The sequence below is a fragment of the Coffea arabica genome, chromosome 9e, assembly GCF_036785885.1.
Source record: "Coffea arabica cultivar ET-39 chromosome 9e, Coffea Arabica ET-39 HiFi, whole genome shotgun sequence".
NCBI lineage: Eukaryota > Viridiplantae > Streptophyta > Magnoliopsida > Gentianales > Rubiaceae > Coffea > Coffea arabica.
In genome coordinates, this window is record NC_092327.1 from 27,934,234 (window position 1) to 27,997,962 (window position 63,729).

Genomic DNA, 63,729 nt, shown 5'->3' on the forward strand with positions numbered 1-63,729 from the left:
ACCAATTGAAAATGACAGAAATTAAATTACATTATTGAAGTTCACACAAAGTTTTTTAAAATTTAAAAACAAATTCTATTTATGCAATAGCCCCAGTCAAACACATATCCAAAAAAAATTGAATTTTTTGCACACAATTTATCAAAAAATTAAGCTATTATAGAATCCTTTATTACTCATTCGGATGACAAAAACAGGATGACATTTTCTCCTATCCTTTTCATCCCTACCATAGACAAATAACAATACTCCTAAACCCAATAATTGCTGTTCAAATACTTTAAATTGTTTCACTTTATACTTGTAGCTTTAAATATTACACATCTTCAAGATACATGTAAATTAAAATTAAGTGGGTTTTCTATTTCTTACCACATAGAAGGTACGGATCGACGACATCATCCCTGTTTTGCTTAATCCACTGCATTGCTATCAAATAATTGCTGATTTGCTTGCTTGCTCGCTCAACTTCGCCTTTGATCTTGCATTCTAAACCCAACAATTTGGTAGTTCGATAAAAGGGAGAAATTTTTTGCTACAGTTTGTGAACTTAAAAGTCAAAGACTCACCATTGTTTTGTCATCGAGGAGCTATGGACTTGTATAGACAACTTTGCCCTTAAGAACCTTATGCATGCACGTCGCATGTAGATTTTCTGTCTACCTTAACATCAAAATTAGATGGAATGATAAAAAAGAGTAGAATTTAAGAGATCAATGACACTTTTGACCAAAAACATTTAGTAACATAAACATATAAATAGTAATAGTTTGGTGACATTTATTCCCATTTACTCTTTAACTTTTTATGTACATATGGAGTCTAAGTTTTTAACTTTTTATGTATTAACAGTGTAGCGATTGTTTTTTATATTAATAATTATGGGTATATGGTACATGTGCATGATTTGAATTTTGAATTTAAATTCATATTGTGTGACATGATCTATACTTACTAGTTCAAAAACAATTGTGCACTGATATTGTATAAAAATTTTACTCATAAATTATACAATTTTGTTGTATGGATGTACAAAATTTCCAACTAGTTGCATAAATAATGCATGTTAGTGGGCGCAAATTGAGGTGGTGTTATCAAAAAATTTTAATGACTTCCAATTTTAAGATGGCACTATCCATTAAAAGTTTGGAATGTTCAGAAATCCAACTAGGTTTCTAAAATATATTTGCACCATTAGCGGTTGAACCGTTTTAACTAGGAAATCTGGACACGAGATTGAAATAGTAATTAAAATTTGTGATTGACGAATTTCTACAAGCACAATGGGTCGATCGTAGTATAAAATGTAAGGATCGAATACAACCTAAGAGGGAGTGAATTAGGTTGATTAAAACTAATCAAGTTATGGGCACTTTTTTGCTCAATATGAAATTTATCCTCTTTTTTAAGCGATCACACAATGAATCAATCAATCAATGAATAAAATCACTTTAAAGAAGTAGAAGATTTAAGCAATTTAAAGTTCACAAGATAATAATAAGTAAATAAGAAGGGAAGAATTGCAAACCAATTGACTACCAAACTCCTCTTGAGGTTATAGATCAATTTATAGAACAAGTTTCTTCAAATTGATTAAATACAACCAATTTTGTATACAAAGGAAGGCTCACTTCCTTCTTACCCCAAGCTCCACTCGGTCAAATTAGGAAGTTTTACTATCCCTCAGGACAACTCTCACAGAACTACACTATTGAAGTATTTACTCACAAATGAAAAACTTACAATGAATTTCACACCACCAAGGCTACAAATCTTCTTTGGAGAGTGTTTTCTCACTAAAACTACTCTATATTTTTTGTATCTTCAGTGTGCAAAAGTTGCTTGAAGTTTCTGATTATGCACTATTTATATAAGACCAAAAAAGTGCTTCATTAATGCTTCCAAGGGATAGAAAGTAGCTGAACAGTCAACTAGCCGTTGGAAGTATCGGACATCCGGTGCTACCGTTGTTTGATAGCAGATAGAGAGTTTGAAAGATCCTATCGAACGTCCGATGCTTGTATCCGATAGCAGACAGAGAGTTTAAAGAATTATCTCAATTTATATAATATCATCAAATGAACTCCCCCTTACTCATAGCAACCTAAACCAGCATTCATTTTGTAATTTCTCCCCCTTTTTGTCATCATAAAAGTAGAGAGTAATTACCATAAAAAAATAACAGTAGTGGCAACCATCATCAGCCAATAACAGAAGAATAACATCAAAAGATACCAAAAATAACAATGAACATTAATGAGACCAACATTCATATCAACCAACATTTATTAGTCATTCAAAAATCATCAAAGGAAACTTAGTTCAAAACATTAGAAATATCAAAAATTTTACAAAATATTTCTAACAATCATACCTCTATATTTCTTCTCATCAATTTTCGTACCTTCTTGGGTTTGAACCACTTGGAGCCTAAAGAAGAAATTTAACTCTCCCATCATACTCATCTCAAACTCATTTTGTAAAATAGTGAAAAAATCATTGCACAAACACTTATTAGAAGTACCAAAGATAATATCATCTACATATATTTGTACAAAAAGAAAATCATTTGAACTTTGTTTAGTGAAAAGAGTGGTATTCACAATGCCCCTTTTAAAAACATTTTCAACCAAAAAACTATCAATTTTTTAAAACCATTCTCAATCAAGAGATTTGGGTTTTTGAGAGTTAGCATCATTTCTAACTATCAACATGTATTTTATGCCTCTTCTCATGTTCTTTCTCATATAACAATCACTTTTCATATGATCTTTTTGACAACAAAAATTACACATAACCAAAGAGTTATTTGCATAAACATGTTTAATAAATTTTACTTGTCTTCTCTTATAGACAACAAAATCATTTGTACTAGAATTTAACTTCTTCTCATGAGTGCCAAGATTTGTCTTTGATTCATTCCCTTGAGAACAATCTTGTTTTTTATGTTGAAGCAATTCATTTAAATAATCCATTCTTCTTTTCAAATCACTTTATTCCTTTTTGAACATTTCACAAAGTCTTGTTTTTCTATCAAATTCATTTTGTAGATCAATCTCACTTTCTTTCAAGTAATCATTTTCAGTTTTCAATATTTTATTTTCTTGAAAAAGAAATGTATTGTTCTAAAGAAGAAAACTAATCTTGTGTTTTAATTTCTTGTTTTTAGCATAAAATTCTTTCAAACTATCATGCAATTTTTCAATGAAAGATTTAAAATCATCATCAATTTCATCATCACTATCAAGTTGAGAGTTACATGTTGTTACCTCATCATCTCCAATGGTCATAAAAGTCAATTGAACAAATTCTTCTTCCTCTTCAATTTCACCATCGGAGTTGCACTCATTCCATATGAATTGAAAGTTGTTGAATTTTGATTTTCTTTTGGCTCTCCCTATTTTTTTCTTCTTCATTGGACACTCACTAATGTAATGTCCAAGTTGCCCGCATTCATAGTATTTGTCACCTTATTTTTTGTTGGCCTCTTGTTTTCTTGTATTGTTAAATTGATTGGAATTCGAATTACTAAATCCTCCATTTTTGAATCTCCTTTTGTTGAAGATTCTCTTGAAATTTTTTGTGATAAGAGCTAGTTTATTGTCATCCACATCTTCATCATCCAGTGAAACAGAGTCATCATTATCTTGAGATGCTTTTAGAGTGATGCTCCTTTTTGCTTTTGCATCTTTTTCTTCTTGTGCCTTGGTTTTAGCTTCAACTCATAAGATGTTAGATAGTTTATAAGAGATTCAATAGGCATTGAATTTTAAATTTTTTGCCTCTTCAATAGCAGTCACTTTACTCTCCCAATCTTTAGACAAGGCATTCAAAATTTTTCTATTTTTCTCTCCTAAGGAGTATTTCCTTTCCAAAATCTCTAAATCCTTAATAAGATGATTGAATCTACAATACATTTTATCAATATCTTTATGACGTTTCATCTTAAATGACTCATATTTAGTAATCAAGATAGATTTTTTCTATTCTGTAACATTCTCACTGTGTTCATGAATTTCTCTCAATTTATCCCAAATTTCTTTAGTTGACTTATAACCCTTGACTCTAATAGATTCATTTGAGTCTAAAGCATTATATAATACATTCATAACTTTTGCATTTAATGTGAGATACTTTCTATTGTCTGTAGTCAATTCATTTCTTATTTTTGGTCTAAATTCATGAGTGTTTTCATCTACTATAGATGCAACATATGGACCTTCACTAACAATAAATCACAATTCAATATCAATCGATTGCAAGAAGATAATCGTTCTTTCTTTCCAACTCACATAATTTGATCCATTAAATATAGGAAGTCTAATCACAGATTGTCCTTAAAAAAAAGCATTGTTAGTTGTCATTTTTACTCCTAAACTGCTTGAGTTTAATCTCTAGGAGACCAAACTCTGATACCAATTATAAGGATCGAAAACAACCTGAGAGGGGGTAAATTAGATTGATTAAAATCTAATCAAGTTATGGGCACTCTTTTGCTCAATATGAAATTTACTCTTTTTTCTAAGTGATTACACAATGAATGAATGAATCAATGAATAAAATCACTTTAGAGAAGTAGAAGACATAAGCAATTTAAAGATCATAAGATAATAATAAGTAAATAAGAAGGGAAGAATTGCAAACCAATTGACTACCGAACTCCTCTTAAGCTTGTAGATCCATTTATAGAACAAGTTTTCTTCAAATTGATGAAATACAACCAATCTTGTGTATAAAGGAAGGCTCACTTCCTCCTTGCCCTAAGGTCCACTCGATCAAGTTAGGAAGTTTAACTATCCCTCAAGACAACCCTCACAGAGCTACACTATTGAAGTATTTACTCACAAATGAAAAGCTTCCAATGAACTTCACACCACCAAGACTATAAATCTTTCTTGGAGAGTGTTTTCTCACTAAAACTACTCTATATCTTTTGTATCTTCAATGTGCAACAGTTACTTAAAGTTTCTGACCATGCACTATTTATACAAGATCAAGAAAGTGCTTCATTAATGCTTCCAACGGATAGAAAATAGTTGAACAGTCAACCAGCCGTTGGGAGCATCGGATGTCCGGTGCTACTGTTGTTTGCATCCAATAGCAAATAGAGAGTTTGAAAAATCCTATTGAACGTCTGGTACTTTCATTCGATAGCAGACAAAGAGTTTGAAGTATTCTATCGGACGTCCGATGCTTGCGTCCGTTAGCAGACAGAGAGTTTGAAAGATTATTTCAATTCTATCGGACGTCTGGTATCGTCTTTGTGAGCGTCCGACAGTTTTCGTCGATTTTTAAGGATCCTATTAGACATCCAGTACTTCCGTTCGATAGCAGACAAAGATTTTGAAAGATTCTATAGGACGTCCGATACTTGCGTCCGACAGCTTTTATCTTCTTTTATCTTCTTTCAAATGCTCGTCTTTGAATCAAATTACTTCAAGGCTAAAAGGATTTCTTGAAAAGATATTAGTATCATCTATTGTTTTACAAACATCAAAAGTTAGGGATCAAGATCAACATAAAATTATCTGAAAAGTTTCAGGGGTCGTACTCACAGAAACGAGTTAAATCTGTACTTTAATTATTTTGATACAAAAGAATCAAACCACAAAAATTTTGAATTGTTGATGAAGATCTAGTAGTTAAATAAAATTTTCAATTATTTTCTTACCGAGTTATGAACATTTCATATAATTGTATTTTAGATTATCTCTTAATGCATTTAAAGTATGCCTTATTAAATCTTGTGTCTTTCTCAAGATCACAAAAGTTTAATAAAACCTATTAAGAACTTAGGTGATATAAGTCATCATACAAATTCTAATCTATTCTCGTGATTAGACTAAGTACATTTATCTATCTAGTGCATGGTTGTATCTTCTTTCTCAATTCAATACAAGCTCAAAAATCATACTCCTGGTGATCAAGCATAAACATGTAATAAAGAACAAAATAAATAAATCATAGTAACTGATAAGACCTTAATCGGAAGAAATAATCAATTCTCCTTCATAAAACCCTAACACTAGAAGTAATTTCGTTCAACATGATGAAAGATTTAAAAACACAATTCCGAGAAGTAATACAAGGGAAAATAGAGAAAAGGAAACTTCTCAGTATTTTGCTCCAACTTCTCCTTTGCACTTCGTGATTTCGCTCATGAACATTTGCTTTTGATTTTCCAAGAAAAGCTTTGAAAATGATTTGTTAAACTAAGCTAAATTAATGTTTTTCTCCCTCTAAAACGTCCTAAATATTTTCCATTTATAGTTGTCAAAGGTTATAATTGAATCCTTCTTGGAATAAATTTCGTGAAGCTCAAGAAAATTGCACGTAACACAAATACAACAATAACCGACGAGATGATTGGTCCAATGATTGGCATCGATCATTGGCCTGCAACCGCAATGTAAAAGATTTGACGATATTTGGCCTGATGACTAGCGTCAGTCATTATTGCAATTTTCTTAAATTTCTCCAATCAGCTCTCAAATTTTGAATTCTCTACACATTTTTTACCCAATTCCCTCAATTCCTCATTTTTACTCCTTGTAACACCAATATAATATCAAATGATTAGTTTTTCATCCAATTTAAATACATAGAGAATAAATAATTAATCACAATTACACATAAAAACTCTACAATCTACGCCCTATTAAACTTCCCTACACTTAATCAGTGCTTGTCTTCAAACATGAGAATAAAACCCCTTAAACACAAAATGGCTCAATTCAAAGCTTATTATTGCTCTAGTAACTATTCTAAATAAGTGTCAAGTGTTAATAGTAAAAATCGAAGAGATATTTTTCTGGTTAGCTTTCACTATTATCAACTTTTCAATTTTCGCTAACCAAACTAAATATATAAAATATTTAACAACTATTTGTACGCAAATAACCCAACCATTAAGCAAAATCTCAAACATATAACTACATGGATGACAGCCTATTATGATATTTTTCTTCTCTTTTTTCTTTTTTTTAATTCCCTCACAATTAATCTTTTTCATATCTCCTGCAGTGAAAGGAAGATATCGGATCATTGTTTTAGTTAAGTTTAGCTAGTCTAGGCATCTCAACAACCTTTTCAAACCCATCATGAATCCCAACCATCTCCAACCACCAAACCCCATACATACCAAAGTATCTAATTATAGATAAAAATATTGGAATGATAGTTGCATAAAAATATTCATAGCCAAGACTTCATTGCCGATCTAGAATGGCACCAATTCAGACAACCTACATGGTGAAATGGTGGACTTCCAACACTTTGCTATTTTCTACCTAGAACAAAACCAGCCAAATGCACTGTAACCATCATATCAGAAATTTGTCTTGTTATTTTAAGTGCTTGTTTGATCCGTAATGATTGTAGGCCAATCTTATACAGAAAAATGACATTAAACCCAATAGATACCTTGATTACTAGACAAATATTACTTGTGATTATGTCAAACCTAGTAAATGTCTCGGCTTATATAATTTGGAAATTTTCTCAATTTTTCCTAATATTAGCAATTGGATCGGAAATAAACTTGAATTCTTCTAAATTCAGATTTTTATTGGCTCATCATCTCAATGTCAATGCTTAGGATGCATAAGCAATTTAGTTGTTTTTGATGTATTGCTAAATGATTTTTTAAAGATCATTGAAAATTTGTTCAATGACTTTTTTTTAAATGACTCCAAATTGATTGCAATTTAAGGATCACGATCCAACTTGTGAAGATAAGAAATGATTTATCCAAAATTATGGGTACTTGATCTGGACTTTTATAAGTCCTAGCATAACTTCAAATGTTATGGAGTAGGTTTCTCTCTCATATACAGTTCAACATGTGTACAAAAAATTACACAATTCTAATAGTGTTGTTAACATTCTATGAAATCTAAGGTTATACTAAGATTGAGAATGAAATAATTTAAATAATTTGCTCGAAATAATTTAAACAATTTGCTATATCTCAAGTACTTCTAATATCTCAAATCTTTTTAAGTAACCTTTACACTTATTCTTTGTCGCCAAGTTATATTTTGGTGGACCGGGTAAGTTAGAGACAGAAATCACAAACAAACATACAATAATCAAATTTAACATCCATGTTTACAAGCCATCTGACATGAAGGAATACAGAGAATGACATAGACAGATTTGGCAAAAATATGATGGAAGCCAATAACAATAGAAATAAGAGAGACGCATGCATCAAAGAAGGGATGAATGGAAAACAGATAAGTGAAAATCTGGGGAAGAAGGACAAAGATATAGAAACTAAAGGAGAGAAAATTAGAAAAGAGAATCTAGATCAAGAAAAGCAAGAAAAAGAAGGAGTTAATGGGGAAGAGGGGAAGAAGAGGGATTCTAAAACAAAATAGAGTGAAAATGAGAAAGATTTATGGGATGGAATGAACCAGATGAGATAAATCTAATCAAGGTGGTGGAGTCCAACCTTAGTGGGCTCCCAATCACCAATGAAAGCTTTGGTGTGTAACTATTAAAGTAGTAGGAGCCCCTTGACAAGTCTTAAACTTGAGGAGGTTGACAAACTCCTCTCCAAACTTAGTCTTCCTTTTAGAGACACAAAAAAGTTCTATGAATAAAGTTAAGATGAAATTGAAGTATGATAATTTGTTTGTGATTGATCCTATTGGTACAAGTGAACGCAAATATTGAAGTCTTATCCCATTACCCTCCGTCCCTGTAAATGAAGTATGAAACTCTTACATTCTTCCATCCCTAAAAATTAATGAGCAATAAACACAATTTATTATATCATGAAACTCAATCAAGTAAAAGGATAAGACTCAAATGGATTTGTAGATTTCTGTATTCAATTTTTTCTAGAGACCAAACATTTTTTTGGGACAATTATTTAGATGAATTTGTTATCGCAAAAAATCTTTATCTTACAAGTCCTAAATCATGTAACTAAGTAAGAGAGGCATAGAAGTTTCATTGTTAAAACATGTCATTATCCGATGCCAAGATTGTTAAAGATGAAAAAAAATATACTATATGCTTTGAATAAAATTATTCCAAAAATTATGATCTATTATTTACTACTCTAGAATGTGTAATTTAGTCAGGATTCAATGGTCATATGGAATAAGTAGCCAATCAATATCAAAGAGAAATAAATTTTTTTGCCAAAACAATAACACTTGTGTGTATGTGTCTATATATATATGACACACACACGCACACACACATACATACATATATACATACGTACATACATACTTTTAAAAAGCTATTACAAATTTGGAGCAACTCTTACATCTTCTCTAGCTAATTTGGTTAACCAGAGAGGGAAGGAATTCTTCCACATAATTTCACTAGCCAAGCTTAAGGCATACTTAACCAACAAGTGACTGACATGGTTGCTTTTCCTTCTAATAAAGGAAAAATGACACTTACAAAGATCTCACCTTCCCCCTCTAGTTGTGTTTTTTGATGTTCTATCCATTCACATTTAGCTTTGTTGATTGTTAGTCCAGGACATTTCCTTTCACCACTGAATTGGATTTAGTTCTTGGACTTCCAAATTTGCCACATTATGTTTATTGTTACTATAATATGTTCCTTCCCTTCATGCCTTTCCTTAGTATCCAAGACACTGTTTCATCATAACCAAAAGCTATTTCTGAACTCATTATTTCCATCCTTTCTTATTGGAGTAGCTTTCCATATCTATTTCGCATATGTGCAGAAGACTAACATGTGTTCAATAGTCTCTACTCCTTCTCCACAACACAAGCACTTATCATTTCCTTTTCCTATTCTACTTCTAATTACCTCATTTACTGGAAGTATTCTATGGAGGCATTTTGTGAGAACCCATGGATTTTCTTATTTTCTAGACTCTATTTTATTTAATTGCATGCCTTTTCTATATTTTCTTTATTAGAAAAATTTTCTAGATAATTTTTATGAGTAAATATAGTTCTAAAATTAGTTTTCTAGTATTAATTAGTTTTGAGACATTAAGAGTGTATACCGATTGTGGGATCCGCTAGTGCGTTAAGTACGATAAATGCGACCAATTAGATTAAGTTATATATACAGAGATTATATTACATGGTATGATGAGCCAATTAGAGGATGCATAGAGGGATTAATCTTGGAAGACAAAAGGATAAGCTCAAACAAAAAGGGGTGAAAAGTGTCACCTTGTGACTTGAGGATGGTTTGACCAACTTTCTTACTTTTACCATTTAACCAAAAATTGACTAAAAACATCTTCATTTTCCCTTCCCCTTGGCCGAACTTCTTGAGCAAAGAAAGAGAAAAAAATCTTCAATTTCCTTCTTCTTAATCTTGCTCAATCTCACAACTTAACCGTTTATACTCCAAAACTCTCCATAAAATCCCTTTGCTAAGAGGTATTGAAGTAGTTGGTGGAGTGATTTGGCAAGAGGAAGTGCTAAGTTGCTATCTTTCTTAAGTGTAAGGTGAGTTGTGAAGAAATCCTCTCTTTGTTCTTACTAGTGGTAAATTAGTGGCATTGGTGGCTAAATAAGATGATTTATGGTGTGTTTATGGTTGGAAATGAAGCTTTGATGGATTTTGATTTTTGATTTTGATTTTTTCCTATTTTATATACTAATCATGGTTTAGTCATGGATTGAGGGTTTATTATAGTGTAAAATGAAGCTAGTATATGTTGGATACGATTGGTTGCAAAAAAATTCTGGTTTGGTGTGGAAATTTCGGTTTAGGGTTTCAAGTATTTCCATTCTGCCGGGTACTGTTTCTCCTAGTTAGAGGTCGAATTGGCCTTAGTATAAAACATGAAAGTTATAGAGAATGATGTTTTATAGTTGGCTGCAAAATTTCAGCTCAATCGGAGCAACATAGCCTATGAAAAGACCGAAATACCCCTACTGCCCTGTTTCTGTTCGAAATTGATAATCAGCTTCTGTAATTGGTTAGTTTGACCGGGAATACTACTGACTTGGCTGTTGAGGTTTACTTAAGAATTATAGCCTTGTATCTTAGCTTTCAGATGGCTTTGGAATCACTTGAATTGGAGTTGTATGTGCTGAGATATGATTGAATGAATCAAGACTCAAGACTGGTAGTTGAATTTCACAGTATACTTCGAACTGGAAAATCTGGGGTTATTTTGATAAATTTGACCTAGATACATTGTAAACTGGACTGAGTAACCATCATCAAAGTTGTAGCTCTCTATCTTAGCTTCGAAACGGTATAAATTGCACCCCAATCCGATAAGTGTAGCTCCAGTTGTGCCCGTTCCGCTAAATGACATCAAAACTATCTTTTGGTTTTAGGGCATAAACTTCATTTCCGGACTCTCCCTAGCTTGGTTATGCACTTATACATTCTATTGGGCCATATTTTTGGTAGTGTGTGGAATTGCTTTGACTCGTGTTCGAGTCTTAATTGTGATATTCTTGTTGTATAGTTCGTGCCGGTGATCCGACGCCTACGCCTAAAGCTAACTTGTGAATTTGCTTACTTACCTTGGTGAGTGTACCATTATATGATCTAATGCTTAAATGATTGTGTATATTTGTTATGTGAACTTGAATGGCTTGAATGAGACGAGAGTGTACTTTATCGCTCTCGATCTCTTATCTGTATTACTGTTATCGTCAAATGTGAAATTGTCTACATGTGTGATTTGACATGGCTGAGGGCTTTGCCCGACAACTTAACTGTGCTATTTGAGCTCATACCCCATTGATCATTAATCGAATCGAGCCGGCAAGGACTTGGGCGAATCGATAAGGGATCTTGGGTTCACTGCAGTCTAGTGGAGTGTTAACTTCTCGACCTTATGGTATACTCGAATATTACCTTCTCTGTTACTATGAGGTGTTCGGGTCCGGTAAGAGGTTGACCGGTGGAAGGGATATGGAGTAAAGTGGGGACCTACAGGATGTTCTTCTCTTTAAAGGTTGACGGAGTGTCAACGGGTTGGAGATCAAGTGCGGCAAGGGGAAAGTGGCTCTTAAGAGCCAATCATATCCTTTTATATTGACTTGTTGTGTTTTTGAGTTTTGGGGTCACTATGTGATAAAATGTGTTTACTGGTATATCTTGTTGGTACCTCACGAACGTAAGCTCACCCTCGTTACTTTGTTTTCCTTACAGGGAATAACCTTTTGGGAACTATGATGTTTTGAAGCCGAGTTGAGTGAGTTTTAATATTCTTTTGTATAGCTCCTCGATAGTTGGAAAATCCATACATGTACTTGGATCCAACATTTCTTTTGAAATATAAATTTGTAACTATGCGTATATAAAAGTGTTTTGTAATATTCATGTGTTATTTTGGTTTGGAAATGTCCCTTTCTTGGAGTATATAAAGTTATTGCACTTATATAGGTTTCGAACTGGTACGACACTATTCATGTACGGCTCCGTTTTTTCCATTTTCGTTTCGTGATTTTGATTCATTGAGCGCGCTAAAATATTCCGGAACGTTGTAGTTGTATACAACCGTTCTAGTAGTCCTAGCAAGAGTTGGGTAGACAGTCCGCGAACCCCTTTGGTACGCCTTAGGGGAAGGCGGTGCTGTCACAGGTGGTATCAGAGCCTAGGTTAGAAATGACCTATGCAAGTTTGAAATTTTGTTCCTCAGGACCTGTGAAGCAAGTGTTAAGGTACTGTTAGGTGCAATTATGCTTACGTTGTCGAAAATAAGAACCCTTTTGTTATCTTTATAGGTTATGGCCGGTACGAGCGGACAGGGTGGAGGTGAGCCACCTCAGAGGCGGTCACGAGTTATTGATTATTAGGAGAGGCTGGAAGGTCCGATCCAGTTTTGGTACACTGCCAGTCGGACCCGCCGCTGCAGGCGTTGCCAGTATTACTCTTATGTTGACCATGTAGTCTTGGCGGTGCTAGACGAGAGGAGGAGACTTAGGAGTGCCGTCGCGAGGGATCACACTGAGGCGCTTAGACTGAGGGGCGTCCTAAGGATGCAGGCTAACCGGATTGGAGAGCTCCAAGGAGACATAGCTATGGAGCAGGAGCGATCGAATGCTCTGAGGGAACAGTTGCAGGTGGTGAACACCCGCCCTACAAATGTCGTCTGGGAGGTTAGAGACCGTTCTGGAGGTATTATTAACGAGTGCGAGGCGCTAATTCAAGGTGTGATTGGCGCCAATGTGCAAGTAGTGGCTCCTAGTAGTGGTACACCTGGCGAAGGGAGTACCCCTAGTTCTAGCCAGGGGGGAGAGTCTGTGGCCTCTGTAGGAAACTAGGCTAGGCTCTTTTGAACCACTTTTGATCCCATGAGGGGAATAGTTAGGAAAAGCACTTAGTTAGTTGTTTTAGCCTAACTTTGTATATTGTTTTGGAGGACTCTTTTTGTTTCATGGGATTACTTTTGTATGTATGTACTTGACTGACTGCTTCTGTATGACTGTCTGAAACAGTTATGTGTTGTATGTGTAAATGTTCTATGTGTATATATATCTTGTGTATTATTTTGATTATTTGCCTATGTTTATAAGCTTATGTTTGTATGGTTCATTAATTGTTATTACGTGTCTCGACCTTAGATTGACTTGAACTATGGAGGGCACTCGTAGTGGACGAGGCCGTGGACGTGGAAGTAGGCAACCTTCTGATAGAGGCACTGCGGAAATCTCGACTGGACTAAACCCTGAACTTAGGATAGATCCAAATGTCCAGATAGCTGCCCCTATGCAGCAAATGACCGACTTGCTGGCCTATGTGGTGCAACAACAAGGCCACAACCCTAACCCACTTGTCGGGAATCCCGAAAACCCTGGGAATCACGTAGAAAGTGAGGATCGAGCTCTTGAAAGGTTTCAAAAGTTCTCCCCACCAAAGTTTCTTGGAGGGCCCGACTCCGATGTGGCTGAAAGATGGTTAGAGAAGATGGTGGACATCTTTGCAGCCTTACATTACTCCGAAGAGAGGCAGGTTACTTTTGCGATTTTTCAATTAGAAGGGACCGCTCGCTCTTGGTAGAATGTTATTTGAACCAAGTGGGAGAGGGAGCAGACACCCAAAACGTGGGTGAACTTTGTAAGAGAATTTAACACCAAGTACTTTCCGCCCTTGATCCAAGAAAAGAAAGAGGACGAGTTCATCCGACTTCGCCAAAGCACCCAATCCATGGCTAAATACGAAAGCCAATTTACCGGATTAGCCAAGTTTGTCCCTGAACTTATTATGACTGAACAAAGAAGGGTACGACGTTTTATTGAGAGGTTAAATGTGAAAATTCAAAACGACTTAGCCGTGACCCAAATTAACACTTTCAGTGATGTTGTGGATAAGATTTTGCGAGCCGAGAACGCAAGGCTTCAAGTTCGAAATTTTCAAGTGAGAAAACGAGAATTTTCTGGAGGTAATTCTACTCAGGGGAATAAGAGTACCCCTTCCAAATTTGGCCGGGAAGCTGGAGCAGGACGATTTCCGAGTACGGCAAGAGGGACTCCGCCAAGAGGTGGCCAGACGGGACGAGGCCAACAGAGGAGTGCCTCAAAAGGGAGCTCCGCCACTGTTTCTCGTGGCCCGTGTGGGTTCTGTGGGAAGCCGAACCACACGGAGGATAACTGCTGGAGAAAGGAGAAGAAGTGCTTACGCTGTGGGAGTGCGGAACACCGGATAGCCAACTGTCCAGTTCAACCCCGAGAGGCGAGAGGGACCACACAATCTTCTAAGGCGACTTCAGCGCAATCAAAGGTGGAAGTGACGAAATCGAAGGTGCCTGCCCGAGTGTACTCTATCGAGCAACGTCCTGTCCCTGATTCGGCGGAGGTGATGGAAGGTACGATTCCTGTCTTCCACCGTCTAGCTAGGATTTTAATAGACTCGGGTGCCACCCATTCCTTTGTTAACCCCGAATTCATGTGTGGTATTGATATAACCCCTGTAAACCTGCCCTATGAATTAGAAGTAAGTACGCCTACAGGAGACCAGTGTTTGGTTACTAACAAAATGTATGTAAACTGTGAAATCTGGGTAGGAGAGAGGAAGTTACTGGGGAATTTGATAAGTTTGGCTATTAAGGGGTACAATGTGATATTGGACATGGACTGGTTAGCTAGATATGATGCCCAACTTGACTGTAAAAGGAAAGTAGTGGAATTTCGTATACCGGGGGAGGCGACCTTAAGATTAGATGTGAGGGGCAGTTTAGCCTCGTCTGCGATGATTTCGAGTATTCGGGTTAGGAAACTATTTAGTAGAGGAGCTCAAGGGTTCTTAGCCTTTCTCATCAACACTCCCACTGATAAGTTAAACGTAGAAGATGTTCCCGTAGTGGACGAATATTCGGACGTGTTTTCCGATGAGCTAGTGAATCTACTACCGTAAAGACAGATAGAATTTGAGATTAACTTGTTACCAGGGACTTCACCTATCTCTAAGACCCCATACCGTATGGCACTTGCTGAACTTAAGGAGCTGAAGCTGCAGTTGCAAGACCTTTTGGAGCGGGGTTTTATTTGTGAGAGTGGATCCCCTTGGGGAGCACCGTTCTTTTTATTAAAAAGAAGGATGGGACCTTGAAATTGTGTATTGATTACCGAGAGTTGAACAACGTAACCGTTAAGAATAAGTACCCACTACCTGTGATACCCCAACTTTTAGGATCATCTTTGTTTAGTCTCAAAGAGGATATTACGGTTTCTTTAGTTTATTTTTATTTTAAAACATTATTTTGTTTTAAAGAAGATACTAAAGTTATTTCTTTGGATTGGATTTAAAACCTTATTTGTTTTAAAAAGACTAGAAACCCTAAAAGTTTAATTAAAACCCTAGTTTCACTTGTGACTAACCATTTTCTCAAAGTTCTCATATTTTAACCGAAACCCTAAATTCAATTTATGGAATTGGAAAATCCCTCATGTTATCTTAAAAATGCCTTTTTATTTGGAAATTATTATTTATTAAAGCTCTACTACCCAATTATTCCACAATAAGTGTAAATAAACCTAGAAAGTAGGGTTTCACTTTTGGTTTCAAGATTGGAGCAAAATTAGGGTTTTCGCGATTTTTCGCCGGATGAATTTTCGGTATGGAACAAGGATCAAATTTGGTGATTAAAAGTGACTTTTAAGTGAGAAATAATATGTGAGTAAGGGCAATGATAAAAAATTAGTGAATAGAAAGTAAAAACCCTAGTACGTGTGATTTTAAGAAAAACAGTGCGAACCGACGGGTACCGTACACTACCGATTGAACCCACCACTTGACCATCATTTTTTATATACTTCATCTCTTTAATATTAGAGCCAAACATCAGCTATAAATCTAAGCAAGCTGGCCGAAATTTTTGACCAAAAACAACAAGGAAAAGGAAAAAAATTAAGAACCAATCTTGAAGCAACAAGTGGTAGTCTTCCCTTGGTTGGTTGACTAATGAACTTACCTCATATTTATCCCTAAAACCAACTCCAAAACTCTTCATTTCTGCACCATCACAGCCGAGAGAGAGAGAGAAAAGGGAGAGCAAGAAAAACAAGAAAAACAACCATTTCATCTTGAGTTTGATCAACCAAGTGAGAAAGAAAGGAAACCAAACCGATCAAAGAGTGAGTTGTGAGTTGGGAAGCTAGTGGAACTAAAAATTTCCAAAGGAGGTGGAGTATCACTCTTTCAAGCTTTTTTTTGAGGTATAAAGTCTGATTTATGGCTTTGATTCTTTTATTTTGGTTTAAGATACTATCTAGTTCATGTTTTGGCTTGATTACAAGATATGCAAGTTGTTGTGATGAATTTTGGGATGATTTAAGCAAGTTAGGGTTTGATTAATTTCTGCCTAAACTTGTTGTATGGTTGATAGATGTTGAATATAAGATTATATAAGGGGATTTGGTAGTGATTGGAACAAGGAATTTAAGAAAGTTTCATTGAAGACCAAAAATTCCAGATTTCTGGAAATTTCCTAATTCAGTTCTGTTTGGTTTTAATACTCATAGTTAGAGGCTGAATTAGGCTTGACCTAAAACATGAAAGTTGTATAGAATGGTATTTTATAGGTACCTACAAAATTTCAGCTCAATCGGAGCAACGTATCTTGTAAAAAGACCAAAATACCCTCACTATTTTAAGGTTTTTCCCAGTAGTCCATTTGGTCAGTTTATCCAGTTTATCACGTTTATTCACTAGGATCCGTACTGATTTAGCCTTTTGCCAAAATATGAAAGTTTTAGTACTCTGCCTAAGCTTTTCAACGCCTACAAGAACACCCTAAATGGATCTTGGTAGCTTGAGATATGACCATTCTAGTATAGTGCGGTTAATTAGCCGTCAAGTTGGAAGTTGGTTCTGTAAATTGGGAATTTGACCAGGTTACCCTGGAAATTTGACTAAGTGACCTTCATGAAAGTTGTATCCCTGCGTCTTAGCTTCAAAACGGTATAAGTTACATACTAATCCGATAAACGTAGCTTCGGTTGTGCCGGTTACGCAAAATTCGGTCAAATCTGCCTTTTGTTACTTTCATTTCCGCACTTATTCCTAGCTTTATTGTTGTCCTTGTGTGATCTTGAGCCTATGGAACGGCTTTTGAACTTGAATTGATGTGTGTATACCTTTGGGTTGTTGAGAAAAAATAATGAAGCCAAAATGGCTGGAAAATTAGGTAAACACAAAGGGCATGCTGCCCAAATTTACGCTCGAGGACTAGAGAATTATACTTGCAACTTGAGTAAGGGTTAAGAGTGATTACTACTTGAACCATCTAGGGTACTTGAGTCTTCTTGTTCCGAGGTATATAAGTAAGGATTTGGCCGAACTTGTACCCTTGAGAAATGAAATAATGATTGCTCGAAGTATGTTTTTCTTGTACTTTCAACTCGCATGACAATTTCAAGTATAAATGTTACAAAGTTTTACTGTTTAAAAAGCGAGCAAGTGTTTCACGACTACTATCCGAGTGAATTTCAATTTCTTGATTTTTATTGAACAAAACGTCTAAGTTCCGAATCTTAGTCGATTTTCAAAGCTCTCAAGCCAAGTTTTATCCCAGATTTGGACTCCAAACCCGGAGTACCACCCAGACGTGATTACTAGAGGCACTATATCTTTTGGTGAGTGCTTTCAAATACCAAATTGAACTTGATACTTGAACTTGATACGTGACCAATATGATAACATGTTATCTACGTGAATTGTTAGGGCAAGAGTGTACTTTATCGCACTTGCCCTTATGTGATATATACTTGTTTATTGTTGCAATTGACTTGATATACTTGTTTATGATGCGCGCACTTCCTCGAATTCCAGAAACCCTGCGGCGAGTTACTTAAGTCGAGCCGGCAAGGGCTTGGTCGATTGGGTAACGAACCCTGGGTCTCTTGTTTTGTCGAGTGGAGTGATATCTCCTCGACTAATCGGTATACTCGAGTATTATCACCCGTGTTTCATGTGGCGTGCGGGCCCGGAGAAGGGGGTTGATTGGTGGACGGAGACTGGCGAGAAGTGGAGTTTTCTTTTGGACTAGTTATCACTTGAAAGTTGACGGAGTGTCAACTACTATTCGATTAAGCTTGGATGGAGCCGAGACATGAGCAACTGTATCCTTACTTGTGAACATGATCCACACATTTCTTGACTACTTGAAGTATTATCTCTTTACTTGAACTTGTTTGCTCGCTATTTCACTATTACATTGGTATTATCTTGTTTGCTGGACAATTTGATATTTGGAACCTCACTGAGTTTTGGCTCACCCCGTTAGTTTTGTTTTCCTTACAGGGATACGAGCGAGGCGTGAGACGTGTAAAGACTAGCGTAGTTTAGTTGTTTAGACTTTTGACTTGTACTCGCGCTATTACTCGAATAGAATGTTTTGTATTTAGATTGTATACGCTTTGAACTAACTTGAGTATATGGAGACTTTGTACCTTGATTTTGTTCATCAATGTAAATTATAAGCTATGAACTACGATGTTATTTATGGTTCATGGATGTATACGTGATTCGAGTGAGTGAGTTCTGGCGAGAGTTGGGCAGGCGGTCCGCCGAACCCTTTGGTACGCCCTAGGGGGAGGTGGGGCCGTCACACTACCTCACATTGATGAGCTGTTTGACCAGTTACAAGGTGCAGTGGTCTTTTCAAAACTGGACCTTCGACAGGGGTACTACCAATTATTGATCCGAAAAGAAGATGTGCCTAAAATTGCCTTCAATTCTCGGTATGGGCATTTCGAATTTGTCATTATGCCCTTTGGACTAACCAATACCCCTGCCGCTTTTATGGGCTTGATGCATCGAGTTTTCAAATTCTATCTGGACCAATTTGTCGTTGTGTTTATCGATGATATTTTGGTATATTCGAAAACCCGGGAAGAGCATGTGCAGCACCTGAAGTTAGTTTTACAAACCTTAAGGGATCACCAATTATACGCCAAATTTAGTAAGTGTGAGTTTTGGCTGGAGAGGGTTTCCTTCTTGGGACATGTAATTTTGAAGGAGGGGATTGCAGTAGATCCGGCGAAGATAAAAGCAGTGACCGAGTGGAAGAGACCTAAGAGTCCGACTGAGATTCGAAGTTTCTTAGGATTGGCAGGTTACTATCGGCGATTTATTAAGGATTTCTCAAAACTTGCCAGTCCTTTAACCAATTTGACAAAGAAAAGTAACCGGTTTCTGTGGGATGCCCAATGTGAGCAGAGCTTTCAGGAGTTAAAGAAAAGGTTAACTATGGCTCCTGTTTTGGCCTTGCCTAACGGTAAGGACAGTTTCATTGTGTACACTAATGCTTCGAAGGAAGGCTTAGGGTATGTATTGATGCAAAATAAGAACGTGATAGTCTTTGCCTCTAGGAAATTGAAGACCCACGAGCAAAACTATCCCACTCATGATTTGGAGTTAGCCGCGGTTGTCTTTGCTCTGAAAAAGTAGAGACACTACTTGTATGGGGTAACTTTTGAAGTTTATTCCGATCACAAGAGCCTTAAGTACCTCTTTTCCCAAAAGGAGTTGAATATGAGACAACGTCGTTGGATGGAATTCTTAGAATATTATGACTGCACGATCAACTACCATCCGGGTAAGGCTAACGTAGTAACTGATGCTTTAAGCAGGAAGGGTCGAATATCTGGGTTAAGAGTTAAGGAGTGGGAAATGTTAGAAGCTATTGGTGAATGGAACCCTAAAATGGAAGGTAAGAAGATCACTTTTGGAAATATCCGGGTGACATCCGCCCTATTGGATAGAATCAAGGAGACCCAAACTACAGATCCGATGGTTCAGAAGTGGGTGCAAAAAGTAAAGAAAGGAGAAATTTCTGATTTTAATCTAAGTCCTAAGGAAATTTTGAGGTTTAGAAACCGCATTGTAGTGCCTAAGGATGAGAATTTGAGGAGAGAGATTCTGGATGAAGCTCATCGGTCGAAATATACCATCTATCCGGGTAGTACTAAAATGTATCAGGACTTACGACGGTTATACTGGTGGGATAAAATGAAGAGGGGAATTGCTCAATATGTACAAACTTGTCTAGTCTGCCAGCAGGTTAAGACCGAACACCAAAAACCTTCTGGATTACTACAACCTCTTGAGGTACTTGAATGGAAATGGGAGAACATTACCATGGACTTCGTTTCTGGATTGCCTAGAACACAAAAGGGACATGATGTCGTTTGGGTGATCGTTGATCAGTTAATCAAATCTGCGCACTTCGTACCTGTGAATATGAAGTATTCCATGGATAAGTTGGCTCGGGTATATATGGAGGAGATTGTGAGATTACATGGGGTCTCTGTAAGTATAGTTTTCGACCGAGACCCTCGTTTTGTGTCAACGTTTTGGCAAAAGTTTCAGGAGATCTTGGGAACTAAACTGAACCTAAGTACCACTTATCACCCTCAAACAGATGGGCAGTCGAAGCGAACGATTCAGACACTTGAAGATATGTTAAGAACGTGTGTTTTGGACTTCGGGGGTAATTGGGATCAACATATGACATTAGTGGAATTCGCCTACAACAACAGCTACCATTTGTCGATTCAAATGGCACCGTATGAGGCTCTTTATGGACGAAATTGTCGATCTCCGCTACACTGGGATGAGGTAGGAGAAAAGAAGGTCTTGGACCCAACAGTTATTTCTTAGATAGAGGATGCCCAAGAAAAAGTCAAGTTGATCCGTCAGAGACTCCAAACTGCTCAAAGTCGCCAAAAGAGCCACGCGGACAACCGAAGAAAAGATTTGGAGTTTGAAGTTGGAGATCGTGTTTTTCTTAAAATCACACCACTACGAAGTGTTACGATGGGTAGAGGAAAGAAACTTCAACCAAGATTCGTAGGACCTTATACGATACTCCAACGAGTTGGGAAAGTTGCATACCGGCTCGAGTTGCCGCCAAACTTATCCCGAATACACGATATCTTCCACGTGTCAATGCTCAAGAAATACTACCCTGACCCAACTCATATTGTGCAACCAGAGGAGATTGAGATAGATGAAACCCTTACCTACGAGGAGAAACCTGTACGTTTACTATAGATCGAAAGGTGAAGGAGCTGAGGAATAAGCAAATTCCATTAGTGAAAATCCTATGGAAACACCACGAAGTCGAAGAAGCGACTTGGGAGATGGAGGAGGATATGAAAAAGAAATACCCTGAACTGTTAGTGAATCAAGGTGAGAAATTTCGAGGACGAAATTCTTTTAAGGGGGAGAGTGTGTGAGAACCCGTGGATTTTCTTATTTTCTAGACTCTATTTTATTTAATTGCATGCCTTTTCTATATTTTCTTTATTAGAAAATTTTCTAGATAATTTTTATGAGAAAATATAGTTCTAAAATTATTTTTCTAGTATTAATTAGTTTTGAGACATTAAGAGCGTATACCGGTTGTGGGACCCGCTCGTGCGTTAAGTACGATAAATGCGACCAATTAGGTTAAGTTATATATACAGAGATTATATTACATGGTATGATAAGCCAATTAGAGAATGCATAGAGGGATTAATCTTGGAAAACAAAAGGATAAGTTCAAACAAAAATGGGTGACAAGTGTCACCTTGTGACTTGAGGATGGTTTGACCAACTTTCTTACTTTACCATTTAACCAAAAATTGACTAAAAATATCTTCATTTTCCCTTCCCCTTGGCCGAACTTCTTGAGCAAAGAAAGAGAAAAAAATCTTCAATTTCCTTCTTCTTAATCTTGCTCAATCTCACAACTTAACCGTTTATACTCCAAAACTCTCCATAAAATCCCTTTGCTAAGAGGTATTGAAGTAGTTGGTGGAGTGATTTGGCAAGAGGAAGTGCTAAGTTGCTATCTTTCTTAAGTGTAAGGTGAGTTGTGAAGAAATCCTCTCTTTGTTCTTACTAGTGGTAAATTAGTGGCATTGGTGGCTAAATAAGATGATTTATGGTGTGTTTATGGTTGGAAATGAAGCTTTGATGGATTTTGATTTTTGATTTTGATTTTTTCCTATTTTATATACTAATCATGGTTTAGTCATGGATTGAGGGTTTATTATAGTGTAAAATGAAGCTAGTATATGTTGGATACGATTGGTTGCAAAAAAATTCTGATTTGGTGTGGAAATTTCGGTTTAGGGTTTCAAGTATTTCCATTCTGCCGGGTACTGTTTATCCTAGTTAGAGGTCGAATTGGCCTTAGTATAAAACATGAAAGTTATAGAGAATGATGTTTTATAGTTGGCTGCAAAATTTCAGCTCAATCGGAGCAACATAGCCTATGAAAAGACCGAAATACCCCTACTGCCCTGTTTCTGTTCGAAATTGATAATCAGCTTCTGTAATTGGTTAGTTTGACCGGGAATACTACTGACTTGGCTGTTGAGGTTTACTTAAGAATTATAGCCTTGTATCTTAGCTTTCAGATGGCTTTGGAATCACTTGAATTGGAGTTGTATGTGTTGAGATATGATTGAATGAATCAAGACTCAAGACTGGTAGTTGAATTTCACAGTATACTTCGAACTGGAAAATCTGGGGTTATTTTGATAAATTTTACCTAGATACATTGTAAACTGGACTGAGTAACCTTCATCAAAGTTGTAGCTCTCTATCTTAGCTTCGAAACGGTATAAATTGCACCCCAATCCGATAAGTGTAGCTCCAGTTGTGCCCGTTCCGCTAAACGACATCAAAACTATCTTTTGGTTTTAGGGCATAAACTTCATTTCCGGACTCTCCCTAGCTTGGTTATGCACTTATACATTCTATTGGGCCTTATTTTTGGTAGTGTGTGGAATTGCTTTGACTCGTGTTTGAGTCTTAATTGTAATATTCTTGTTATATAGGTTGTGCCGGTGATCCGACGCCTATGCCTGAAGCTAACTTGTGAATTTGCTTAGTTACCTTGGTGAGTGTACCATTATATGGTCTAATGCTTAAATGATTATGTATATTTATTATATGAACTTGAATGGCTTGAATGAGACGAGAGTGTACTTTATCGCTCTCGACCTCTTATCTGTATTACTGTTATCGTCAAATGTGAAATTGTCTACATGTGTGATTTGACATGGCTGAGGGCTTTGCCCGACAACTTAACTGTGCTATTTGATCTCATACCCCATTGGTCATTAATCAAATCGAGCCGGCAAGGACTTGGGCGAATCGATAAGGGATCTTGGGTTCACTGCAGTCTAGTGGAGTGTTAACTCATCGACCTTATGGTATACTCGAGTATTAACTTCTCTGTTACTGTGAGGTGTTCGGGTCCGGTAAGGGGTTGACCGGTGGAAGGGATATGGAGTAAAGTGGGGACCTACAGGATGTTCTTCTCTTTAAAGGTTGACGGAGTGTCAACGGGTTGGAGATCAAGTGCGGCAAGGGGAAAGTGGCTCTTGAGAGCCAATCATATCCTTTTATATTGACTTGTTGTGTTTATGAGCTTTGGGGTCACTATGTGATAAAATATGTTTACTGGTGTATCTTGTTGGTACCTCACGAGTGTAAGCTCACCCTCGTTACTTTGTTTTCCTTACAGGGAATAACCTTTTGGGAACTATGATGTTTTGAAGCCGAATTGAGCTAGTTTTAATATTCTTTTGTATAGCTCCTCGATAGTTGAAAAATCCATACATGTACTTGGATCCAACATTTCTTTTGAAATGTAAATTTGTAACTATGCGTTTATAAAAGTGTTTGGCAATGTTCATGTGTTATTTTGGTTTGGAAATGTCCCTTTCTTGGAGTATATAAAGTTATTGCACTTATATAGGTTTCAAACAGGTACGGCACTATTCATGTGCGGCTCCGTTTTTCCCATTTTTGTTTCGTGATTTTGATTCATTGAGCGCGCTAAAATATTCCGGAACGTTTTAGTTGTATACAACCGTTCTAGTAGTCCTGGCGAGAGTTGGGCAGGCAGTCTGCTAACCCCTTTGGTACGCCTTAGGGGAAGGCGGGGCTATCATACATTTCCATATAAAACGTTTGAGATTTTGTGTTATATTTAGACTCCACAAGAATTTTCATGTATCACTGTTCTGCTCATTCCAACTATTACCTCCTTCTTGTTGCCTTTTCATTTTTTCCATCTTTATCTCATTAGCTACTATACGTCCAGTTTTCACAGTGTACTCAACATCACTATTCTATCTTTTTCAGATAGGGATATTTAAGATTTTCCTACTGTCTTCCTCACTAAAACTACATTTATCCTATTTATATCCTTGTTTTCATTCTGTATTAGCTCCTTTGCCTTCTGTAGTTGGTAGTTTGATGGCCTTGGTGTATTTATCTTGCCTTCCTACTATCTAGTATCCATCCATCCCTCCAAATATTTGTAGTGCGACCATCTCCAACCCTCTTTCTAGCACCCTTCTCAAGCAATTCTCTAGCACTAATTATACTTATCCACATCCATGAATTAGTAGCTTTAGTCCTTATCTCCCAGATTGATTCTCTTTTGAAATATTTTCCTTTCAATACTTTACTCATGATTAAGTTGAGCTTTGTCAACACCCTCCATAGTTGCCTTGCTAACATTGCAGTATTAAACTCCTGAAGATCTCTAAATCCTAACTTCCCATTGCCCTCCATCTCAATCATTTTTTTTTCATTTCATCCAATGAATTTTCTTCTCTTTTTCTCCTTCCTTAGCCTAAATTTCACCATTTCTTTACAAATGTCTTCACACAGACCTTTAGGCAATTTGCAGAAGGCCACAACATAAGTGGGCATAGCTAGGATCACTGGTTTTAGTAGAACTTCTTTCCCTACTTGATTTAGCAACCTTGCCTTCCACCTTTTTAGTTTGTTGATCACTTTCTCCTTAATGTAGCTGAAGATTTGTTCCTTAGACTTCCTAATAACCATTGGTAATCATAAATATTTGCTCTGCTTGTTTGATCCCTCATAGGATTTCCAACATCTCAATCTTGCCATCTTCTCTCATGTTCTTGCCAAAAAAGACTAATGACTTGTCTACATTAATGATCTGGTCAAATGCTTCTGTATAGCTATTAATAATTTGTCTCACTTTCATTGCTTCCTTCTTGGATGCCTTATAGAAAATCAAGGTGTCATATGCAAAGAAGAGGTCAGAAATAGTAGGATTATCTCTTGCAATTTTAAACCTAAAAATTTTATGTTCCTATATAGCATATTTAAGTAAATTGGAAAAACTTTCTGAAACCAATAAAAAAGAGGAGAGTGGATCTCCTTGTCTAAGCCCTCTAGATGGTTCAACAAAGCCTCTTATCTCTCCATGAATATTGAAAGTATAAGCAACTGAAGCTATGCATCTCATAATCCATATTATCCAGATAGGATAGAATTCCATTTTCTACATTATCTTGCCCAAAAAAATCCACTCTACTCTATCATAGGCCTTAGATAGACATGGCTAACTTTAGAGCCATGTAAGCTTCCTTTCCAACTCTCCTATTGTTAAGGCAATGAATAAACTCACAGGCAATTGCCACATTATCAATAGTCTATCTACTAGGAATGAATTCTGATTGATTCAAACTAATGCATTATTTAAGAAGGGCATGAGTCTATCAACAAGAATCTTAGAAATGATCCTATAAACTACATTATATAAGCTAATTTGGTCTAAAATGAGAAACTAGATAAGGGCAATAAACTTTTAGTATTAGGGTAATGATAGTTTCATTTATGGCTCTTAGAAGATTTCCAAAATGAAAAAAACTAGAGATAGCAGCAGTTAGATCATTTTTTATTGTGTTCTAAAAATTTTGAAAGAAGACAAGTGCCATACCTATCTGGTCCAGGGGCTTTGTTAGAATGAAGAGAGAATGTTGCTTTTCTTACTTCTAGTTCTAAACAAGTCTGATAAATTTTGAGTTCATCTGTCTTGTAATTACATAAGGAATACCATTCATGATTGTATCAAAATGTCAAGGTTGATAGTGAACAACTTTTGAAAATAACCTGTGATTTCATCTTCTATCTCCCTATTAGATATACACCATTGACCATTCTTATTCTGCAAAAAGTATATAGTATTTCTCTTCCTCTTCCCTTCTACAATAGCATGGAAATATTTGGCATTTTTATCACCTTTCTTCAGCTATTGTACTCTTTCTTTCTGGCCTCTGCTAATTTCTTCTATAACTTCTTAACCTCCCTTTTTTTTTTATCTTGCATTCCACTACTTGGACCTCATTAATCTTTTGCTTCGGCTCCTTGATTTCTTTCTTAGCATTAATTTTCAATTTTCTATTCCAATTGAGCAAAGCTATCCTATAAGACTTGATTTTCTACTAGAGTTTAAAAAATCTAGTGCCGTTATGACTGCTCCTCCATGCATTGTCTATTATACTGGCAACTTTCTTATACTGGAGCCATTTCCTATGAAAATAAAATCTCTTTTTCCATTGTTTCTCTCTTGGATTGGTATCTAGCATCAACATACAATGATCAAAAGCCTTCACATGTATATGTTTGCATTTAGCTTTGATATACTCCTTTCTCCATTTTGTCCTACGTAAAATTCTATCCAACCTTTCTTTTATCTCCCTTTCATTTTCCCACTTGTTACTCCAAGTCCAAGGTTTTCCTTCAAAACTCAGGTCTCTAAGATGATTCCCCTTAATAAACTCTTTAAAAACTCTAAAATTTCTCCCTGGCCTCTTATTCCCACCCTATTTCTCATCATTTGAGATGATGTAAATTCATGTCTCCAGCTAAAATCCAACTATTACGCCATATTTGTTTCCTTTGTTCAATTATTTTCCATTGCTACACTCTAATTTGCCCCTTAATACTTGCATAAATACATATCAGCCACCATTTCCTTCTTCTAGCTTGATCATCCAGCAACATCTCTATAGTAAAGTCGGTAAATAGTTTCTTACCCAACTTGATGTCTTTCTCCCAAATCAATGACATATTGCCTTAGTAAATTTTGCAATTTATTTTTGAGATTTTAGTTTATGGAGATTTTGTAGTCTAATTCATTGTCTTTTATCTTGATCTTTCGATGTCGATTAGGCAATCTAAGTCGGGTTTTAATAAGTCTAGATTCAATTCATCTAATTAGTAATACTTTTGAATTTCAAGTCATGAGTTTCGAGTTAATACATGTGAAACTCATACTTAATTCACAAAATATTCGAGTTTTGAGCCTAATTCAGCTTTAGTCCAAACTTACTTATTACTCTTTAATTTTCTTAATATAATTACTATAACTATTAAGTCGTAAAGCTAATTTAATTTCTACAACATTAAAATTATACATGAACCAATAACAATTCATTAAAAAGTACATAAGCCAAGAATTTTTCAACAATAATTATATCTAATTAGTTCAAAGTACATGAAAAATAGTAATAAAATATGACCAACAGTCAATATATTTTCAAAGATTGGAATTTCTCCATAGCCTTCTCAATTTGTTCCTACTAATATTTGTCTACTCTTTTTGTTCACAGTGACCAGATTTGAACAAAAATACAACATTTGAATCCAAATAGTAGTAATCAAATTGATTTTTCTCATAAGTCATATAAGAACTTACAAGAAAGAAGAAGTCATATGGTATTCAGTTCAAAAAGAGATTAAGTTGGTAAAGTATACAAAACACATGTTTTGTCACTGAAACTATTAATATATGCTTTGCGGAGGTGGAAATTGCAGATTAGAGTTGGAGATTGGAAATTGGAAAGGCCAATTGTGAAGGTGGAGTGGAGATTGGTAAGGTAGAAGCTGTTGTGGCTGTGGGTGAAGGGAAAAATGAGAGGGATTAAGGCTTTCATCATTCTTTTGTCTTAATCTTCTGATATATATTGATATATTTTGACATATAAGTATTAGCATTTAGTAATTATACATTTATTTGGATATATTTATGTATACCAACGTATAAATGTATTATATATATAAGTACAAATTAACGGGTTGAGCCTATATCAAGTTTGAACCTAATAAGAGTCAAGCTCGGCTCACATTTAATTCAACGCTAATATTTAGGTTTAATCTCAATCCAATCCAATAAAAAGTTAGGCTTATCGGACATTTTATCGAGCCAAGTTCGAGTTGGCTCAGCCCAGCCTATTTACAATTCTATTAGGCTACGGACTCCATTTCTGTCTTGAATTGGAGAATTGATTCAGAAATTGCGGAAGAAAATTGCAAAGAAGAAGGAGAGGGGGAAGTGAGAGCAAGGGAAAATAGATAGAGAAAGTAGGAGGAAAGAGAATGAAATTCTGTTAATCTGTTCGATGCTTTTCTGGCCAATCAAGCGCCTACAAATGGGACAGCCAACCGACTCAATTAATTCTTGTAACTGAATCTATTAATGCTTCCTACAGCGTCGTTCCTGTTAATTTTTTGCTATGCGACGTCGTCACACTTATTCTACTACTATCAAACCTAATTTGCACAATTGAATGAAAAACGGTATCGTTTAATACAATTTGGGCGAAATATTAATTCTCTGACATTGCTGCCCCCTTTAAACAATCTTGTCCTCAAGACTGAAACTGAGGAAACTGAGCCTGGATAAAGCCTTGATCTTCCCACGAAGCCTCGTCTTCACTTAACTGACACCATTTGATCAAGTACTGAATCACAGTTTATCCCTTCCTCATGATCACCTTCCTACTTAGAATGCGCTATGGGAACAATGTACATTGATCATCTAAGTCAGGTTCAAGTAAGGTAGCTGCGATGGATTGCAGTGGTCCTAACTTCTTTTTGAGCAACGAAACATGAAAAGTTGGATGAATGCGTGCCCCTGCAGGTAATTTGAGCCGATAAGCAACCGATCCAACCTTTGCTTCAATCTGGAATGGCCCATAGAATCTGGCAAAGAGTTTGAGACACTTTCTTATAGCAACTGTCTGCTGCCTATAAGGCTGCAGTTTTAGGAATATCCAATCACCCATTTCGAAAGCCCTTTCAGTGCATTTCTGATCTGTGAAATGTTTCATCCGTTGTTGAGCTTTTGCCAAGTGGTCTTTAATGCTACTGGAAATTCGTAGCCTTTCCTAGAGAAGTTGTGAGGCTGCTGGTATAATGGTATCATGGTGGGGACCTAAAGGTAAAGGGATATGTTTGTAGCCGTATAAAGCTTCAAAAGGAATCATTTGCAGGCTGGAGTGATAAGATGAGTTGTACCACTATTTTGCTAGAGGTAGCCATTTGCGCCAGTTGTGGGGAAATTCCCCAGACATGCACCTCAGGTAATTTTCTACACATTGATTAAGTCTCTCGCTTTGTCCATTTGATTGAGGATGATAAGCAGAACTATACCTTAATTCTGTCCCTGCTAGTTTGAACAATTCTTGCCAGAAAGCACTAGTGAAGATTATGTCCCTGTCAGTTACTATAGACTCAGGTAGGCCATGCAGTTTAAAAATATTGTCAAGAAAGAGTTAAGCCACCTGTTTGGCTGTAAAGGGGTGATGTAAGGCCAAGAAGTGACCCACTTTGGACAGCCTATCAATCACCACCACCACTGTATCATATCCCTAAGATTCTGGTAGACTCTTTATGAAGTCCATGGTGATGTGAGTCCAATCTAAACGAGGGATCGGTAATGGTTGTAGCAGTCCAGGGGAGGGGACATGCTCTGACTTAAATCTCTGACATATGTCACATTCTTGAATATACCTTACGACATCCTGCTTCATGTTAGGCCAGTAGAACAAGCTCTTCAGCCTCTGCCAGCACCCTCTTTGTCCAGAATGCCCCACAAGTGCAGAATCATGCAGAGTTTGGATCAGCCTGCCTCTCAATCCATTGTTTGACCCCACATAAAGTTTGGCACTGCACTTTAATAGTCCATTGTTCCATTCATACTGGGGTTGAGAAGCTGGATCTAGCAATAGTTGGGAAATGATATGTTTGGCACTGAGAATCAGAGCTATAACTCTTATAAAGCTCCTTAATCCATAATGGTTTTGTCGTAGTGATGGCCAAATAAGATCCTTGTTATCCTGCCTGATCTGTGTTCCTTGCATGCAGCCTGGACAGTGCATCAGCTACTTTATTTTCAGCTCCCTTTTTGTACTGAATCTCATAATCCAATCCCAACAATTTGGCCAACCATTTATGTTGCAAGGCAGTGGTAAGTTTCTGGTCTAGCAGGTACTTCAGGGACTGATGATCTGTCTTAATAATGAAATGATATCTTATCAAGTAATGCCTCCACTTGGTCACCGCCATCACCAATGCCAATAGCTCTTTTTCATAAGCTGATAGTCCCAAATTCTTTGGTGATAATACCTTACTCAAAAAGGCCATAGGATGACCCTCCTGCATCAATACTGCTCCAATTCCTCCTCCACTAGCATCAATCTCAATAGTGAAAACTTTGTGGAAATCTAGTAGTGTGAGCACAGGAGCTTTACACATGATGTATTTCAATGACTTAAAGGCCTCTTCTGCTTCACTGTTCCAAACAAAATTATCCTTCTTAAGTAGTTCTGTGAGTGTTTTGCAGATGACTCCATAGTGTTGAATGAATCTCCTGTAATATCCAGTCAAACCCAAAAAGCCCCTCAGATCTTTCACTGTCTTAGGTATAGGCCAGTGCATGATACTCTCAATCTTGGCCTGATCCATGGATACCTCATTCTCAATTATGGTATGGCCCAGATAATCTACCTTTTCCTGTGCAAAGGAGCATTTGGATCTCTTGGCAAATAGTTGGTGTTGTCTCAGGACAGATAGTACTGTTTTCAGGTGATCTAAGTGCAATTCTAGTGTGGGACTGTAAATTAAGATATCGTCAAAGAATACCAGAACAAATTTCCTTAAGTAAGGCTGAAATATCTGATTCATAAGGGATTGAAATGTTGCAGGTGCATTGGTTAGTCCGAATGGCATCATTAGGAACTCATAATGACCACAGTGAGTTTGAAAGGCAGTCTTATGAGTATCCTTGGGTTTGACTCTAATCTGGTGATAGCCTGAGGTGAGATCCAGTTTGGTTTTGTACTTTGACCCTACTAACTCATTGATCAGCTCATCCACATTTGGTATAGGATACTTGTCCTTAATAGTCATCTCATTCAAGCGCCTATAATCCACATAGAAACGACATGTTCCTTCTTTCTTTTTAACCAACAATACTGGTGAGGCAAAGGGGCTATTGCTATGGATAATGATCTTATGCTGCAGTATCTCTCTGACTTGTTTCTCTATTTCACCTTTTTGGGAGTGAGGATATCTGTAAGGTTTCATTTTAAAGGCTTGGGAGTCAGGCTTTAAGGGAATCTCATGGTCTACTGTTCTTGTGGGGGGCAACTCAGTAGGAGTTTCAAATACATCATCAAATTCTTCAATGATCTGCTGCACCTCAGTAGGCATAATAATTTCTTCAGACAACTTTTTCTATCCCAACCTCAAAACTAGGCACATCTGCTTCTTATACTCAATGAAATGTCTCGGATCACTGCCTCTGATAAGATCCAAGTCACAATCTTCTGCCTGACCTCTTAGTTGCACTACTTCCCCTTGATTATGTAGGGAGATAGTTAACTGGTGGAAGTCAAAGGTAATGAGGCTGAAGTGAGTCATCCAGTCTATCTCTAGTATAATATCCCACCCACTCAGCTCCATCACTTTGAGATTAAAGCAGAACTTATGTTGGCCAACTTCCCATAAAACTTTGGGACAGATGGCCTTGCTGGTCATACTGGCTCCATTGCCTACAATCACAGAAAATGGCTCCAATAATTGATATGGTATGTCAAATGCAATCACCTTCTCGCTGCTGATATAACTGTTAGAACTCCCAGTGTCCACTAAAATGAGCATTTCTTCTCCATCCAACTTCCCTACCAATGTTATTGTCTTCCTCTTCATAGCTACTGATAGTACATGCAAGGATATTTCCATGATTTGACCTGGATTACCCATGGATTCATCTTGCTCCCCTAAAGCATCTTCAAACTCAGGTTCTTCCTCATCGTCAGTCACCAGAAGGTTTAAGTGACCAGATTTACACTGATGTCCCTGTCCGAACTTCTCTCTACACTTGAAACAAAGTCCATTATTCCTTCTGTATTGTAACTCTTGCGGTGAGATTCTTTTAGACTCAGATCCAGGAGTAGGAACCGTGTTTCCTTTGAAGGGAGTGTTCCTAAAGGTACTGGTAGAGGGCACTCTATAATGAGGATTGTGGTTCTGGTGCTGAGAAGAACGCTTGGAAATGCCAAACCTGTCTTCATGCATATTCTTCCCTCCCTCTTTGATGGTCCTTGTTTGTAACCTTAATGCCTCTTCTTGTAGGGCAGCCAATTCAAAGGCTCCTGACAGAGTGGCAGGTTTCAGCATCCGTATCATAGTTTTGATTTCTTCCTTAAGCCCACTGATGAAACTAGACACAAAATATTCCTCATCTAGGTGCTGATTCCTAATCATCATGGGAGTTTTAAGTTCCTCAAACTTTTCCTGGTACTCCTCTACTTTGTCAAATTGCCTCAGTTTATTAAATTCCTCCAAATTCTACTATCAAACCTCTTATACAACAGATCCTCAAAAGTTCTCCAAGTTATTCCTAGTTGTTTCAATTTAATTCCCTGAAACCAGTTATTAGCCCTCCCTTCCAGATACATTTCTATCACTTCTACTTTCTGATCCTCAGGGATCTGGTAATTCAGACAGTATTTATTACATTTTCGAATCCATTCCCTAGGGTTCTCACCAGTAAACATGGGTAAATCGATTCTAGGAGGATTTGGTATCAAGATCTTACTTGTTTCCTTTCTGGCGGTCCTGTTGAAGTCAGATCCTACTGGTAGCCTCTGGTTTAGTGGAGGTGTTGGTAACAGAGGTGCCTGCTCCATTCTCGTTCTGTCCTCCTCTGGTGTAGCCTTCTCTTTGTTGATCATTGCTCTCATGAAGGCACTGAACTCCTGCTTCATCTCAGCTACCAGGCCTTCCATTCTTTTGTTGTTTTCTTCTAGCTCAGTACGAAACTCAGTCTGCATTTGCTATTGTTGCGACTGCGATGACTGCAAACTTTCTATTACTTCTTGGATTCTGATTTCTTGTTTTCTAATTTGCTCCTCCAGCGTCTTGAATCTGGTGCTTTCTGCTATAGCTTTCTAGTGTCGTCCAAGGATTTAGCCTGCTCTGATACCAAATGTCAGGCTATGGACTCCATTTCTGTCCTGGATTGGAGAATTGATTCAGAAATTGGGGAAGAAGATTGCAGAGAAGAAGAGAGGAGAGGGGAAAGTGAGAGCAAGGGAAAATATAGAGAGAAAGTAGGAGGAAAGAGAATGAAATTCTGTTAATCTGTTCGATGCTTTTCTGGCCAATTAAGCGCCTACAAATAGGACAGCCAACCGATTCAATTAATTCTTGTAACTGAATCTGTTAATGCTTCCCGCAGCGTTGTTCCTTTTAATTTCTAGCTATGCGACGTCGTCACACTTATTCTACCACTATCAAACCTAATTTGCACAATTGAATGAAAAACGGTATCGTTTAATACAATTTGGGCGAAATATTAATTCCCTGACAAATTCGAGATAATAGAAAATAACATATTTAAACAATGAAAGTTCTCTGACTTCCTTTACTTAGTTGCATGACGTGGGATTTGTAAGATAAAGATCTTTGTGTATAGCAAGTTCATCCAAATAATTGTCCCGAAAAATGTTTGATCTTGGTCAAAAATTGAATACAAGAATGTACAAATCCCTTTGAGTCTGAAAAATTGAATACGAAAAGCTATAAATTGCGTTTCTTACTTATTAATTTTACAGACGGACTGAGAGTAATGGGATGAGAATTAGGTCATCTATGATCTATTAGTAAATTTTTTGCAAATTATTTTTGAGATTATAGTAATTATATGTTTATGGAGATTTTGTAGTCTGATTCATTGTCTTTTGTCTTGATCTTCTGATCTTAATCTTAGTGGGCACTCTGATGTTTATTTATATCAAGAAAGTGAAAATCATGCCGTTAAGAAAGTGCAAAGCATGCCAATCTGTCGGTGATAGAAAATTGGTAAGAATTTACGTTAAACCACTAAAAAAAATACACCTGATCGCTTCCTCTCCACCTAAACCTTTGATCAGAGCTTTTCTTATATAAAAAAAAAAAAATTGACTTTTGATCAGTCTTATTCAAGAGGGTTTGACATAAACTTCCAAGCCGTGATGCTCTCCTTATGATAGCAAAACCACGATGATGAAAGGGACTGAGAGTTTAAAATAAACGGGTGAGTTTCCAGGTCTTTTACGTTTGTTTTATTTTAATCAGAAAGAGTAGCAAGTAGAGAACTAAGTTGGGGCAATAAGCTACTGTATTTACTAATTGACCTTTGATCAGAAAAATGGTACCTGTCTTTTCTTATCAAGAAGGTCGACCTTTGATCGGAATCATTCAAGAGGGTATAACGTAAATTTTTAAATCGTGCATGCTCACCTTATAATAGCGAAACAACAGCAATGACAAAGACCGAGAGTTTAAAATAAACGGGTGAGTTTCCAAGGTTTCTTGAATAATTAGTTGACTTTGTTGGTTTATTAAAAGTAGTAACGTTAGTTGGCTGAGTTTAATTTGGCTTTCAATTGGAGCTAATTAGTCTTTCTTTGTGTTACGGGGATATGCATTGACTAGGAACTACACAGTTTCAGAATGCAGACAAATTTTCTAGTGAAATCCCAGTAATTTCTGCTGGAAATAGAAACGGTGTGATCCAATTGGGGAATCAAAAAATGGGTTTCAAGCCATTAATTTGGTATTGCAGACCAGTAGAGAATGGGGTTTGGGCAAGGGAAACAGAGAGTGCTTTTGGAGCATACACACCCTGCGCCTTAGATTCTGTAGTGGGGTGTGTGTCCCATTTGGTTCTTCTGGGATTGTGTTTATATAGAATATGGTTGACTAAGATGGATTACAGGATCCAGCGATATCGATTGAGGTCAAATTTGTACAATTCTTTTTTGGCATTGCTGGCCGGGTTTTGTGCTGCTGAGCCCTTGTTCAGATTGACTATGGGCATTTCACTTTTCAATTTGGATGCACAGAGTTGTCTGGCTCCATTTGAGGTGGGCATTTCCACATTTGAAAGTTTCTGATTTTCCTCTATTTTAACTGTTTGATACTTGTTCTTCAACTCTATGTAGCTATCTGTGACCAATATGTGATATTAGGGTAGTAGTTGCATCCCGTGTCTGCTTCATTAAGCGTTTGCAAATTTTTCAGCTTAGAATTGTTTTGAGTATTTGATTAATGATTAAAGTCATATGCCTATTTCAGTTTCCAAGTTAGCAGGATTACCTTGTAAACAAGGATATTATTTTGACATGCGCGCTTTTGTTGTTGTTGTTATGCTACTCCAAGGTTTCTTGCTCAACTAGAGAAATGGTTTGATATGCTGCCAATGGACATGGTTGTTTACATGTAAATATTATTTTTATTTCTGTTCAACGCTCAAGAGGTTGAAGTTCCTTATAAAACAAAGACGTAACTCTCTCTCAGAACTATGAGTATAGAAACATTTTTTTCACTTTGTTTCTTGTCAACTTTGGCTAACTATCAATATGCTGATATGGAAAAGAACTTGAAATCCCTTGCAAAAGAAATTACAAGTTTTGGGCTTGAGAAGATATTTGATGCATACATTTGGTGGTGAAGAAGTGCTGATTTGGAGCCTAAGTTTAGCAGGCCATATTTTCCTTAATTTATGGTGCTTCACTAGGTGTTTACCACTTTTAAGTACCTGTTTTCTGTTCAGATGCTATCATTGGGAATTGAGGTACTTGCATGGTTCTCATTAGTGTCTATGCTGGGCTTGGAAACAAAAATTTACATTAGCGAGTTCCGGTGGTATGTCCGATTTGGACTGGTTTATGTTTTGGTAGCAGATGCTGTGATGTTCAATTTAATATTTGCACTGAGGGATTTTTGTCCAAGGTAAGTTGCTTATTGTCCATGGTGTTCCTATTCTTTATCTAAATTCTATGTTTAGTACAGCTGCAAGGTCTAAGTCAGTTTTCTATGCTAACTTCACATTGATAGCTCCATCTAAATGCAGTTTGGATAAATTGAAAAATTAAGTTTCTGGTATCCGCATTATTAAATTTGTGTTTAAGATAAACGTTTATAGGCCATGTCATAAAAATAACAATGTCCCGCAGGAAGTATGAATAAAGTCAAAATGTCAGTAGGAAAGTTTTAACACTTGGATCATCAGGGTGGGTGCTGGAAATCTATCTTATCAACATATGTAATCTCCAATGCTGCACGTCAAAGATAAATAGAATGACTCCCTGTTCGAGGGGAACTGGAGATGTATTTTAATATTGAGAGATTTATAAAGCATACATTGAGAAAATGAAAATGGAGAACAACACGTCGTTCAAAGGCCTTGAACTGTTGTAGGTGGTTAGTGGCAGATATTTCAAGATGGTGAATGCAACTTTACTTTAACTAAAGAGTTGCAAATAGGTAACAAAAGATGATAAATAATAGATATCAGCAGAACACATAAATTTTATAGCTCGGTAATGCCTAAAATCTATAACAAAATAGTTGGATGAAACTTTCTGACATAATTTTACCATTTTTGTAAACCATAAGATGTCTCTACTGGATGATGTTTGGTAGCAGATTTTTACCAGTTCTGTAATTTCGCAGGTCGGTACTGTATCTATATTGCTCTACACTTGCCTGCCAGGTAAATTCAGTTTTCTTTTCTGATTTGGCAAATGAGAGTTAATTTTGTTTGCCACTGTTACACATCAATAATATGCAATTAAATGCAGTGATCTATAAAGATTTTGGGCAATGTAGGAAGTCTACAGTGCAACCAGGCTTTACTCTAAAAAATTCTGGAAGGCATTTAATGTAAACTTAGTTTCTGTATGGAGTTACCAACTGTTTTGCTTGATTAGTTTTAAAATTTTATTGAAGGATAATTAAGTGATAAAGGCTGCAAAACTTCTTCTATCATTACTGTTATAATCGGCTTCTGGACACATGTTTCACATGCACATAGATGTAGATGAGCATTGCTACATCTATAGGTCATCTCTCCCCAGGTGGTCAACTAATTCCTCTGTGTATAAATTTTGAGGTTCAACACACGAAGATTTCAGTTGTCAAATGCTTAATGTAATCTCTTAAATCTAAAGCCAGCACATTTATACCAAGCTGTAGAGAAGAACCTAATAGTACAATTAACAAATGCAAAGCTCAATGTCCGCGTCTAATATTAGAGCATGGCTGTCAAGAAGAATTGAGATTTGAACTTTCTGTCACAAAGCTCTACCAAAAGTAATGTGCTGCCTTAAATATTCTGCATTAGGTTTTGTTAGGAGGGCTGCTTCTTGTTTATGTCCCACAACTGGAATCCTACCCTGGCTACATCCCATTATCTGGTGAATCTGCTGATGAAAATAAACATGATACTTTCCTTGGAGAAGACATTTGTCCAGAGCGACATGCCAATTTGTTGGACAGTAAGTAGCTTTATGTTAAAGTCCTTCATGTCAGGTACCTAAATTCCTAAGAATGTGAAGAACTGGGGAGGATCTTGGTTAGTATGGACATGAATATTTATTAGAACCCCATCAGTGCTCTTTATGGTAACTTAATGAACTCTGATCAAGGTCTAATCAGAATTTACATCCTCTACATGGTTAAATTATTGATGCTGCTTAATTGACAATCAACCTATTCTACTTTCCAGACCAAAACATCAATTCAAGTGGTATAGCAGATATAGCAACATGGACTGTTTATTTTAAGAGATCAATAGAATGTGATAAATAGATTACTTTCATCCCTATTGGCTTGCCGTCTTAGACGAGGTGGTGAGGGTAGCCAAAGATTAAGTTCATGTCTTGATATCATCTGTTATGCTTTGATGTTTTCCCATAACACGAATCATAATTGAGTACCATCTTGTGATAGGAATATATTTCGGATGGATGACCCCCCTCATGCAGCAAGGTTACAAAAGACCAATAACTGATAAGGATGTTTGGAAACTCGATTCCTGGGATCAGACTGAGACACTGATTAAAAAGTTAGTTTGCAGTTTTCTCTTTCCACTTGTGTAAAACAGTTGTTGAACTAAATTTCATTTCTGTTATGACTTAGGTTCCATCAATGTTGGGCTGAAGAATCTCAAAGACCAAAGCCATGGCTTCTACGTGCATTGAATTGTAGCCTTGGAAGCAGGTGGCTATTTGGTCATTAAGTTTATGAAAGATTTTTATTTCTGTGAGAGTGGGGTGGGAGGTTGGGGGCAGGGCGGATAAAGCACTTGTCTTGGTTTATATTGTTGATATTGCTTTAGCTGTATCTTCAATAGATGGCATTCTGCCTTTTCACCCCACTATATAATTGTTTTTGTTTTTGCAGGTTTTGGTATGGTGGCCTCTTCAAGGTGAGTTTCTTATAAATGTTACTCGTTCTGTAGTCCAGAAATGTATTTAGTTTCTGATACTATGATACAACGTAGAGCCATCTAGGCAGGGCCTTGCATGACTAGATTTTATGCTTTTTGGGAACTAATAATGCTTCACTTCTTTCAAGAAAAATCTTATACTATACACTTTCTTAGATTTTGTTGCAAGAGGAGAGAATTTTAATGAAAGTTTCCAGAATTGATACATCATCTGATCGTTTGTCTTGACTAACTTTTAGTTTTCAGTCAGTAACAAATTATTAGAGCCACATACTGTCTCATCGTATATAATGAAATAAGCTACTATGTAAAGTCATTTTTGCCACAAGTTCATGTTAGCCAAGAACTTGTTTTTATTCAATCAATTCAATGTCATTACCATTTAATATTTATCCGTGTATACTAAAAAAAGAACATATATGTGGAGTAGTATTTATCAAGCCAAATGTAGAATAATGACTAAATCAAGTTGAGTAGTGCGGGTATCACCAGAATATTTGTTCTTTATATATTCAGGTTAGACATTTCAAATTTTACAAAGCATCAAGGGGAGAGATAAATTAGAATTGGAAAAATTGAAGTTGAAAATATTTTATTATGTGAATTTTAGGTTAAAGAATCTTTCCACCAAAGCATCAGAATTATTGGAGTTCAGCATCAAAATGAGTATCTCTTTGCAGTACAATATGTGATTTTTCAGATTATTTTCTCTTAAGCTCATATGAATGAGCTAGTATTAGTTCCAACTCTAGTTCATATCATCCAAACGAGACAGTACTGCCTCCAACTCTGGTTCCTTTTGAAGTTATGAGGAGATTATACTTTCCCATGAAAGCATAATTCTGCATATACACATACAATGAGACATATAACAGTTTCTTAAACTGATTGAATAATTTTGACGGTCTTGCAGATTGGTTATGATATTTCCCAGTTCATAGGGCCCATGATACTAAATCATCTCTTAACGGTAATTTTGTTTTTTCTTTGTTTCCATAACCATGTTGAATGATGCAGATAACCTCTTTTTCTTTTTATTACTGGGCGTGAAGCAAAAAAATGTAGTCATGCATGACACGTGCATCCTACAATCCAGTCTTCTAATAGGTGAATATTTTTCCTGATCTAAGCTGAAATGAAGCTGGCTTTGGGATAGAATCAACACTCAGGTCAATTCTAAGATATACCAAACATCCATGTTCAAGAAACACTTGTACATCCTATCAGGAAAAGTGATTTGGTTATGGATTCTGCCTCTATGCTGTGCAAAAGTCATCTTTCTTTGTCATTTTGACTATTGTTGACTGCTGGTTCTGATGACAGCATAATATGAAAATTCAGTTGATATCATCTTATGTTAGTCTTTCTAAATACATGAGGTTAATAATCAAGTTCTGGCTTCATAATATGTATTTTTTCAATTAATTCTAGCATGTACAGTGCAACCCCAATATCTTCATCCACCTTTTAGTCGTGTGAACAACTTTATCTTGTATGCTTTTTGTATTGGACCATAATTTTTTCTCTTTATTTAAAACTTGAACTCTTAAGGTTATTGAAAGGGTTTCTAAATGTTGTCAAAAGCTTCAACCAATTACAATTGTAGAAATTAGTTTTTGGAAAATGGTAAAAAAGTCACATAAAAGAAATGGTCTAATTAAGAAATGAAAGTCCAACTCACTCAGATGTTGAAGCTCTAGAGTTCTCAAGCTTGGTACTATAGGTGAGCCAGTACAAACTTTAAACCATATAAATGTGAGAGGAAGTGGTCTTTCATGGGTATCTGGAGAATTGTCGTAATATGGTCTAATGCTTCTTTTTTCAGTTTGACTGCAAAATAATTTACTGTTTCATGAGTATGTTTTCCATTTGCAGTAGCCAGTTCTCTTGATTAACTTGATACATTTTGCAGTCTTTGGAACGAGGAGATCCTGCTTGGGCTGGTTATGCCTATGCTTTTTCAATTTTTGTTGGAGTGGTATGACTCGTACTAAGTATGCTAAAAGCTTCTTCTTTCTTCTTTAAGTATTGGACTGAATCAGGTTTTACCTGCATTGATGAAGACAATTTCTTAAAAAGAAGAAAGTACACTTGTGCAGTATGGTGGGTGTACTAGTTTTTCTATGTGAGGCAGTGAACATCTCTAAATGTCTTTTAAAATATAGTGGGTTTGACGTTCATCCTAAATTTTAGGGAGTCATCGGTGGAATGGACATGTCTACAAGGCCAATATCTCCATTTTCTTCTGTTATTATGATTTAAGTATCTGTTTATCTTTAACAACATATTTTGTGTTTAATCTATTTATCTTAATGCAGTCAATCATAGTTCAATGTTTTTGGTTGTGTGTTTATACTAGGGATTAAGTAACTGTGATTTGAAGATGCAAAATAGAATCAAAATCTCAATACATGGATACTCTTATTGAATTCATGTAAGCCAAGTAATCTGTCATGTAGATATCGTGACTACATTCAATTGTTTTAATTTAATCTTATAAATGTATTAACTGTACATGGCAAGAATGTGTTCAGATACATTGATGTTCATTCTGACTCTCTCTCTCTCTCTCCCTCCTTTTCTAAGTGTGCATGTGTATGTTCAAATGTCCTCTCTTCATTCTTCACATTGGAGGTAACTGCCTCAATCAATTGATAAAAGTTCTGTACCACCATTGATTGTTTTGTTCATCATCTTTGAATTATAGAAACCTGCACCTGGTGATATGAAACTCTTAGTGTATCTAGTCAATATGACTATATTTGCTCATCGTTTAAATGACATATTTTCAATTTAAATTTCTTTCAAGAATCTTTCTGCATTTGCACGTTCCATTTCTTCATGATACACTGCGAATCTAAGCTGCTCATTTTAGATTTATTGGTCTGTCATAAACTAACCCCTTTTCCATTTCTTCAGTCATTTGGAGTTCTTTGTGAATCTCAGTACTTTCAGAACATGATGCGTGTTGGTTTCAGGCTAAGATCAACTTTGGTAATTATCCTTCCTTCTTTAAATTGCGAGCACCAAATATTGCCTTTTTTTCATACGTTGCTTTGCTTTTGTGCTTTGAATGTTGTGAAAACACATTTGTATGTGGATCTATCGAACCACAGACTGAATGACTAAAGCATGGTTGGACGCCAAATCTATCTGCAGCCCCAGCCGCAGGTTTGGAGAAAGGAAAGAGTGCATGAATTGGCAAGCCAGAATCACTAGCCTACTAGATAAAATGTGCATCATAGTGGTCTTGGCCTTCTAAGATATGCAATCATGACTTCATGATATGTCCTGCAGTGGATGGTTGGAAAATTTCTGAAATGTATTATAAGACTTAATGTGCAATAGTAATAGCATGTTGGGCTTAATATTGAGTGGCCAATAATGTGCTGGGCTGATAATCCACCTAGGTCATTAACAATTGATATCGGTAGGCATGAGCACATTGTGCGAATGTCAGAATATCAGAGGGATTTCATGGGGAGATGGTGACCGAAATATTTTGCATTACATAATTTGCATAAATTTGGATGCTAACTGGACTGGGCTGGCTTCTACTGATAAGATGTCAAGCTAGCAAGAGATTCCAGTAAGTTATCAGGCTGGTATTCCTGTGAAATTGATCCTTCAACAAGTAATGACTTTGAAGGTTGATTAGTGTAGCTCGGTAGAGACACTGAGTCTTTATTTCATCAGACTTCGAATTCCACTTCCATTCTAATTCAGTTTTCATCTAACAATGTTTTAACTACAAGTAGTTCATTTATCAATTGCCCCATCATACATGTGCAAAAAAAATTCTTTTAAACTTCAACACATTAATAGGAAAATACACAAACTAGTCCAACCCTGATGTTCGTTGAATCTTTAGCTTTTCCATGGTGTTTAGGTATTATATGGTTGATATTTCTATTAACCTTGACATGGAAGGATTGAGAATATAGGATCTTATTCTCTATTCTTTTATCCAATTCTCCCAAATGGTTTTTATAACAAATAAATTGTCTGAAAGCATAGTGTCTTATGGAACACCTTTTTATTTTCACTGAAAAAGAAATTGAAAAAACATGTACACAAGTCTTCCTCTTGATGTCTACGTTAACGAGAGGAATGTCAAGTTGAAAGAAATAACATTGTGGTTTGTGCAAGTTAATCAAGAAACAAGTTTCATCTTATGCGGAATGCTTAACATCATTGTCAAACAAAGTATCAAGTTTTGTTCCATACTCGACCATAGGTTCAGATTCTTGCCTTTTAGCTTAGCAGTTCAAGTTAGTCTTTTCATGTTGTTCTTTCTTCTCCTGGCTTTTGATGCAAGGTCTGTGTTATCCCCGTCTTTCTTTTTCTGTTTTTATCTGTATGGTGATAGGAAGAGAATCTACCATTCTGCCTGGTATCAAAGAAAGTCGGAAGCCGAGTTCATATAATGATATCATTTTATTTTGTCCTGTTTTCTGATGCTGAAGCATTTTTTGTCTGAGTTGGAATATATACTGTTGGCATTTGTAGGTAGCTGCTATTTTTTGGAAAACTCTGAGGCTAACACATGAGAGTCGCAAGAGCTTCTCATCCGGAAGAATAACAAATATGATAACAACCGATGCTAATGGACTTCAGGTACTGACGTGGATTTTTTATTTTAATTATAACCATATTTAATGGGTGAGAAGCTTGACGCCAGAGTCTGGTCTTCTTTTAGTTGGCTTTTGTTCTCTTTTATGATAGAGCTGTTAATCTAAGTTCTGCACCCAAACAACTGAGTTAGATTAGAGTAGGCTTTTGAATGTTCTGTCATCCTCTGTATCCACCGAACAATTAATTAAGGAGAAATTTTGCCATGAGTCCATGACATTGATTTATATTCCAAACTATGATTATCATCTACCTAGAATACATATCAACAACCATTGGTTTCAGAAATTTTCTGGAATGGTCATCCAGACTGGCAGTAATATCTCTTTCACTGTTGTTAAATACTCTATTTAGCTAATGATTGCATCAATGGGCTAAAACACCAAAGTCTATATTAAGCTGGACTATGGAATGAATTACAAAAAAAAAAAAAAAAAGAACACATATAAGTTGAAGCTAACACCATCTCTGGTTGATTAGCACTCAAAAAAGCAGTAAAGGTTTTTCATATTTTCTTAGTGGCCGGAATAATTATTGACACCTGTATATTTAAGAGAATGTTTTAGAATTGTTTCTACACCATTGGATATGCTAATTTGTAAAACATCAAATCTTTGTTGATGTTAGAGTTGTATGATTTGGCTTAATGGGTAAAACCATTATCACTGGCTCAGAAACATGTACCTTTCTATTGTAATTCTTGTGGCTAGGAAATCTAATCAGACTATCAGTCTCAGAACATCACTGGAACCAGCATTATTGATTTGGTGAAGATGGGTTAAACTAATCTTGAATGAGATGAATTAGCAATAATTAAGTATTTTAATGGAGTCATGCATTTTCGGCGTAGACTCAATTTTTTGTCATGTTTATACTTGTGTTTGTCTACATTTTGTGCAAGAATTTTATAGTTTTATTCATGCGTTATGCTTACTAAGTGATCTATGATTGTTTTTTAGCAAATATGCTGCCAACTTCATGGCTTATGGTCAGCTCCATTTCGAATTTTGATAGCCATGGTTCTTCTATACCAGCAGTTAGGGGTGGCATCAATTCTTGGTTCTCTTATGTTGGCTCTGATGTTTCCCATTCAGGTAAAAAGATTATTAAGCCACAATTCCATTAACTTTTGTGCATCAATGTCTCTTTTGGGATCAGTGGACTATGGAGTACATTCCAAACCAAGTATTTTAGTGGGTTAATTTGCAACTGCTCCTCCTTTAATTTAGAATAAGATTTCTAGTATGCACTATGTAAGTGGAATTTAGGTCACATTGTCCTACAACTGTTACCCCTTTCATTTTTTATTAGTGCATGCTTTCTGAACTTTTAGTAAGCAATGCATAATCAAGAACTATACACCAAGCTATTATAATGTTTAGGAAGACAAATTTGATTCAAAATGATCTCTTCAAAGTTGTACCATACATATAAGTTAGCAAACACATTCTGTAATTTAAACACTTGAAGTAAATGTTCAGGAGCATTGGAAGGGTCTTACATGTTTGGGCAAGAATATGTGTAAATTTGGTTTGGCTAAAAGAAGACAATACTCGAAGCATTTTCTTTTCTGTGTGAAACATTCAGGAAAAATTCCAATTACAAAATCCAGAATACATGTTTGTTAAGAAAATTGAGTTTTTTTTTTACGTCCGAGCACAGACAATATCCACCCATTATGTCAATATATTTGGTTAGCTTTACATACTTCTACTCTGAAGGTGTTCAGCATTTGGGCCAGTGATCTCTCTTCACTTGGCTTTTGATTTTTATTTTTTTTTAATACTCATGCACGTGTTGGCATCCTTCAAAATGTTTGACATGTGGGCTTTTATTCCTGTACTATGCATTGTTTCTTGTTTCCTGTGGGATACAATTCATTCCACCGCAATAAAATGCTTGATTTTCTAATTTAGTTTTTGATACAGACTTATATTGTAAGCAAGATGCGAAAACTATCCAAGGAAGGACTGCTGTGTACTGACAAAAGAGTTGGTCTAACCAACGAAATTTTAATGGCCATGGATGCGGTTAAGTAAGGCACAAAATGGATAAGGTTGTTTATAATTTTAATTAGTTCTATTAAACAACTGATGATGATATGGTTATTTATATCAGATGTTATGCGTGGGAGAAGAGCTTTCAGTCTGAGATCCTGAGCATGAGGAATGATGAACTCTCATGGTTCAAGAAAGCACAGTTGCTAGCAGCGGTAATTCATAATCTATGTAAAAGTCAAGCTGAATCAGGAAACCTCATTTAGCCTATCAAAACATTTTGACCCTGAAAAACATTGGTCTGTTTCAGACAATTATAATATTGTTCAGTTGTTAGCTTATAAGTTGCTCCTGCATATGTAGCTTATTTTTTCTGATGATTGCAATTGCATCTAAGTAAGTAGACCTAAAATTGTCTGATCACAGTTTCTAAATACTGACTGGGTAAGTTAAGTTCAGCTCAATAGTGCATTTCTTTGAATTTGGACCCTTCTGATGTCTGAACCAAATCATCAAAAGCTACAGTGTCCTAGATGTTTCTCCTATTGGTAGTGATAGCGGGCTTCAATAATACTTCTATTCATTTCCAAACTTTCATGCTCCAGATATTTAGTAGGAGTGTGATATATTAGATAGTTATTCAATTTCTTAAAGCATCATGTTTACAATTTTTTAAGTGCTTAATTGTTGTCCACTCCCTGATTATCTCTATGTTCCTCGAATTGCAGTGTAACACTTTCATATTAAACAGCATCCCTGTTCTTGTAACTGTGGTTTCGTTCGGAATGTTCACTTATCTTGGTGGAGATTTGACACCTGCCCGGGCGTTTACCTCTCTTTCTCTTTTTGCTGTTCTGCGTTTTCCCTTGAACATGCTTCCCAACTTGATAACTCAGGTATTTCTTCTTTGGCATGTTGCTAACTCATCTGTTCACATTTTATTTGCACCTTGCGTTGCAATTCATTGCTTTGTTTAAATATGGATTTGCAGAGTTGGAGTTTCTTTTCTTTTGTGTTCGTGACTTATTGGAGTTACATGTATCAAATTTTCATTTACAAACAGTCATGCAGGCAAGTCAACAATATTGGCCTAACATTTTAGTTCCTTGAAATTCAGGCATCCACATTATTATGAAAAAAAAAATGTGCTTGGAGCAGTAAATTATTATGTGGAAAAAGTGCTTTCTATGAAAGGTTGAGACTTGAGTATGACCAGTTATGTACAGGGAATAATATATGGAGATCTAAGTTAATGAAACTGAACAGAATGCTTTAACAGTGCTTTCTATGAAAGGTTGAGACTTGAGTGTGACCAGTTATGTACAGAAAGCAATATATTGAGATTTAAGTTAATGAAACTTAACAGAATGCTTCCAGGAAAAGACAAATAAAACTTAAAGTAGCTAAATTTTCAGATCTAAAGGATATGGCTATTTTTCAAAAGGTATTCTTGCCACGTGAATCAACTTATCAGAAAGCACTGAAGCTTTTGTCCATGACTGGTTTACAATCTTAGTCATCCACATGAAAAACAAGTAGATTGTGCTTGAGTGCTTGAAAAGAATTGCACAAGGTTTGTGTTCCACATTAAAAAAAAAAAAACCACGTATACTGAAAATTACTGAATGCTTAAACATGGGCATATTATTCTTTGCATATTGCCTAGGCCAAGATGCCAATTTTATTCAAGATTTGAAACAAAAAAAATAATGGCTGGCCATTTAGGGGAATAACCAATTCTTCTGATTAAATCTTGTATTAAGTAGTCTGATATCTGAAGTTTCCTTGTGGATAGTACAGCATGGTTACGGAGACAAATATTCCTAGTTATATTACATGTTTCCTGGAAACCATAAAATAGCTGATGAAACTGTTTTGAGTCTAATCTTCTTTTTCCCTCTTATGTTTTTCTGTGCATTATGATGCTTTCAGACACCAGTTTGACATTTTTCCAAGGGATACTTTCCCTTTTTCTTGCTATTTGCTTGCTTCTTTTCTCTTTGTTATAGTTTGTTGCAGCCTACTTATGGAGAGTTCCATTTTGAGCCAACTTATTATACTTTGTTGAATAATCAAAGATCCTTAAATAATATAAGAACATTATTTATTGCTCCATCTATTCTAATTTAAGTTTTCTTGCTCTACTTTGGAAGGTGGTAAATGCAAATGTATCACTACAACGGCTGGAGGAATTGTTCATAGCTGAAGAAAGAATCCTTTCACCAAATCCACCTAGGGAACCAGGCCTTCCTGCCATTTCAATCAAGGATGGATACTTTTCATGGGATCCTAAGGTCGTACTTTCCTCCTTATATCTCTGTAGACTGTCCATATCTCTAATGTGTTTCATTTTTAAACTCTTAATCCACATGGAAAAAAAAAAAGGAAAATTCAGATTTTTTATAAAACTTTTATAGCGTTCATAATTGAAATTCTCATTTGATTCTGAACTCTTGATTTAACAACCAGAGGATCAATAATGCAGTGTAAAAGAATTTGAATGCATGAAACAATCTTCTTTCTATTTGTCGAGTTTCTACAGCATATGTCAATTTAATTGCATCACAAATCTTTCACTCTGAAAGGAAACCTCTGGTCAAATTTTAATCGATGAGCAAATCCTTATAGTTGATAGTCTGAAAAGCTTAGTGACTATTACTTTTGTGTTTCTCTATGCAAATTCAAAAGTTACTGAAATTCGACTTTGCTTTTGGCAAATGAATGTGCTTGCGATGTACTTTAAACATCCAATTAAAATACTGTCTATTTGAACTTTTATTTGAGATGGAGTATTATAACTTTAGCCTTTGAATATTTTATTGACCCAAAAAAAAAAAATGCTTCTCTTAAATTTCATGTTTCATTACTCCTTTTCAGGCTGAAAGTCCCACCATATCAAATATAAATCTTGATATAGCAGTGAGCAGCCTTGTGGCAGTTGTTGGTGGCACTGGAGAAGGAAAGACATCTCTAATATCAGCAATGCTTGGGGAACTTCCGGCTTTAGGAGATACAAACGTTGTCATTAGAGGAACTGTTGCTTATGTTCCTCAAATTTCTTGGATATTCAATGCCACAGTAAGAGTCAAGATGTCAATATTAGACATTATTTATAAATGTTTACCAAAAATATTAAGTAAAATAACTATTAAGGAGCTTGATATCTACTAGTTTGTTATAGAGATTCAAATACATCTTCAAATCATTTTGCAGGTGCGAGAAAACATACTGTTCGGGTCTAGCTTTCAACCTGCCCAATATTGGAAAGCTATAGAAGTTACAGCATTGCAGCATGATCTTGAGTTACTTCCAGTTAAGCCTCTTAGCTCATGTAGTTTTGTCATTTACCTTGCATCTACAGCATCATAATTAATTGCCTTTCCAGGGTCATGACCTTACAGAGATAGGCGAAAGAGGAGTTAATATCAGTGGAGGACAAAAGCAGAGAGTCTCTATGGCAAGGGCTGTGTACTCTGACTCAGATGTATACATATTTGATGACCCCTTGAGTGCTCTAGATGCACAAGTTGGACGACAGGTGATTCTTACTTTCTGCAAGTATATTCTGCTAGAAGAGAAATTAGAAAAAAGGTGAAATGGTGTGACTGCTTCAGCATAAGAAATATCTGCAGTCATTCTTGTTCTCTACTCTTATCTAATTACATTTAGCTAGAAACTTATATTATTTTTAATGCCTATACCCTACTCCTTGACTGGAATTATCCAATGTCAAGGTCCTTTAGCTGCAATTTCTTGCTTAAAATCTGTGTCTTGTGAGGATGGAAACTCTCTTATTTAATTAGTTTCCTTTCACATCAATTGAGTCTCCATAAATTAGACCATTTTCAGATTACTAGTTGATCCATAAACTAATTCTATATCTTGCAGAACACACTACTACATAAACTTTGGTTCTAATGTTCACAGAATCTGAAAGTGTGCATGCATCATATCTATCTCATTTTGCAGCTCAAGTAATTTTTGGATGCAACAACATGATAGTTCTTTTGGATTTACAAGCATCTGTATGCTACACTGTTATTTATTATCAAAAACTTGTGTTTGCAGCAAGACATTTTCCTGATCTGATTGACTAGATTACCTATTTCCAGGTTTTCAACAAATGTATCAAGGAAGAATTGCAAGGAAAAACAAGGGTGCTTGTGACAAACCAGCTACATTTTCTTCCACAGGTGGATAGAATTATTTTGATATCTGAAGGTACGGTGAAAGAGCAGGGCACCTTTGAAGAGCTTTCCAGAGATGGCACGCTTTTCCAAAAGCTAATGGATAATGCAGGAAAAATGGAAGAACATATTGAAGAAAATGGAGATGTCACAATTACTAGCTGTAAATCTTCACAATCTTTTGGCATACTGGATGAGCAGCCAAAGGACACTGACTCAATGAGTACAAGGAAGGAAGTTGAATCTGTTCTAATCAAGCAAGAAGAGAGAGAGACAGGTGTTGTCAGCTGGAAAGTTTTAACAAGGTACCTTACAGCTCTTAGGTTAAAGTCTATGATTTCCAGTCTCTCAAATTTGCACTTTTTGTTTCTTTCAACACTTTATCACCTCAAACTAATTCATTAATGACATTTGCTTTATTTGAAAATTTTTATTACAATAGCTCTAAAGAAAATGTAAAGTCTCTATGAACGTCTAGTGCTCATATTTTGAGAGGTCAAGCAACTGCCTAATTTAAGCCAAGTTACATATACATTACACATCTGTCCTCATATAGTTTGATAATTTGCATTAGAAAATACATCCTATATTGAACCAAAAGTAATGACCTCAACAACAACAAGAAAAGAATGGGCAGCAACTAAACATGGTGGGTATAACTTATATGCCAATTATGCATAATGTCCTTATCATGCAAGCAATACCTGCAAATCTATGGGAATTACATTTTCTAACGGTAGTCTAGATAGCTAGGGCAAGAAAGAAATTAAGTGAGAAAGGAAGATTCAGCACACATTCCTAGGCAATTTCTGTGAGTTCTCTACCAGTCTTCAAGATCAAGAGCAAAAGGGTAGTTTCTGTTGTATTCGTGGGAACATTTTGTGTTTTTGACGTAGTCATGCGTCTAAACGACATGCATGCACGTGCTACATACAGTTCACCATCAATGAATTAGATGTTTTTTCCTCTAAAAGGGCTGCAAAAAATACTCATACATATGTCTTGTTAGAAAGATCCACACCAAAGTAAGACATAAATTCAGCACTGTTAGAAAGCAATCTTACTTTAAGGTGCGGATACCAGTCCACAGAATAAACACAGCCAGTTGTTCTTAATTGGTTCCCTTGTTGCAGTGGCATTTATGCCATTTTAATAGGTCAACTCAGCTTCCTTTGTAGCAATTCCACACAGAGATCTAGTGGTGCTTTAGGAATCATGATCATTTTGGTGAAATTTTTGTTGTCATTTTATTTAATCAACAGGTATGAAAAAGCTTTAGGAGGCATATGGGTTGTCATGGTGCTGTTCATGTGCTATACACTAACTGAAGTTCTTCGAGTTCTGAGTAGCACATGGTTAAGCAAGTGGACAAGGGAAAGTGCTGTAAAGAACTATAGGCTGGGTCTCTACATTTTGGTTTATGCACTTTTATCTTCTGGTCAGGTATGAATGGAGTAGATTATTTAATTGATGGCATAACAAATTTTCAAATGAGAGTATCAGCCTTCATCTGTTCTTTCAGCTCTCCTTTGTGATATTAACACCCATGTTTTTCTTTTGTTTGTCTTGCATGGTAGAAAAGTGTTCTTTTGACCATCCAAAAGGTATTTTAATTGTTTAAGGTCATCGTTTCTGGTTGTTATTTGATTGCTGTAACCTCTACTAGCCAAAGGGGCTATTGATTTATAGTCCTATATCTATATATCAAATCTGTAACTTCCTATCTACGTGAAGTGCCTTTTACTCTCCGTTCCAAGAAAGATGGAAAGGAATATTTTAAAGCTTGCAATGTTGTTCCTTTTATTTCCACTTGGTCACTCTTTTTCTCTTTTGTCTGTTTGTTTTGTTTGTGGCTTCAGGGTCTTTGGGATGCATCAAAGGCTTTGAAACATCACAGCAAATTCAACAGAGGCTTATTCTGTTATTACTAAATGCAGGTGGTGGTGGCATTGGCAAAATCCTTTTGGTTGATCACATCAAGTCTCAATGCAGCTAAAAGACTCCATGATTCTATGTTACATTCAATACTCAAGGCTCCAATGGTTTTCTTCCACACTAATCCAACCGGACGAATTATAAACAGATTCTCCAAGGATATTGGTGATATTGATCGTAATGTTGCTAATCTTGCAAGTATGTTTCTTAACCAACTGTGGCAGCTTCTGTCAACGTTTGTGCTCATCAGTGTTGTGAGCACTGTATCCCTCTGGGCCATCATGCCACTTCTGATTGTATTTTATGCCGCCTACTTATATTTTCAGGTTGGTTTTCTCTATCCTTTTGTATGCCTACTATTTTCTCATGGGTCTATAAGCTTTCTTCTGTGCTGTGTTCCCGTTGACCTGGGTGAATGGTCAACAATTGTTTGTGTATTTCTTGCTGCATATAACATCTCAACATTCCAAACAACCTTTTCAAGAGTCAACTAAAGTTAGACTATCCAAAAATTTAATAACAAGTTATCAATGGTATTCAGAATCTTATACGATATATTGGCCCTAGCCAAATTTAATGTGGAATTTCGAGGGACCATTAGAAACTTATAATAACAATTAAGAGCTGAGAAGTTTCATAGGATTTTATGATATTAATATACTTGGAGTTAAAGTTGAGTTTAAGGTAGTTTAGAGGCTAAGATATTCTTGGAGAGTATCTCAAACTATGTTCGACTAATTTTCATATTTTCAAGAATTAGTTTAAGATATAGCTATTGAAACTGTCATCAATCTGAACTGCTGGCAGAAGAATCCTATATATGCCAGACAAAGAAAACCACTGCATCTTATTGAGAAAATTATGTGGTAAAGAGGATATTTAAGGTCACAGGGCATACTCATCAGAGTATAGAACTTGCACCAACATCAGGAAAATGATGAGCGAACAAAACATTTACTCAGTCAAAGATTAAATGCCTTTATGTAATTCGAGCTACTCTGTCAGACTAAGCAGTTACTGAAACTGTCAGATTTATTTTCAAACCTTTGAAGTGCAAGCATTTTGAGGTATGCTTTCTTAAGAAATGTTCAGAATTGGCAGATATAAAGGCATAAGATACGTCATAATAATAATAAAGAATTAAAGAAGCTGTTGAATGATATATCTTGCCGAAGCCTTATGTTGTAAATATGGTTTTGCTTCTGCTATTTATCCATTTCCAAATTTCAAAGTACTAATTCTATAGATATTGGAAACTTATGGATGCTGAAGAAGGTATACCTGGGACCTCAACTTCATCGAGGCTGAAACAGGATCTTAGTATTATATGGTGTCCCATTGCCATTTCTTAACCCGATAAAACACAGAATTGCATGATCCCTACAAACTATCTAGCCGATGATATTGTAGTAAACAAAACGACTTGTTCAGTTTTATTCTTGAAATGACAGAGGAATTCCAAAAGCTATAGGAAACTGAATAAAAGGCTGTTGAGCTTAAACACCCAGTGCCTAATAGCTTCTTTAATAAAGAATTAAAGAAGCTGTTGAATGATATATCTTGCCGAAGCCTTATGTTGTAAATATGGTTTTGCTTCTGCTATTTACCCATTTCCAAATTTCAAAGTATTAATTCTATAGATATTGGAAACTTATGGATGCTGAAGAAGGTATACCTGGGACCTCAACTTCATCGAGGCTGAAACAGGATCTTAGTATTATATGGTGTCCCATTGCCATTTCTTAACCAGATAAAACACAGAATTGCATGATCCCTACAAACTATCTAGCCGATGATATTGTAGTAAACAAAACGACATGTTCAGTTTTATTCTTGAAATGACAAAGAGGAATTCCAAAAGCTATAGGAAACTGAATAAAAGGCTGTTGAGCTTAAACACCCAGTGCCTAATAGCTGACTTGAGATTTGGGATAACTACATTTCGCTGACATTTTTTGGTGATAAAAATTGACAAGTATTTCCATGTCTCCTTAAGAAAGGCTTTAAAACCTGAATTCATGGTAGAAATGTGTTGCTTTATATAAGTTTAATTTGGCATACTTTGTCATTCCTGTCCAACTGCATCGCACAGATAGCACAATTTGAATTTTTCATCCAATTTTATCCATTTTAGTCTTATAATTGTCTGCACCACTTTTATTGCATTTTTCTCATGACGACTATGTTCAGAACAAAAGTACTCATAAATTTAGTAATTTTACTTTTGTTTTATGGTATCTATGATTTTTCAAATTCGTAAAATCAATCCACATATCCACAATCTGATGAGTAGTTCTCTCATGCTTCTCTTAAAAACATATATCACCTCATATCTATAGTTATTAAACTTGGCCCAAGGAGGAATCTAGAGAAAGAGGTAGGTCAACCGGTTTCTGGTTCAATCAGTGGATGAATGGTCTAACCAGTGGATCACTAAATATACTTAAATATTATGTCTACGGTTGAAATTATAATAAACTATGCCATAATAAATGTTCGATTAGTCTAATTTATTATAGAATCATTAATTCTTATAAGAATCAACAAAACCTAAATTTAATTAGTAATCCACCAAACTTCAAGTATAAAATTGTATGCAAGTGTAATTATCTAATTTATTTACTAATTTTAAGTGCTAAAGGTTATTAATAATGATATTTACCTTTAAAATAAATTGTGTAATATGTTATTTTTTAAATCCATTTCATAACTTATAGAATTTGGGGAATAACAAAATTTTATTAAAAGATTCCAAATAAATTTTGTTTTAGAGAAATAAAATAAGAATAAAAATCTAATATATAATATAAGAAGGACCAAACAACCCACAAATGGATTGTAGGTTCAGTGGTGATTGCATTTTTCTCCTATATGTGAGATTCCATGATCGAACCATCTCTTCAATATCTTCTAAAAATTTTTCACACAACAACTCGGGTTCCTTACAAAATCGGCCAGTTCATCGAGATTACCGATTGAACCATTTGGTCCGTTGACAAATCAACGGATCTATTGCTCAAATGATCCAATTAGCAACCCAATCCGGTTTCATGGCCGGTTGACCGGATTGACCGGTTTAACCGTCGGACCGGGCCAGATTTAATAATAATGCTCGTATCTCTACTATTTTATCCTATTACCTTCTCCCAGTACTATGTGTTTAGAACCTTTACACATGATGTTTGATGTCCCACAGAGTACGTCTCGGGAAGTGAAACGTCTAGATTCCATTACCAGGTCTCCTGTGTATGCACAATTTGGAGAAGCCTTAAATGGTTTATCAACCATTCGTGCGTATAAAGCATATGACCGGTTGGCAAACATCAATGGAAAAACTATGGACAATAATCTCAGGTTCACTCTTGTGAATACAAGTTCCAATCGCTGGCTCAACATAAGGCTGGAAAGCCTTGGAGGTATTATGATCTGGTTGACTGCAACCTTTGCGGTAATGCAGAATGGAAGAGCAGAAAACAAGGTTGCATTTGCATCCACAATGGGTCTGCTGCTTAGTTATTCTTTAAACATTGCAGATTTGTTGGGTAATGTTTTAAGACAAGCAAGTAGGGCTGAAAATAGTTTGAATTCTGTTGAGCGTGTGGGAACATATATTGATTTACCAGCTGAAGCTCCAGATATTATTGAAAGCAATCGGCCTCCACCTGGATGGCCTTCAGCAGGACTAATCAAATTTGAAGATGTTGTCCTTCGCTACAGGCCTGGGCTCCCTGCTGTCCTACTTGGCTTGTCCTTCACAATCTCTCCAACTCAGAGGGTCGGTATAGTTGGAAGAACTGGTGCAGGAAAATCCAGCTTGCTCAATGCTTTATTCCGGATTGTAGAACCTGAAAGAGGGAGAATCTTGATTGATGGTTGCGACATTTTAAAGTTTGGATTGACTGATCTACGTAGAGTTCTTAGCATTATACCACAATCACCAGTTCTTTTCTCTGGTAAAACCTACTAAGTTACCCATTCTGTTACTTTATTTTGAGATCTTGTGTTTCTTCTATTTTATCAAATGATTTTAGTTAATTCAATAGTCTGTGCAATTGAAGTTCTCTCCATAACTAGAACGTTATATTTTTGAGAAGCTCTGGTAAAAGGAAGGATTGTGATTTTTCATATATTCTTGTTGACTGGGGACTGGGATGTGGACTATTGGGGTTCATATGTTATATTGGGGTGAGAGCTGTGCAGAGATTTTCATACTGTGTTCTCATTATTTTATACTTGTTAATACCTTTCCATCTCAAGAACATGTTTACGCATCATAAGAAAATAAGATTCTGCATATCTCTGCTTCAAGTAGTAAAGTTCAAGTGTATAACTGCAATGTATGCAGCCAACCACAACTCAATACTCTTGCCCTGCTTATGTAGATGAATGTCGGGAAGAATAGAACTGGTGACACTTTCTGCTTTAGGTTAACGGGGTTTCAACAAACAGCCAATTTGATTTCAAATGATGCACCTTTGATTAGGCCAAGCCTATCATACCTGAAATTCTTCTAACCTCAAAGTATGACTATGAGAAATTGATATTCCACTTAGATGTATACATGTCAAATGAGGCCTGTATCATATTCAGTTTCATATGCATATGCCTTCTTTGAAGCTGAGATTGAATGCCTGCTGCTGAATTCGCACTCCAAAACCACTGCTTTAACTTTGGCACGGTGCTGCAGTGAAGTTTGGCTAAAATGCACGCATGCAGATGAGAATAGATATATGTAAAACCTTGACAGTGAAGTTAAGTTATGCTTAGCTTTTTTATCGGTTTAAGTAAATCTAAATTCTCTAGAATTAGATTCCACTTTTGCATTCAAGTATAATTTATACTATTAATTTTAGTAAAGTTTTTGAGGATTTTGAATGGTGGTTCTTTGTTTGTCCAGGAACTGTGCGATTTAATCTGGATCCCTTCAATAAACACAGTGATCTTGATCTCTGGGAGGCACTAGAGCGGGCACACCTAAAGGATGTCATTCAGAAAAATGCTTTTGGTCTGGATGCCAAGGTACACATTGAATACTTATATTCCAATATCATGCAGGTTACCGGGGATAATAACTATTTTGGTCTTCCCATGCATTGATAACTCAAATGGAATGATAATGGTCCTCATCTTCCTTTCTTCAATCACTGGCTTAGCAAATTTAACGTCTTACGAGTTGGCATCCAGATTTTGATCAGTACAAGCTCTATGGTTGATGTAGTTGATCAATAATTTTGTGTCAACTTAAAGACTACATTTTCCATTGGCATTGTAATGCCTTCATGCTTTCAACTTATACTTTGTCATGGAAGTCCTATTTGTTCCTTGTTTGCTCATGTATGCCGTAACATGTACATAGTGAATTTACCAGACTCCTTTGAACAATATGATTCAGAAAGCTAGAAATCTGTTTTCACTAGTCCCCAGAACTGCACTGCTGCTTAAATTCTATGTCCACTTACACTCAAGAGATCCAGATTCTTTGACACTCCTGCAGTAGAAAAACTAACGCTCTAATGACTCAACCTCGTGACAGAAAAAAAAAGGGGGGAAATGAGTTCAATGTCTTTTAAAGGATGCTGGAATTTTTTCTTTAACAGGTAGAATCTAATCAAATAGTTTAAAAAAAAAAAACTATCAGCTTTTGTTTCACATTGATGCCCAACAACATTTCCAGGTAATTTGCATGCAAGGGAGCTGATGAATAACATTGTGGTGTATGCAGACTTCCAAATTCTTCTACATAGTTCATGCTGCATACAAGTTAAATGGAAAATTAAATGTATTGGGATTGATTTTAGGTCTCAGAAGGAGGTGAGAACTTCAGTGTTGGGCAGAGGCAGTTGCTTAGCCTTGCTCGATCACTACTCCGGAGATCAAAGATTCTCATCCTTGATGAAGCAACTGCAGCTGTTGATGTTAGAACCGATGCACTAATCCAGAAAACTATTCGAGAAGAATTTAAGTCATGCACAACGCTCATTATTGCTCACAGGCTAAATACTATCATTGACAGTGACCGGATCCTGGTGCTTGAGGCTGGTCAGGTATACCAAGGATCAGATATTTTCCAACTGATTTCGTATATGTTTTAACTAAAACCAACTTCAGTCAAGAGTACATACTTTCTGTAGTTGCCATGAGGGACTCAGAGAATCCATTTGCAGGTAGTGGAATATGATACACCTGAGAAGCTGCTTCTCAATGAAGTAAGTGCTTTGTCGAAGATGGTTCAAAGTACAGGAGCTGCAAATGCTGAGTACTTACGCAGCTTAGTACTGAGAGATGAACAAGAGAACAAGTTGAAAAGGGAGTCCATGCACATTAATGGACAGGGGGATTTGGCTGGCATCTTCCCACTGGACAGCTGCAGACAGCCATACTAAGCATCATGTCAAAGCTTTTAGCGTATGAATTTGAGAACGCCATTAACGCACAAAATACATTAGGGACGCTCGTTTGTAAGTTGTTCAAAATCATGGCTTGCATGATTTGAATAGAGATTATAAACTTGGACTTCTCATCATCCACATATTTCTTCAATACCTCAACTTCAGCTCGCTTCACTGACAAAGGATGCTGTGGGCCAAGAAAAGTCTGCGACTCTTCATAAGTGAATCTCTGTTCAAACTTCATCTCTATTTCAGATAGCAAGTTCAGCTCGCGTTCTAGCCTCCTCTCAAGCTTATCAGATCTCTTATACAGGTTCACTTCTCCCTGTTGCAAAACTATGGGGTGGACAGCTGGTAAAGGGCACTTATGGCCTCCAGAGCCATCTGTACCAAAAAACCAGTGTACATGTAGTGTTATTTACAAATTACAATAACAAGATAATTCAATGTATTGAATCTCCAAGACTGTCTTTTTGAACATAAAAACTTTTGAGTGATATATGCATGGGGACTGTTTTTCTATGTCTAGAATCAGTAGGCAAGCAAGTACGCAAAATGCGTGGTAATGCTCTTATTTCCGCATGCATTATCTATTTATTACTAAAATAAGGAATGATTTCAGAAACGTCTCCTAAGATTTCTGATAATTTCACTGCTCTCTCTCGACGTTTCAAAAATATCATTAACTGCCAAAGTTAAAAAAAAAAAAAAAGATTTCAAAAATGAGAAGAATAGTTGATTCCACATGTGCCCCTCAAGTGTTAACTAGTTAGCTAACTAAGAATCAAAAGAGAATATTAGGTAAAAATGGAAAATAAAGACCAAAGTCAGTCAGTGTCAATGTCGTTAAGGGAAATTACAACACCAACATAAGCATAGCATAATTTAGTAATTCTGTCTACTTTCCATAGATATACATAAAATAGTAAAATCAAAGAATTTGAGAGGGGATTTTGTTATTTTGGAATCAAGATTTAGGAATAGAATTCCTGCAGTTAGTACTGAAATTTGTGAGAGTTTGAACAAGAATCAGATGACATAAACTATGGCCTTCTCAAGAAGAAACGCCATGATCAAATACTAATAAAATAAACAGTATAAAATATGCTAAATTATGTCATGCTTTTCAATTCAGAAATGATCCAACTTATTCTTGTCACTTACGAGTCATTATTTCGCACGATTGACAAAGAAATTCTCATCATTTGTAATAACAAAAAAGGACTTCACTCTTAGGCAATGTTTGGATTAATGGAAAGGAAATGACTTCAGTGGAAAGAGACGAAATAAAAGTAGAGGAAAAATATTTCTATCCATCTTGTTTGGATTATATATGGAATGAGAAGAGAAGAAGCACCAATATATTGGAAACAAATGGAAGTGAAAAGATTATGTATGGTTACATTTTGTCCATTACTATACAAGATCTAATTTGTAAACATATTTCAATACTTTACTCTCTTTTCTTTTTGTATATTTTGGGTATATTGAGGAGGTTTTGGTTTAGTGGTTAAGGTTGAGATTTAAAGAATTAGAAATTTTAGATTCAAATCCCCTTGGCCCCTACCCGCTTTTAAATCCCACCCATCCCCTACTTAAAAAAGGAAAATTTAAAAAGTGTATTTTGGGTAATCATCTTGTAATTCTCATGAAATATCTATGAAATATTGATACATGAAGACGAATTAAATATCTCTTTATCTATATTTTTGGGGGAAGAAATTACAACAACTACTAAAATATAGAAAAAATAATTTTAAACGTTAACGATTATCAATAAAAAATTTAGTATTCAAGATTTCCTGGTTAAAATATCATTAATTTAGTTAACAAGGCATAATAGTTTCTCCCCATATATATAGATACCTAAAATCTCCTAAATTGGAAAAGTAATAAAGTCATTTGACTATTATTGAGGTAAGTATTGAGTTCTAAACGACTAATAGGGAAAGTAACTGATATTTTCAAACCTTTAGGAAAGAACAATGAAAATGTTAAAAATCTCAGGGGAGGTTTCTGAATTATCTAAAAAAAAAAAATTTGTCCGTCCTACATCTTACCAAGGCTAACATTTTTTTTTCACGCCCTATGTATTTAATTATTCAGAATATTATGATTATTGCATTTTTTCTGGGGGAAGTAATTTTATTTAAGATGGTGGTGGAGAGAAAGGAAGAAAAAGATGATGATGATGATGATGGTGAGAGTAGTTTAAACATAAATCATAAAAAGGGTTCTTTTATAATAATATAAAGTGAAGAAATTGTTTATACAAAAGCAAACTCCTTAGATAGGATGAACTCAAGCCAACAACCACTTGGGCTGTTGGTCACCACTAAGACTTTAAATCGACTTTTAAGTCTTGGTGAGGATGGGAGGTCAGGGGATCAAACCTTGCCTGGTTTGATCTGCCACCAGCCACGATACTATCAGTGGCTTCCTCCACGGTAGTTTCCGTCGGCTACCTTCCCCCTCCCTCTGAAATAGTATATAGTGGTTATATAGTAGGTTATAGAATAATTTCTTGTACACTACGAAAGAACTAGTCACACTAAGCTACATTAGTCTGTTATTTTTGTCAGGTGTCAATGGAATAACGATTAAAGTTGCATGGTTTAGCCTTAATGAACTTATATTATAACCTTTTTCTTTGTCTTTTCTTTTCTCTATTTCCATAGACCTCGTAAGCATCTAAATTAGACAATTACTAATGAATAAATCTTATATACACTGTTGGTGTATACACTATCACAGTTAGATGAATGACACATGACCAAGAAATTCAAATTTTACACATGTGTCATATATCTAACGGTAATAGTGTATACACTGACAGTGTATAGTAATTACTGGTGTTTTCTTTTTGGTTTATTTTCTTTTTATTCCTACAAACGTGAAGTTGTCAAGGTTTCAGAAGTATACAAATTACAAGTCAATAGTTTCTTCTTGTCAATGTTATCATCCCATTCTAAGAACTAGTATTTGATGAATATTACTCCACACAAATCCAATGCTTAACCTGTTCTATAATTGAAATTTAGAATAAAACTCGAAGATCCTTTTTGACTGAGCCACTATCCGAGGCATAGCAGATATATTTATAACAGGATTACTCAAACTTAGCCAATTCCTGGCAAGTATAACCTAAATACCAAAAGCAAGAATGTTGCGGTCTTTTTTTTTTTTGGTTTTTTTGGCACATAATGCTAGGAGTGTTATGCATCAATTTCAAGATTTTAATCTACACTTGTCTAGATTGTAAGATTTTCATCATTTAGTTTAAGTTCTGAATCATGAACGAATACTACCATATAATTTCCATCTGAAATTTAGTCTTACACATTTTACTGCTAGAATTTACACAAATAAGTCAATTTCGAACTTGTAAAAAAAAAAAAAAAAAAATCTAACTCCTTTAGACTTTTTCCTTTTTGTGAAATTATCCCTAATGAAACCACCACTACTAAGTATGTTCAAATTGAAAGCAAAGCTTTGTCAAAGTTATTCCCCTCTTTCCGACTACTAAATAGTACGTAACATAATTATTAAACTTGTTGACTTGATTATGATTAATAATACTGCTTATGACCCTAGCATTTCGTTACATGTATGGTATGAACTTTTCAACTTTTCAAGCAATAAGATTGAAAAATTCCATGCAACTATCATCAAAACTAATCACCGGCTTAGCACTCAGAGTTGTCCTCTTTTGGCCACTTCAACCATTCATCTATGTTTTTTCTTCAAGCAATGTTGTCCTTTTCTGGGATCAATAATTGAGTTTCCAAAGTCTTAACCGCTTGTCTAGAGATTCTAGACGATGTGAGGATTAATTCTTTATTCACACAAATTTCTCTTAGAGTAATGCGGTATCATCATTAATAAAAAAGAATTCATCAATTTTTTTTATGCACTTAAGAATTACAATTACAGTTTAGAAAAGGTATGAAATCCTACTGTAACTGTACGGCTACCAAATATTGATATTTTATTAGTAAATTACTACTTTGTTAGGATTTGGCCAAAAGGTTTTTTTCTTTTGGAGAAATTAAATTAGGATGTAATTACTTTAAAAAATTTCCTATTAATTTATTGCATTTAGGGCCATAAAAAATCAGCTTTGACGCTTTTGGATGAGAATAAGACAACTAGGAGAATGTTCGATCTGCAAAACACAGATTTTAGTCCAAATATATGTTGAATAAGAACAAAAAAAAAAAATGGGTAGAATGCTCTCATTTTCTGAAAATATGTTGATTTGATGTCTAAAGATGAGTTGAGATTTATTGATTGTTTCCTCTTATATATAAGGAATCAATTACAAAAAAAAAAAAATTATTAAACAATTCGTAATTTATTCAATCCTCTTTTGGAAAACGTGAAATTTTTTTTTTTTTAATTTTAACAACCGGTTGATAACAAAAGCACCAAATGACGGCAGTTGACCCCAAATTTTAATATTTTTTAAACTTGTCCGATCTTCTCCCCTGGCCTTCCTCTAATAAAAAATTATGTAAAATTCCCTCATCTATCTACTTTTCACCCAAAAAAAAAAAAAATAGAGATGTTGTCATTTTCTAGAATCAGTAGGCAAGGCAAGTGGTAAGCAGAATAGGAGGTAATAGTTGCATGCATTAATCAATTTACGGCTAAACAAACCTTGTCCGGCCTACACTTTATCAAAAACTAGAAGGGCAAAGTGCCCTAATGACCCTCAAACTATTAGAGATTCAACTTTTAGCCCTTAAACTATTAAGTGATAAGTTTTATAAGTCCCCCAACTAATTAAAACATATAATTCTAACCCTAGTTATGTTTAACAGAGATAAAGGATTCATGGGATGCTAGTGGCTCTCAAACAATTACAAAGTTTAACTTTTGATTCTCCAATTATTAACTAATAAGTTCTAACTCTCTAACTAATTAAAACATATAATTCTACCCTTTTCGTTAACTTGAGTCATTATATCGAACAGACACATTTATTGATAAAGAATTGAGAATGTATCCAAGTAAGTTGATAAATTAAGAAGGTTTAGATATAGTGATATAAAGTTTGGAGGAATCTTATCAGAGAGTTGATTATTTACGAAATTTAGAAAGTTCAAAATTGAAAGTGAACCAGAACTTGTTGGAATATTCTCCAAAAATGAATTGTATGCCAAGTTTATGCCATTAAGAGAAGCACATGAATCCAATGATTTTGGAACAACAACGAAAAATGAGTTAAATTCCAAATGAAGACAACTCAATTAATTCAAGTTGCCTATCCTTGTTGGAGTTTCTCCATTTAGGGTTTTGGGTTTTACGTTTTCAATTGATTTTGGTCAAATCCAGTAATTGAAAATTTGGTAAATTAGTTTATGAGTCAAATAGGGTAAAATAATTTTACTCTAACACATGTCCTGTGAAGACGAAAACACCTCTTGACTATGCTCTTACCATGCACATGGTGATTTTTTACTCGACGTAACGATTCAAATTGACGGAAAGGTTAGAATTATATATTTTAATTAGTTGAAGGGATAAAATTTATCAATTAATAGTTGAAGGGTCAAAAGTTAAATTTTATGATAGTTAGAAGGCCACTGTTGCACATGTTATACTATTTTTGTTAAACATAATAACTCAAGTTAATGGAAGGGTTGGAATTATATGTTTTAATTAATTGAAAGGCTAAAACTTATCAATTAATAGTTAGAGAGCCAAAAGTTAAATTTTCTAATAGTTTGAGAGCCGTTGGGACATTTTGCACAAACTAGTATTCCTACTACATAATA

The 63,729-nt window shown here is 35.7% G+C and overlaps 2 protein-coding genes and 1 pseudogene across 2 annotated transcripts; all 3 read left to right on the forward strand.

The window, feature by feature from the left end:
- The first annotated feature begins 14,124 nt into the window (after positions 1–14,124).
- On the forward strand, positions 14,125–15,330 carry LOC140014643 (uncharacterized). Its single transcript, XM_072065722.1, has one exon. The coding sequence runs from the start codon at positions 14,125–14,127 to the stop codon at positions 15,328–15,330; it is 1,206 nt and encodes a 401-aa protein (XP_071921823.1).
- A 3,888-nt stretch (positions 15,331–19,218) lies between these two features.
- On the forward strand, positions 19,219–19,866 carry LOC140014644 (uncharacterized mitochondrial protein AtMg00860-like). Its single transcript, XM_072065723.1, has one exon. It carries the CDS (start codon positions 19,219–19,221, stop codon positions 19,864–19,866), a length of 648 nt encoding a protein of 215 aa, XP_071921824.1.
- Positions 19,867–34,005: 14,139 nt separating this feature from the next.
- Positions 34,006–58,471, forward strand: LOC113710287 (ABC transporter C family member 12-like; annotated as a pseudogene).
- Positions 58,472–63,729: the final 5,258 nt, after the last annotated feature.

What these genes read in the sequence shown, in the direction of transcription:
- LOC140014643 (XM_072065722.1), top strand. Translation starts at nt 14,125, where the DNA reads ATGGCTAAATACGAAAGCCAATTTACCGGATTAGCCAAGTTTGTCCCT.
- LOC140014644 (XM_072065723.1), top strand. Translation starts at nt 19,219, where the DNA reads ATGGGCTTGATGCATCGAGTTTTCAAATTCTATCTGGACCAATTTGTC.